The 71,848-nt window shown below is 47.2% G+C and overlaps 1 protein-coding gene and 2 long non-coding RNA genes across 3 annotated transcripts; 1 reads left to right on the forward strand and 2 right to left on the reverse strand.

Moving 5' to 3' along the window:
• Nucleotides 1-5,767: 5,767 nt before the first annotated feature.
• LOC134757634 (uncharacterized) lies at nucleotides 5,768-18,362 on the reverse strand. The gene is made up of 2 exons (XR_010131855.1): nucleotides 8,151-18,362; nucleotides 5,768-8,036 (listed from the first exon to the last, which is right to left on the reverse strand). It is a non-coding gene; the product is annotated as an uncharacterized lncRNA (long non-coding RNA).
• Nucleotides 18,363-22,442: 4,080 nt separating this feature from the next.
• IRX1 (iroquois homeobox 1) lies at nucleotides 22,443-28,011 on the reverse strand. Its single transcript, XM_004059066.4, has 4 exons — nucleotides 27,462-28,011; nucleotides 23,584-24,619; nucleotides 23,163-23,235; nucleotides 22,443-22,861 (listed from the first exon to the last, which is right to left on the reverse strand). The coding sequence occupies exons 1-4, from the start codon at nucleotides 27,735-27,737 to the stop codon at nucleotides 22,804-22,806; spliced, it is 1,443 nt and encodes a 480-aa protein (XP_004059114.1). The 5' UTR covers nucleotides 27,738-28,011; the 3' UTR covers nucleotides 22,443-22,803.
• Nucleotides 22,788-34,078, forward strand: LOC134757635 (uncharacterized). The gene is made up of 2 exons (XR_010131856.1): nucleotides 22,788-22,901; nucleotides 31,889-34,078. It is a non-coding gene; the product is annotated as an uncharacterized lncRNA (long non-coding RNA).
• The last annotated feature ends 37,770 nt before the right edge of the window (nucleotides 34,079-71,848 follow it).

A 71,848-nucleotide genomic window follows, 5' to 3' on the forward strand; every position in this document is an offset into this window, starting at 1 on the left:
TGTATACACACACACACACAGAGATAAGAAATTCCTTGGGACTACTCTTGGGTTGAAAAATCAAAATTAGTGCCATTTTCCTGGGGCAATGCCATACAAGCAGAGCCAGAGTGGAAGCTGAGGTCTGGAGGCAGCCTCAAAGCTGGAATCCTTCAGGGATGTTCGGGAGACCTGTTTCTCTCAATGGATCTAAAGAAGTCAGTCACTTTGAGATAACACAGCTGGCCTTTCAGGCCCTATCGGCTTCCCCAGGTTTGGAGGGATGAAGCTTGAATTTTGTGGACTCTCATGACCACAGATGCCACAGAAGGGATCTCAGGGGCTCTTTTCCCTCTGGAAAGTATCTTGGGGTCTCCTTTCCCTCTGGAAAGTTGAGAATTTCAGCTCAATCCTATTACCTACCTGGTCATGATTGCCAATCTGTCCTATTAAAGAATCATTTAGTCAGTTTGTTTTTAAAGCAATCTCTCAAATTCAGTATTTTTTACTGAAATGAAAACATAAAAAATAGAGTATTTCTCAAGAAGCCCACCGTTTGGTCTATTGTGAAGAAGGCCCAGTGGGTGCAGTGAGTTATGTCTACCCAGCACATAAGATTCATAACTAGTGGCTCGATCCATGGTCCGTGGCACTGTGCACACATAGATGGAGAAAATTGCACCTTTTCCATGACGTGGGCCTGAGATTGCTTCACCTGGGTGTGTGAGAAACAATACCTGGCACCTTTCCATTTCAGAAATGCCGGCGGTGCTCACCAGAGGCTGCTCCCTTGGGCTCATTTCCCTGAACCGCATGCTTGAGGGTGCACCATGGGATCATCTAACTCTGTAGATGCCATGAAGTCCAAGTGCAGATGAACATATTCCCATAACCAAGGAGCCCATGTATTCCGGGTCCTGATTGCAAATAAAGGGGGTACCGGTGAGCTTCCTGAAGCACACAGATGTGCCTGGACTGCCGTTCCCTTGACCCCAGACACACCACAGCTGGTTCACGGGAAAGCTTCCTCCTACAGCACCTCCTGGAAAGGTGAGCTTGCTTGTTTTCTGAATGTTTTGGACTGAATTTATCCTTTCTTGCTTCCTTTTCTGATTGGCTGTTGATTGTAGACATCTTTCTCACCTTTCAGTCATTGCAATGTAGTGCTTTCCATTTCAGAAAGCAAGGGTAGGTCCTAGGCCCATCAGCCCAGGTGTGAAATGAGATTTTATCCCTGTATGTTGTAACAGTTTAGGGAAAAGAAGGCCTTTCCAGCTGGCTTTCTAAGGAGGGAAAGGAATTCTATCTGCCTCCGCCTTTTCAGAAACACAGATGATGTTATGCAAAGTTCCTGACCATGGCAATAACTAAACAGAAGCGAATGGCAATCACCAGGCGCGAAGAGCTGGTCAGCATGAGCTGGCCAGGCTTCTGAGCTCTGAGTGCCAGCCCCTCTTCCTAGGCACTGGGATGATCCTGGTAGGCGTAGGTGAAGTCTTTCTGTGCAGCTACCTCCTGAACTAGGGGAGAAAAAATAGCATTGGCCCCTGTGCATTGAGGTGTCACCCTTGCTGCCTAACTCACTCTGTCTGTACTCCCAACTCTTTGATTTTCTTCTTCCTAAATATTCTTCAAGTGATATAAAAACTCAAAGGGATTGTCCTCAGATGCCTGACAGTTTACCCTTTTACAAACCAGAGCTGGTTTTAATTCACATTGAGATGCATATGGTGGCCAACATGCTCTCTACAGAGGGGCTGCAAGGACCCCTTGGCTGTGCCCGCTGGAGACACTGAGTGTGGGCCACTGATCAGAAGACCTAATTCATGAAATTCAAATGTAAGGTTCCTATTCTTTTTGACTGCTGACATCTGGCCATCTGGGAGCATTCAGATATTAAGCTTCCTTTACTTGAGGTGAATGTCTTGTGTAAGCTGCAGCAGGAGTGGTGTCTTTCTCCCAGCTCAGTATCTTTCACCAGAAACACAAGCACAGGACAGTCAGCCCATTCAGAAGTCCAAACAACACTGTTGAACCAGAAAGAGAGCACTGGCTCCCAGATGGGTAAACTGAGGCCCAGATGTGATGGTAACCAAGGTCACACAGTGAGTGTGTAGAGGAAAACAGGGCCAGGTCTTGCATCTGAGAGTGTCCTGATTAAATTGATTATCAAATTATAATATCAAAGGTTAAAAGAAAATTTGGATGAGTGATCTCTAGATACGAATATGACACTTCATGAGAAAAAAGAAGTACTGGGGAATTAACAAAAGAGGGAGATAACAGTGGTGGAAAGATGCCCATTGGAGCGGCTGGAGCCCTCGGCTCTGCCTTTCAGCCTTCCAGCCTTCCAGCCTTCCAGCCTCAGGCACTGGCACAATGTCAGGATCTGCTCATCAGTAAAACGGAGTTCACTCACAGGCCTCCGCTGATGCATGACCCCCAGAGTTGCAACTCATCTGATCCCCACTCCTCCTGTGCCTAGAGGAAAATTGTGCTCAGCCCTGGGATTGCATGTCCCCTCCCTATGACACTTCTTGAAGAAAGGCAAGAGGTCCTCTATGTCCACTCTGCAGATAGGAAGACAGAGGCCTAGAGACACTGTGACCTGCAGAAGATGCTGTCACGTGCATGCTGGGCCTGGGGCTGGAACCCTGGCCTTTCTCCATCCACAGCCATGAAGGAAGGAGCATGCACATGCGGCGCTACCCAGCTTCTCCGCTCTGGCTCTGCTGACATTGGGGCTGGATAATTCTCTGCTGCAGAAAGGGGAGGGTGTCCCATGCATTACAGGATGTGAAGCAGTGTCCCTGGACTCTATCCACTAAATGCCAGCCGCACTCACTGTCAACACCCATCGATGTCTCCAGATATTTAGAAATGTCCTCAGGGCAGGGAGAAAACCACTACACTAACGGAGAGAGCGGAGGGGAAAGCAATTTATCACCAACGTGTGTGCAAAAAAATTCATGGTCACTATCAATGAGAGAGGCCGACCCCAAGTCCAAATTATTGTTTGCTAGGAAACTATTGAGGCTCCTCCAGAAATGTCCCCTAAGATACAGGCTGTGCAATTTAGACCCAAGACAAACTGTTGTCAAGCTGGCCTCCCTTCCCTTACTCTGTCACCTGGAAGCCACCACCCCAGCTTAAGCTCTTGTCCCACTTCATCCTCATGGGGCCACGTGGCCTGGCCACCTGCCCTCCCACCGTGGCCTTCCTGCCGCCCTCGCTGTGAGCCCCCTGAAGCCAGGGGCCCACCTGGTGTCTCTGCACAGCCCCAGGACAAAGCAGAAATTGGTCCTGCTTCGATGTACAGCATTGAGCCAGTGCTTTCTCTCAACCAATTCCAAAGGACATCAGTTCTTGTGAACTCCTCAGTGGTAAATTAGGCAAAACTCTGATTGAAAAGAAAATGTGAGCAAAGGAGTTAACCCCAGAGAGCCTCGAGAAGGAGGGAAGACTTGGAAAGGCAGCTTTCACCTTCCAACATAGTGGGCAGCTGTTCCAGTCCTGTGCTTCGGAAAGCCTGCCTTGTGACCTGTAGCAGGCAGGCTGTGGTGGACTTGGTGCAGCAGGAGGCCTCTCTGGTGTGCCTGGGTTCACAGATGGCTGGCGGATCACCAGAGGCTGCAGGGGGTGCTGGGTGCAGGGCTTCTTTCCTCCGTCTCTTCTGGACTGAGCTGAGGGTCTGTGCCATGGAGAAATGGCCTCCGAGGCTTAAGTTCCTTTATCCACTGACACTTCCTCTGGCTTTCAGAAAACTGGCAGTAGGTGGGACGTTGTTGCCCTCTTTGATGGCAGTGATTAGACAGGTACAAATGATTACACATAAGCTTCGTTATCTCCTTTCCTTCCCCTGCTCAGAGACAGCTGGACACCACAAAATTTCACTGTATGAATCAGAGCGTGGCTGCCACAGGGGCTGGGCAGCTCTCTGAAAGGCCAGGTCCCTGCAGGGCTGGGGGAGGGTTGTGGAAGCTGCCTCCACCCTAGTTTTTTTTGGCCTTTACTTCCCACTTCACTCAAGATCCTCTTCAGTTCCTATCCAGGAAACAGGATGTCAGCATACGTTCATTTCAACTTGGTGGCATTTCTGGTTGATTCATACCATAGTTGCAAGGAAAGCTGGAGTGACCAACTCTTTCCAATGATTCATTCCAGTGGTAATAGTAAGGGGACAAAACAACTGAGGATCCTGTGGAATCTGGAGGTCTCAGATTCCCCACACACTAAACTTCCTTATCGGAGATGATCCCAAGGATCGGATCTAAATACCGTCTCCCTGCAGCCACTCTGGGCTGATGCCAGCTGCGGGTGACTGAAGGACTGTGCTGTCCTCGGGGGTCATGGGCTGGCCCCCTAGCTTGTTCTTCTCATCTTCTTTCAGCTTCCAGTGCCCACCAACTGTCACAAGGGGAGGTGGTCCTCCAAGCTAGAGAGACAACAGCCTTGGAGACACAAACTTGGCTGAACGTGGAACATTCCTTCTCTGATAGGGACACTCAACTCTGGAGTGCACTGATACCTGGAAGCCTCACAGTGAAGCAGCAAGGACATTCCTGAGACTGAGAAGCCCTCACTGCTGAGCACCTGTCATGTGCAGTGATGGGCCGGTGTGCTCCCAGCCTGCAGAATGAGGGGACAGCTGGGAGACAGAGGCACAGAAAAAATAACACAAAAAGACACATTCTCGGAAAGTCCTGCAGAAACTTTGGAGGAAATATTGGGTTTTATACTGTGGTTTACAATTATTTGCCCTGGACAAGAGCGGGAGCTGGTATTAGGGAGGCTTAGAGACCCAGAGCTTGGGTCCTTTCTGTATTCCCGGGTGAGAGTTATTTGGTCTGTCACTGACATATGCTTCATTGTCATAAACGACATTTTTCATCATGAGCTTATACATTTTTAAACATCATCCTTATGGTCAAAGAGACATGCATGTTAAAAAGTCAACAAATAATTGTCATGGTTGAACCATTTGTCTGCCTCCAAATAAAATTACTTGAGTATAGTTATATGAGTTTCATATCACTTCCATTTATGGGAAAGATCAGCTATCTATCTGAATTAGGGAATGTCTTATTTTCTATTTGCTAGGGTGCATTCTTAAAAATAAACTCATAAGACTTTAATATTTATTCATGTTCCGTTATGAGAACACACATCTTGGACATATCACGAAAGATGAGACAGAAATAAATAGCTGTACTCGTTTCGTAGTGACCTGCATTTATCATCAGATGTAAAAATCAGAACATGAAATTTTGGTAGAAAGATAAAAGTCGGACCACATGCCGAACGATATTGGTGGCAGATGTGATTGTCAGAGGAGTGATGGCATTTCCTCTGAATGGGAGGGTATGTTCCTCCAACTTGGATGCTAGCATGATGAGCAATGAAAGTGTGCTTTGTTCCCCAGCCTTCACATGCTCTCCATACTGGCAGTTATCATTTACTGGTATTTTTGAAATCAAACACTATCCCATCCCCTAGATGGACGCCGCCTCAGTGCCGCTTTTGAGCTGGGCCATACAGTTGGCTGTTCATAAATCTCCAGCTCCATGAGCTAAAAATAAGTGCCACGGGCCACATGCTTTGCCTTTTGACTTAATGCAACTCTATACCTACCCACACAAACATTCCCATACATACACATACACCCCTGGCTTTCTCTGTGGGTGCCTCGGGTGCTCAGCCCAAGGACGTGTTCTCTTAGCACCAACGCCCCTCACATAGCTCTCCAACCCCCAGACACCCATTAATTGACTGCAAATGCAACTTTATTGCAAAATGACTGCAGCTTTATTAAGCAACTGGATTTACAGGCAATAACATAATCAATATAACATTAATATGGCACATAATTAAATAAGATTCCTACAAGGTCCTGCCTGGATCCTGAAATATAGAGAAGTTAATTGTTTTCATGGATGGCATTAACTAGAGGGATCTGAAACCAAAGTTGGAAGAACACAGTTCCCAGTGGTTCTTTTTTCTGGTCCAGCATATTTCATCTGATAAAAATAGGATATGATCCCCCAACCCACAGGCATGCAGTATCACCAGTAACTCCCTCAAGACCCCCTCTCTCCCAGCCCCTGGGGGACAGCACTCACTCAGCCGACTAATGATCTCATGATGAACTGAGGGGTGAAAGGCAAATAGCAAATTGTGTTTAACTTGTTTCCCACCAGCAGAAACAGGACAACCCACCATGGGCTCTTGGAAAGTGACCACAGAATGCACCATGTCTGCCGGAAAATGGAAGAGCTCAGTCCTCCTGGAATGAAGTCAGCCAGCACTGTCTCTAAAGTCATGAGCTCAGATTTCAAATTCAGGGAAATCCGTGTAGAATGTTCTTGCAAAGGGCCCAGTAAGGAAAATACTGCGAGAAGGAAGCCCGTTCAGTGGGAACATGGCACATGTTTGCAGCCTATAGAGTATTTGAAAGACAAACATTGCACACAAGGAAGAGTCCTAAGGGAGGAGGTCACTGTCTCATTAACTCCACCCAGTCCAGCCTCGTAACCACGCTTTGCCCCATGGAGCTTCCTACCTGTGCCCTCCATAATTTCAGGAACTTAGACACTAGCTGCTCACATGTTCCATTACCCTTCATTACCACCTACCACTGCCAAAATTAAGTGTTTAATTTAAATAAAGAACTAAAGTTGATGTAGCTCTTGAACACAGGGTGTACAAAACCATCATATGCAACTCAGTGAGATGAGGAAACAGAGGCATCACCATTAGCAACGCTTTACACAGATTCCATTTTGTATATGATGCTGGCTGGGTAACTTGCAGAAAGACCTCTACCCTTAAGAGGGTCCCAGTCTTAGAAAGGAAGCAATGCAATCGGGCACAGGGCCTCAGTTGCAAAGAGAAGACTTTGAATGCACTTAAGTATGGAGCCCAGTATTGATCCAGAATCAAGGCAATTGCTATTCATCAAGTGAATTTCAACAGGTCCTTGTAAAATCCTCTGAATGAGAAAGTCTTAGAGTCCAGACAATACAGGAAAACAAAGCTGTTCATGTGCAAAGGGTCCAAAGACTGAGTTGTCAGGATCCGGGCAGTGGTGATGGTTGACAGCATCATGACCACAACCAGTGTGGCCAGGCCAGGAGATGCTGGGAGACTCAGAGTGGGAGGAGACACACACGCAGCCACTCTGGCCCAACTTCAAGGTCAATGAGGGCCACCTGCTGGGGCATGTGTGAGTTCTTAGGGATGGAGTCAGGGAATGAAGGCTGAGCTCAGGAAAATGGAAGCAGGCAGATCTGTGGAATCTGGCATGAATGTACCAAGCCCTGGAGACCGGAAGGCCAATGCTGAAGCCCTGCCCGCTCACATCTCCCAGATGCCCTCTGCCCCCCATTACTGGCCACCTTTCTCAGGTGGCCTGAAGACCTTGGGAATGTGTTGACATGGAGTCACTTCCTCACACATGCTGTCACGTGTTCACACTGGCCACAGGTGACCCTGACTAGCATATTCCTTCTTCTCTCCATTCGTAGACAGATTTGTGGGTACTTAGCAACTTCACTCAGCCTTATGGGGTTCATTTTCCTACCAGTAAAATGAGCTGTGTGTACCCTGCAGGGTCCGTGAGGTTATAGCAATGAGATAAAGACATTTGGGATAGGAGACTTTCCCTCAGTAAATACATGAGGTTCACAGGCCTCAGTCATCCACGCTGGTGCCTACTTGAATCAAGTTAGCAACACTGATCCTTGTCTCTCCCCATGCCCTTCCCCCACCACCTCCAACACCCACACACCTCACACATGCACAGACATTACGTGCACATGTCACTTACCATTCAGAAGCATCGTTAGATCCCTCACATCATAGACAAAACCCGACCACGATCACGAGGGTGGATGTCATATCCATGGCAGTTGCACCTTCAGTCTCCAGAGCGATCTGGGGCAGCCATGCCTCCTCCTTTTCTACATGAGCCTTTCTGCCCCTCGCTGCTCCCACAGAGCCTTGTCACCAGAAGGACACTCTCAGAGATGCCCTTCCTGGGGTGTGGGGAGCCTCAGAAACTTTGGGGAGAGACACAAAGAGATAGATGCAAACCACTGAAAGACACTGGCTCCTCTGCTTTTTGCCTCTCGGCTGCTGAGTGCCTTTTCTTCCCCAAACCCTGACTCACTCACCTTTGCTTTCTCTTTTGTGTGGCTCCCCAAAGGGCACCTGGGTTGTGTATGTAAATCAGGCTGGAGCTGGACAGCTGTTCCTCTGGGTTTGCATCAGAACATCAACGACAAGTTCTGGGGGACAGTGTTGGTGGCATCCCAGGTCCTGTCCTCAGGATGTAGGACACACTGCAGGGTTAGCATAGCAACACTAGGGAACGAAAAGGCTAGAAACTTACCTGGGTAAACAGAAACACACACACACACACACACACACACACACAAGCAATTTTGATGATGAAGACCTAAAGAATGCAAAAAGGCTGCTTCTATCATGAATTCACGGCCTCTGAGAATCAGAAGAAACCGGAAGTTGTCAAGAAGTCCAAATCATCCCAGTGGAAAAATGCCCTCCACAACACCATAGCAAATGCTTTCCATCTTCTGGAATGACTCCTCCTTGGGTCATTTCTGGAAACTCCTAACAACTTCCCTCTGAGCCTCTCTTGTTAGAACACTCTTCCTTAGATGAGCTGATTTCTTCCTGGACTTCTCTCCACAGCAGTACTCCTTCCAGCCTCTTAGTAAAAGGGGAAAAATCTGCTAACTCCTCATGAGACAACCCTAAAACAGCCAATGGTGTCATCTTAGCCTTCTCCTTCCCATGTCGAGCAGACACACTATCCCAAACCATCAGCAGGAAACACTCAGCCCTTCTCCTGCATTAGGAGCCCTGATGAGAGATAAGTCACAAAACCAAAAAAAAGGGGGGGGATCCTGAACATGAGACCCGGAATTAAAGTAAATCAAGATGGTCCTCAGGTACTACAGGAAATCCCACTCATAAAGAACTTTGAAAAATGTAATGAATATGTATGTCTGGCCTGTGCACATGATGTAGGGGTTTCATCTGTGTTTGCTTCTGAGTCACCGAGAGAGGAGGCATCAAAGGCATGAATATGAAGAAGCAGGTGCATCTGCCTGTAAAGAATGACCTAGGCCAGCATGGCGGCTCATGCCTGTCATCCCAGCACTTTGGGAGGCCAAGGCGGGAGAGTCGCTGCAGTCCAGGAGTTTGAGACAAGCCTGGGCAACATAGTGAGACCCCATGTCTATAAGAAAAAAATTTAAAATGAGCTGTGTATGGTGGTGTGCACCAGCTACTCGGGAAGCTGAAGCAGGAAGATCGCTTGAGATTGTAGTGAGCTAAGATTGTGCCACTGCACTGCAGCCTGGGTGACAGTGAGACCCTGTCTCAGAAAAAAAAAAAGAAAGAAAGAAAACAGAAAGCAAAAGAAGCTATGTGGTCATCGTTGTGAGTTGACATTTAATTCTAAAGATCCAGCAAATACCATCACTAGCCCCTGAAAATCCTGTTAAATAAAGTGTATGCATCTCCAGGGAAGTCACAACAAACAACATATTTCTTCTCTCTCTCTTGTGTACAGAGGAGAAAGGAAATCGGCATTCATGGATAGCCCACAATTTGCTCAGCATCTTACTTGAGAGGAATTATAAATATCATATTATTTTAAATGTGCATTTCTAGAACAGGTTAAAATCTTAGTGGTCCAACCGCACAAATAAAGAAGCCAAGAGAAAGGCAGGACCAAGGCCCTGGATGGCACCATGGTCTGATGCAAAGCCTGGGCTGTTTTCTCGAGGCTCCTGAGCCTGAGCCCTGTAGGTAGAGCATCCTGTGAGGCCCATTGGACTTTCAGTCCTGAAGGCCGAGGGCATCCCATTTACCCACCCATGGAGGCAGGAGATGGCTCAGCCCTTGCTGGTGGGGGTACACAGGGCCCTGGCTGCTCTCCCAGTGTGGGAGTGTCCCCCGCAAGGGCTCACTGTGACACTCAGAGGAACACAAGAAATGTATGCATTGGCAGCCCTCTGCATGCCACGGCAGTATGGGTCTCCTCTTCCATCCTGTACACACCGGACCAGGGGTGGCAATACAGGAGTAACCAGGATCTTCACTGTCAATGGAAGGGAAAACTGGAGAACCAGGAAGATGGAACCAACTGCAAGTTCTGAGAACCGTGGACACCTGTTTTACATAGAACTCAGATGTCTGTGGCAATGGAGAAACAAGCGCTTTTCTCCTACAAAAAGAAGGTTGCTAACAATACGCCGGCCTGTTTTATTCTGGTGTGAAAAGACATCATTAAGAAAAGAAATAGTATTGCCTATTGATGAGAGAAAATTGAGAAAATTGCAGCCCAATTTTAAAAGGAAAATATTGCAACAGATCAGCCCCATCCCTAGGGGTTAGTGAAGCGATGGCAGGGGCTGAGGGCCACAGAGGGCCATCAGGGAGCAGGGCACACAGAGGCTCCCATGGCAGGGGAGCTCCCACAGCCCTTCAAGGCTCAGAAAGACAGCCACACCGTCACACACCAGGCAGGCATGGCAAGAGCCCCACCTCCTCCCATGCCATTGGGCCGGGGGCAGGGGGTTATATTCAGAGGCAATAGACCTCAAGCTTCCAAGGTGACTTCTGTGTCCCAGTCCCACCAGCCTTAAAATCACATGAATAGTAGCTCCAGCCTCACCAGATCCATTACTCCTTGTCAACTACAAAGAATGCCTGGCACCCCACAATTGTTCCTTAAGGTTCAGGAATTTTAATGATCCTAAGTCAGGACTAAGATACGTTCTCCTCTATCTGCCTGCGTACATGTGTTGACACTTGTGGGAAGTCATTTTAAAGACATCTCTTTAGGGCCAGGAGATAGGCTTTAACTTTCTAAAATATGAACTGCTTTTACATAACACATGCCACAGCACTGATTTTTGACTCATTGAAATTAAAATGTCATCGGTAAAACTCATCCACGAGCGGAAATTCCAGAGAACTTGCCTGTATCTGAGCCCTTCAGGAGGTGGAAGGCAGGGAATGAGAACAAGGGCTCACTCTCATTCCTACCTAAGAGTCAAAAGTCATGACCTGCACACTGATGAGCTCTGGACTCTCCCTCCAACAGTAACATCTTCCTACCATGGATAAGGCATTTCTGCAACTTTGATACTCCCTAGCACTTAGCAGCCAAGAGGCTGGAGTCAGTATGCAATGTGAGGGACGAGGAGGTTATGCAACTCTGGGAAGTTACACCCTTCTACTTCCAAAAGGGAAAAGAGATTGCAGAGTGATTGTTAAAGCCCCAGAGGAATTCTTCCACATCAAAAGCTATCCAGAATGAACAGTTGACTCTGGTAATTGTAAATATACCCGAAACATGTGCATTGAATTCAGCCCCTTAAAGTTATGGATGGGTGTACCCAATTGCACAGTGTTTGAACACCTCGAACTTTCCAAAAATATTTGGGGTTCAAAGTAAGCTTCTCAAAAAAAATCAAATCCATATGTTTCTTTTTCATTTATACTTACCTTATCAAAATGTTTGCTTTTAACAGATATTTGATGCCCAAAATGTTTGGAGGGCCTTTTTCTTTTTTTTGAGACAGAGTCTTGCTCTCTCACCCAGGCTGGAATGCAGTTGTGTGATCTTGGCTCTCTGCAACCTCCATATAAACATGGCATCTTATAAAATAACAAAATAGTATTTAAATATAGGCATAAGTTACAACATGGAAAGTCAGAAAACCATGGAGAGAGTTTAGAGATGTTTTGAGGTCAGGGGATCGAGACCAACCTGGCAAACATGGCGAAACCCTGTCTCTACTAAAAATACATGGTCCTGACCACATCTATGTATTTCCTTACATTTCTCTTGATTTGATTGGAAGAGTCTTTTTTTTTTTTTTTTTTTTTTTTTTTTTTTGAGATAGAGTCTCCTTCTGTCACCCAGGCTGGAGTGCAGTGGGGCCATCTGGGCTCACTGCAACCTGTACCTCCCAGGTTCAAGGGATTCTCCTGCCTCAACCTCCCAAGTAGCTGGAATTACTGGCATGCACCACCATGCCCTGCTAATTTTTATATTTTTAGTAGAGACGAGGTTTCACCATGTTGCCCAGGCTGATCTCAAAAACGCCCGCCTCGGCTCAAGTGATATGCCTGCCTCGGCCTCCCAAAGGGCTGAGATTACAGGCGTGAGCCCTTGTGCCCAGCCACCTTTCTTAACAAAGTTAAAAAAAATCTTCCTTCTTAGAAGTATTGCCCAAGATAAAATGAACATCAGTCCATGTAAATTAGGCTGGTTTCAAACTTGGCTAAGAAACTCTTTTCTATCTTTATTTTTCTATGTGGGTGACAGAGGGAGGAAAAATGAAGAGGAAAGCAAGTGTCTTGGGTGTGGTGATCTTTTTGCTTTTTTTCCCTGGAAAGGTCTCCTGGGTTTTGTGTTCCTTGTCCTACCTTGGAGGCCACCTGGGGTCAGCACTCAGGTCTCATTCACAACACTGTACTCAACAACATTTTGTTATTCCCCAGTATTTTATTATTACAATTATTTTATTATTCCTTTCACTGGGGGCTTCCTTCAATGTGGACTTTCTATCAAGGGTCCGCAGCCTCGTTCACCAAATGAGAGACTCTTACTCACGGCATCCATTTCATTACATCTTGGACAACTGCCATCTACTTTTGGAATTAGCAACTGCATGAATAGTAAAAAGGAAAATGTGCATGAGTAAAGGTTAATTATGTCACAAATAATCAGCGGCCCTCCATTGCAGAGAAGACCCTTGGAATGAACTGTCCCTAGAATACAGAGTCCAAAATGCCACCGCTGCTGCTGGCTGACAAACGAATCTGCCATGCATTTCAGTTCCAGCTATAAGGTGGGGATCAGGCAACATTTCATTATCCCCTTTTTAACTGCTGGGAATTGATAAATGGCCCTGATGTCCACAGACACAGTAGGACATCAGCGAAGATCTGTTGTCACCGTGGGTTCTGCACAACCAGAATGTGTTCACAGTGACCAGGCCCCTCCCCCAGGAGCTGGCCAGGGGAGCACTGCAGAGAGCTCCCAGAGGTCCCCTCCCTTGGTTGAGCAGAAGCAATGCTCACCATTAAAGATTAATTTGTTTGGCTCTGCAATAAGTTAAAACCTTCCCATCCCAGTTCAAGTGTTAATAAACCAGGGCGGGTGACACTGGACTCTTTTAGTGGGGTCTTCTCTAGCAAGAAGTCATTTAACGCAGCTTAGGGTCGAAGCCTAGGCTACACCTTCAGCTTCAGAATGATCCTGATTTAAAATGCACATTCCTGGACCCGCTCCACTCCTGCTGAAACAGGAATTCAGGAGGGGGTGGCTGAGGAATATGCATTTGTAACAAGCTTCTCTAAGAGTCTTCTCCCGAGGGTGAGAGGTATCTGGGAACAGGATAAAGAGAGAGTAGATTACGCAGAGGGAGAAACCCAGTTCTAGGCCTCCTCCCCCACATCTCCATCCTGAGAGCTAGCGTGCTCTCTCTCTCTCACACACACACACACCACACACACACGAACACACACTTGGACAACTCTTGAGCCCACGATGCTGGAGGACCCTCCGTCTGAATGCCATGTGGGAGTGACCACTGGGGCTTCCCCTGCCTTCTTGGCAAGGTTTCCTCATGCCTCTCCTTCTGGGAGCCCTTGCCTACCTGCAGGCTCTGGCAGCTCATGTTTACTGGTAATACGGCAAGTTATAGAATTTTAATAGGGAACCACTAGAATTCTTCCATCAATACATCTCTGCACATCCTTGCTACTGGCGCAAAAATGCCAAATGTGTCTTTAGGAGCATTTAAAGTCAGAGACAAAACAAATATAAAATAAAATAAAACCATCAGAGCAATATGTTCTTGTGTATACTAAACCTATTTATTTTCCTTCACAATTCCATATGCTTCACTATTGTTACACTGATCTTTAGTTTTATTCCATACGCTTCACTATTATTGTTACACTGATCTTTAGTTTTCTTTTTTTCACAAACAAGATGTTATCTGAAATTAAATTTACAAACCCCATCCCAACACCGTGCTGAGCAAGGAAAGCAGACAGCTGACCACAGGAGAGTTCAAAAGAGAAGGACAAGGAGAATGATAAAAACTCCTGGATGAAAAAGAACAAACAAAGGAATACAGGAGCAAAATGTCCACCCTCGGGATGTGATCCATCCACACGGAAGCACCAACAACGACCCGTCCAGTGCTGGGAAGAGAACACAGAAGTAACACATTCTAATTCAGGGACTAAGATTGAAAAAAAAAAATCCTGTAAGCGTTCAAAGCTGGAGGTGCAATTCACAACCTAATCAGAATTCAGGAACTGGTCAAGTGGTGTGATGCAAGAGCAAAGAGACGGAAGGAAGGAAGCCTTGGCATGTATTTCTGTCTTAGCCCAGGGAGCAATGAGGGGAAACCAGGGTCTGCACGGGGAAATATGCGGCACACACACGCCACCCTCGAAGTGTCCACAAGGCCGGCCGCGGAGCATCCACCTGTGTTCCCTCTGGGGTGGCCGGGAGGCACGCTTGAGACAGGCCCTCGTCTGCTGAAGCTTGCAGAGGTCTCGATGCCGGGGGTGGGTGTCGGGGAAATCAGCCACTCTGCTGGGGTGTATTTATCGTGAGTAATCTTTCAGCCAGAAACCAACTGAGACTCTGGCCCTGTGCTTTTTATGGAGAGGTTTCCTTTACAGGCAATACAAAAATACATGGGTTTCTCATCAAATAAGAGCTGTGAGAAAAGGCAAAGGAAGGAAAAAAGTCTTCCCAGAATCTCGAACCTGCCCTGGACATCCTCCTTTGAAGCCCCAAGTGATGCCTCCTGAATCTACATGGCTGCTAATATGTTTGCATTGCTGGGTTTCATTTTATTTTTTTACAATTCACTGCAGGACAGCAAAGTCAAAAATACACTATTCTGATCAACAGGACACATCTGTGGTGAATCCACACAGAAGCAATTAATTTCCTGGTGGTATTTTTACACTGGGGGCCTAATGCAGGCCCCCGTTATACAGACAAACACTCCAGACAGCTCCTGCTGCCTGATAAAAAATAAATCAGATTGCAGAGGGCTGTGTGGCCTAGGACCGCTACAGGCTATGACTTGTAATGAGGCATCCCAACACTAATTATGAAGCTTATGAAAAAGAATTGTCGAACTTGTACTAAAGTGCACGCTGTAATCACGTTAAAGAAGGCAGGCCTCAGAACAAGCAGCCTGCAGTCACCTTGCTCAGCAGAGTGGGCCGTGCAGGCGTAGCCAGGGCGTGGATCAAATCACAGGAACAGTCTTATTGTGTTTGGCAAATTGGTCACCATAAATTCGATAGAAGAGCAGGTGAGAATCACAACAGCTTGGTGAGGACTCACACATCAGAGTCTCCCCCACTCACGAACACCTGGAAGGGAAGGGTCGGGGACACCATCAGGTGCACACGTCGCCAACGCAGTATTTTATTTTTAAGCTTATTCTGAATCTTCTCTAAGGTTGCAAAAGCAATATTTCAATGTACTCTTTCAGGAGGGAAGGAGAAAAAAGATTAATAAAGATGTTAGGAAGCTGAACTGCTGTGAGATTTGTTTAATTATTCCCCACAGGACTGCCCCCGCAATCTGCTGACATTTAACCCCAACCTTGCAAATCCTCAGTAAATATTAATATACCAACTCAAACAGGGACCGTTGTTTTATTGGTTCACGGAGCTTGGAGAGATTCGCCACAGCAGTGAAAAATAATGTGCACAACTGAGGAAGACCGGCTTCTTTGATTTCACCTTCTGCTGCGCACATGAGCTGGGAGCATCGACCAAATGGAAATGCTGTTACTTTGCACAGCTGTAGAGTGACACTTCAGATGCCTTTGCTTCCCTTTGTACAGCCTGCTGGAATAATCCCAAAACCACAGTGGCAAGAGATTAGAAAGGAGGCAGAAGGGGAGACAGAGAGAGGAGAAATCACACTTTATTATCTGGAAGAGTGGAAATTTTAATAATGCAGAAGACCCGCCCTCCAATCTGATCAGCTTTGCCAGAACAGTGGGCCCAGGATGGGGGTCAGGAAGGGAAAAGCGGACTCCAGCCCCTCCTCTCGCATCAGCCCTGCCTGCCCTCCCTGACCCAGGGCCACATATCCCACGTGCATATCTGAGAATGGAAATGGCCTGCTTCGGTTGAGAGTTTGCTAAAAGAAAAAAATTTTAAAAAATTACTGGTTGCTTTTTAATGTTGCCATGTGTTTGTGTGTTAAGGAGGGCAGGGGGAGAGGGAGGTGGAGGCATTTTTGGAGGGTTTTTCTTTTGAGGGGGTAGCTCAAACTTAGATATCGCTTACTGACTTATCTTCTCATAAATACTCTGAAATTCCTAATGGTTGAATGCTTGCTGTGGGCCAGGGAAGGCTCCAAATTCTTAGGTGTAAGAAAGGGGGCTTCGGGTCCACATGTGGCTTTCAGATGTACTGTGCTGCAGAGTGTAATGCGTGATTAATTTTATTCATAAAAATGTTAATCACTTCATTGTGAGATCTTTTTAACATTCACTGCAGAGAGCACCTTTTTTAATTTCTCTTGCCCACCATCTCACAGATGTATTTAATATTTTCAGTCATTTCTGCAGCTATCCAAGGCTCTGGCAATTAAGCATATGTTTAAAATTCAGTAACAAGCAAAGATACAGCAGCGACAAACAGCAAACAGGAGAAGACAGAGAAACATACACAGACACACACACACACACACCAAGAATGAAAGTGACCAGCTGGGGAATCCTGCAGGCTGTCACCCCGCTATCAGGGCGTCCGCAGCCTGGGTGACCTTCCAGAGCGCCGCGCTCACAGATAGATCATAAACACGCATGCAGAAACCGAGCTGGCTTCTTCCCTCATCGAAAGGGCTGTTTCAAAGGGGAATCGGAATTTAAAATAAAAGCCCTTCAATTTGGAAGATTTCACCGACCTTGGCGTCATTCCCACCATTGCGTTCTGCCTGAGGGCGTGGGACCCGTGGAGGGTGGGTCGTGGCTCAGCTTCTCGGGTGGGGCGGGAGGAGGGTGGCGCTAGCTGAGTGCCCGGTCTCCCTCCACCCCCACCACCTCCTGCCATTGTGTCCCCGCACCAGCCCCTGCGCTCGGGACTCTGGATAAATGGATTAGGGGATCAGAGACACCCGCTGCGTCTTCAGAAGCCCAACAGCAGCCGCGGAGAGGGCGGCCGCTTATGCCCCGCCCGAGGGGAAGGAGGGGCGCTGACTGCTCGGCCTCTTCCCCGGGTCGGCGTGACCCCCCTCACTGCCCAGAAAGGGCCAGGGCCGGCCTTTCCTCGCGGAGGGGCGCCGGGTTCAGGCGGGGAGCTGGGACGGCGCGGACGCGAGCTGACTCCGGGGCGCGTGCTCCGCGTGGTCACCATTCAGGCCCACAGCCTGGGATCCTGCGGCGCGGCCGAGCCTTCTCTAGGTCCCAGCTGCCTGGCTTGCCATGTCTTGCCACCCAGCGCGCAGCTCCATCCCTTGCTCCCTCCCGGGTTCAAGGCCGCCTTTTCTCTGCCTCCTCATTTAGAGCAATCCTAACATTTTAGGTCGCTCCTGAAGCCTCCTCAGTCCCAGGCCACGTGGTGACTTCCGTGGGCCTAAGGCAGACTCCTTCTTCATGAGAAACTTATTAAAAATTTTGTTTTACCACTCCATTGGTATAAAGATGAATATATTGATATACATTAACACATTTTCTTCGACCCAAAAATTACCGGGTATTTTTATACGAAAAAAATTAAACCATTTTCCTGGGCCCCTCAAAATACTCGGGGTCCCCAGGCCCAGGGCTCGCAGTGCTGAAGTCACCGGCCGGGACCGCCTTGGCATCTGGCCCCGTCCGCGCTCGCCCTAAGAGGTCCATTTTCAGACGTCATTCTGGGGCGAGGGAAGGGGATCTGCGTCCAGCCGCCAGTCGCCGGGTACAAAAGGCGGCCAGCAGTCCCCGTGGGATGACCTTGGCAGGCCTCTCAGCTCAGGAGTCATAATTGGAGTCGCTGGCTTTGTGGGGAGTGCCGGAGAAGACCTGGAAAGCATGGCCTCTCCCTGGAGCCGCTCCTATTGCTCTGGGGTTGTCCATGCGCCAGGGTCTGCGGCCAAGTCACAGAAAAAGTCTCCGGGTGGGAGAGGCGGCTGGGTGCCCTGAGTGGGGAGCTCTCCTTCCACACATCTACGCATTCCCCACGCTCGCTGGCTCAAGGGGCACCTAAAGGTGGGTGGGCTTCTTAATTCCCCAGAATGCGCCCCCTCCACTGTTTGCCCTGTCTCCTGGCCCCCAACTTGGACTTACAGCCCCAGGGCCACCCCACATTCCCTCCCCACCTGGTGCCACATGCTGACTTCGGGGCCAGTGAGATGGCAGGGCCCTCTGTGGGGACAGAGAAGTCACCAGGCATTGGGAGCACACTCAGTGTCTGGATCCCCAAAACCTCCCTTTCCTTTCTGGAGGGCTCAGAGCCTGGCTGGCTCCTATGGCAGTGCTGGGTCCTGCGGTGTGGCCCGCGTTGCGGAGGCGGTGGCCACTGACCACTGGAGGTTCCTCTGGCCTTGCAAGTTCTTTCCACAAGGGCACCATGAAGCTCCGCTCTTCCGTGGGGCCAACGCTCCCCCAGCCTTGCAGGCGACCCTCCCCAGGCTCTGCTACCTTCCCTTTTTTTTTGACCTCCAACTTACAGTCCCCACCAACGAACAGAGCCCTGTCATTTTGAGAAGTGCATTCAGTGGTCCACTCTTCCCAAGTCGAAGTCCACAAACCCCATCTCCACTTGGAATCCCCAACCCCACCCTAGACCTTGCCTCTGTGAGAGGAGGCACCAGCGACCCACTGGCATCATGGTTGGGTTGGGCAGGGGAGGGTGGAATTAGCATTCCCCTCTCAGGCAAGAGATTCAAAAGCAGAGAGGACAGGGCCTGGCTGAATCCTCCATGTTGAAAAGCCAAAGCCAGTGCCTGTCCCAGGTACCCCTGGGTGCTGTGGCCCACCGCGTCCTCTCTCCTTCTGCCTCCCTCCCTCACTCCAGCTTCCTTGCTCTCTGGCAGAGTCCCATCTACAAGGACGACCGAAACTTTATAGGGCATGATTCATCCGTGGCGCACCCCTTGGAGCCGAGGCGCGTATTACATTAATCAGTGTCAGACCACTAAAACCGAGATATGAATATGAATTCTCCATATTGCAGGCGAGATAAATGTGCTGGTGAATGAAATTGATCGGAGGACGGTGGGCAGGATGGTGGGAGCAGGGAGATTTCAGAGACTCCAGCTCAACCTTTGGGCTGGGGGCTGCCAGGGCTGTAGCACAGAACGCGGGAGCCCGGGACCAGATTTGTGTCTTGTTCCCCCCCCCCACCCCCACCCCTCCAGAAAAAGCCCAGTATAACCAGAAAAGGGAACTTTTTTATAGGAAACCCATTTCTGATGACAAGAAATGTCTGGAAATTGGTCCTGTGGACAATCTCCCCTTAGTCTGTTCAGGGACTGTCTCCTCCCTGCTGGCCACAGAGCAGCTGCCACCTCTGAAACCGTCCTGGGCACTGCTGAGGTAGGGAAGCCCCTTTCCTCAGGCAGAAAGCTCCTCCAGAACTAACAGGGCTTTGTTTTTAGAAGCAAAGGATATTTGTGGATTTTCTATGTCCACTCCAGATTTTTCAGGAACTGAAGCACCGGGCACGTGGGGTATTCCCATGGGACCCTGCACACCTAGATGACTCCCGTGGCCAGAAAGATGTAAACAAATAGTGCCCAAAGGACAAAAATGCCTTCAGTGCTCCATCACAAGTTCATTTTAGCTTTTCACTGGAGAAAAATAATTCTGAGGCTGGCGATCTGATTTCCTTGTATGGAAAACCTAGCTCTCAGGAAGGTGCACAGACCTTTCATGACTCTAGGCCACACAGCTCAGTAGCCAGGACTCCCAAGGATGAGCATGTGCTGGCCGAGCCACCTCAGCAGCAGTTCTTGTGGGGGTGGGGGTGGGGGGTTCCCAAATGTCTTGCATTGACAAAAAAATCAGGAAAGGGTGGAAATAGGGGTGTGCAAAGCAGCAGGCACCAGCACAGACCATCCAATTTGATTCAAGGAAATAAAGAGCTGAACTTGCCCAGGGGCAGAGAACTCTACCTGGCCCACCTGAATCCAACCTGCTGTTTCCAGCGTCACCCAGAAGGCATCTCCCAGCACAGTGGTTGCTGGAGCAGCATGTCTCTGTGGCTGGGAACACAATTCTTCATCAGAGGCGAAGGGCGTAGCTGGTCAAGTCTCTCTAGAGACACGATTTGGCTAAGGACACAAGATCCATTTGGGCCCAGCAGTCAAAGTAGGCTCTAGGGCCCCATTGCAGAACCTCTGGAATGATGAGCCCAGGGCTCTGATGATCCATGAAGGACTAGGGCCGAGGGCAGATGAGAAACACCTCTCTGATTTAGCAAGGAAGGCACTGGACAGTAAAAGCACCCCACGCAGAGCCCAGTGCTCACTCCCTCCAAATGCCAGTAGCCTAACCTGCAGGCCCGGCACTCCCCCAAAACACACAAAAAGAACCAGTGGGTGCAGCCTTGGAACACAAAGCGGTTCCCATCACTACAAATCCAGGCTCGTGCCCACGAAGCCCCAAGGCCCAGCGCCCCCAGATTTGCCCCCACACCCCAGGAGCGAGATGGGCGCTGGTCAAGGCCGCATTCCGCTTTCGGACCATAGAGGGCGCCTGGAGCACGTCCATTCAGACTGCGGAGCTGCTCCCCGGGGCCCGGCCCGAGTCCGTCCGCCCGCGGTCCACTCCACTCCGCTCCGGCCCGGCTCCTCCCTGCCTCATCCCACCCCTCCCACTCCCCGCTCCCCGACGCGCCCCACGTGTCCTCGGCCCACTTGCCCTACGCGGCGCCCTTCGAGCCTCCTCTTCGCCGCTTTTCCTCCCGCCTCGGGGCAGGGAGAGGACCTTCCCCTCTACAGGGACCAGGAACCGGGTGGAGGGCTGTAGAAGGATGCGGGCGTCGGGAGCGGGTAGGAGCCGTGGACTGGCACCTCCTAGTCCTAACGCGAGCCTCCCTCTTTCCTGGAACCTCTGAAAAGACACCAGCGCCCCGACTTTCCCCCTTGCTTCGGCCATGCACGGTGTCCCCACGCGCAGCACTGGCGCCAGCGGGTCTCGAGCAAGCCGGGAAGGGCGGGTCACAGGCTGGGGGTGCGAGCGGAGGATGGCCGCTCTGACCTCGGGACTCGGCTCTGACCTCGGGACTCGGCCCTGTCCCCACTGGACCGTTTTTCCCAGCAGCCCACATCCTCGCTGGCAGTTTTGGAAATGTTTGCTGGCTCAGTTTTCACGCATTCAACGCAGAGTCGCCTGCGCCCTGAAGGCCCCGCGCCGGGGCCGCAAAGCCTTCTGAAGGTGCCTGCTGCGGCGCTTGGCGCGCGTCCCGCTCCGAACCCACTGATGCTGATGTCCCGGATCCGCAGCATGTCCAGGCTCCTAGGCCTTTCCCCACTCGCGCGCGCGCGAGGCCAGCCCCGCTGCGAGTGTTTCCCAACATCGCTGCTCCCAGCTGCCCCCCCGCTGCCCGGCCGCGGCCATCTAAGGGCAATCTGCTCTGGACTCCCGCGGTGCGCGCGCCTGAGGGCAAAGGACGCAGTCCGTGGAGCCCAAGTGTAAAGGGGCTTCCCTGGGAGACCAAAGCCACCTCCTCTTTCTCGCTTCCCACCACAGCCTCAGCCCCTCGTTCACACCTCACACCGCAGAGAACCCCCGCACCGCATCCCGGCTGGCCCATCTGTGGAGTTTTAAAGAGCCTTCCAATTTCTTCCCGTGTTTGATTTAAGCGAATCACTGAAAATACATGCAAAGCGATACTCCATTATTTTCACACTCAACTCAGAAAACGACCAGGCGCCACAATGCGCCGTTGAGACAACTAGTTATAAACTGATTTCTAATCCGAAGTTCTCCTCTGGAGTGCAAATAAAAATTCTTTTTCCTCCGTTTTTACCAACGTTATAAAATCGTTTTGTAAAACTGCCTCACATTGAACTTATTTATGTCCTGAGAAAATTATGTCTCAGAAAAATGTTCGTGAAAGCAATTGAACTGCCAGCAAGAAACTGCCACAGTGACAATATTTAAAAATTCAACAACAACCACAAACAACGAAGAGATGTTTAAAGCACCTGCGTCTTGGGTGGAAACAGTCTCTAAAGGCCCCCATTGAGAAGCCCATCTCCCCCAGCCACAGGCCCTTGGGTCCCACCCAGGATTCCAGGATCCCTGTATCCCCCACTTCTCTCTCTCTGTCTCTGTTTCTGCCACACAGACACTCACACACACACACATTCACACACAAACACACACTCTCACGCACACACTGGACAGGCACACAGCAGCAGGAGCGGGGAGGGGGTGTCATTTCATTTAGTTTATTAGACAAAAATATATGATTTAGACAAGTTCGCTGACGCGCTATTTACAATCTGAAATCACTCTATATACAGAAAAGGGGGGAAGAGACACAAGCACGTGGGGGCATTTACCGAAACCGATAATCGCAGCCACTGGAGCCGCCGGCAGAGGCCTGGCCACCTGGACGCGAGCTCGGGACCGAACAAGCCCCTTTCTGCAGAAAGCGATGGATGGGAGTCCTTGACGTCGTTGTCATATTTGTCCTTTACACCAGTCTGAAATATTTGTCTTAATTCCTCCCACATTCCCTCCCTCCCCAACTCCTCCCCCCTCCCCCCCCGCAAAAGTAAAAGAAGACCCTTAATCAGGCGGACGGGAGGGCTGCTAGGATCCGCGGCGTTCCCTCCTGCGGGGCCAGAGAGCTGCATGGGAAACACAGCGAGACAAGAAGACATGGGCACTGTGAGTGGGGGACGCAGCGCCGGGCGACGCCGGTTCCAGTAGCGGAGCCCTGGGGGCGGGGTCGACAGCCAGCGCGGCTCCCGGCTGGGGAGAAACTCCAGTCTCCTCGGCTCGCCCGGCGCCCAGGGCTGGCGGGGAGCGCTCCTTCAACAAGGACTGCGCGACCCCCACCGCCACCCAGCCAGCTCCGCCCGGGTCCCGACCACTCCTCCTCCCCCCTCCCCACCGCCTTCTCCCAAAGCAAAAGCAAACAGCACTCACTTGTCGCGTACCGGCTGGAAGGGCGACTTTAACTGCTGTGCCGGCGAATCTGGCCTGGGGACGAGGTCTCTCTCTGCGAGAGATCGGAAGAGGCAGAGTTAGGACGGAGAGACGGGCGGGAGAGGTCCCAGGCCTCCTTCCCACCAACTTCTGCCGGCTGCCCAGGCAGATTCGCTGAAAAACGTCACCCCTCACCCCACCACCACCCCGTAGCAGGCCCGCCGGTAGGGCAAAGCTCTCTTGGGAGAGCCCTAGGGCCTGGTCTGGCTTTCTAAATTGAAGCAGGGATTAAGCGCAGCCCCAGGGCTCAGCGGCCACTGCCTGGTACCCTCCCGGCTCATGCTGCACCCCACGCTACCACACCTAGCCAGGTCTCTGCATTCCCAGCTAGGGGACAGGTGGACGCGGCCTGGAGCTGTACCTGGGAGCGTGGGGCTGCTGCGGACCGAGGCCTTGTCTCCGTTGAGCGCCCCCGGGGCAATGGCGACCGGCGGCTGCGGTGGTGGAGGTGCAGGAAGGTGAGGGCCATGGGGCGCGGCGTGGGGAGCGCCAACGCCTAGGAAGGAGCGCATGTTGAGCAGGGAGCCCTGTGCGAGGAATGCGCTGTTGGTCCAGTTGGAGAACTTGCCGATGTGGCAGGTGTACAGTCCGTGGCTAGGCAGAAAGGCGGGGTGTTGCAGCGGCGCCCCCGCGGAGGGCCCGTGGGCGCCGGGGTGGCCCGCGGGTGGTGGTGGCGAAGCCTTGGGCGCACCGTCGGGGCTCGTGGCTGTCTCCGCCAGCGACCAGATCTTGGGCTTGCCGTGCGGCGCACCCTGCAGGCCGCCCGCTGCAGCGCCGGGGCTCAGCAGGCGCGTGCTGCCCGGCTCTGGGGCCTCCTTTGCCAGGCCCAAGGGAGAGTCCTGGGGCTTGAGAACGTCGGCTGCTGCCAGCGGCGAGCCTTGGTCCCGGGCAAGAGCAGAAGGGGCTTCGGGCGCGTGCCGAGCCTCGGCCTTGTCCTCGTCATCCTCGTTGCTCTGGTCGCCATCGTGCTCGTCGATCTTGTCAATGTCGATGCTTTCCAGGTCGATCTCCTCGTCGTCCTCGGCCTTCTCCGGGTCGCCCTCGGTGTCGCTGCCGAAGAGCGCTCCATCTTCCTGGTCCTTGCTGCGCGCTCCCCATGTCACCTTGTTCTCCTTCTTGAGGCGCCGGCGCGCGTTGGCGAACCAGGTGGAGACCTGCGTGAGGGTCATCTTGGTGATGATGGCCAGCATGATCTTCTCGCCCTTGGTGGGGTAGGGATTCTTGCGGTGCTCGTTGAGCCAGGCCTTGAGCGTGCTGGTGCTCTCGCGGGTGGCGTTCTTGGGCCGCCCGGGGTCCCCGTATTGGAACTGGCCGTAGGGGTAATAAGCCGGCGCCGTGTGGGCTGCGAAGGTGGCGGGGTGCACCCCAGGGTTGTCCTTCAGTTCATACTGCGAGCCCTGAAGCCACAGGGCAGAGCCATCGAGGAGAGAGAGGAGGGAAGTGGAGAGAGAGAGGGAGAGAGAGAGAGAGATGAGTCCCCAAGATGGGAAAGTGGGAAGCAGCCGCTCCAGTGGGCTCGAGGGCCTCCCGGGCGCTTTGCGGGGCTCTCCTGTGCTGGGCAGATCAGGAAGTCACCCCCAGTTCACTGCTGGGGAGAAGGGGAGCCAGGACCACGAGCTGACTTCAGGAACTGCCCTTTCACCGACAGTGGAGATCGTTTTTGCCACTCTAGAAAAGTTCCACAAACAGTGCACTCTCCAGAAGAGCACAACAGAGGCCGCGGCCCCTGCAAGTTCCCTAGGCGACCCCTGTCCCCACCACCAACCGCTGGAGAAACCTGCATTTCCAAGTTTATCTTTCACTAGCTAGAGGGAAAAACCTTTCAACTGAGCTGATAAAGCCATTTCTCCAAACGTAAAGGGCCCAGAGCCCAAGCCTCCTCTCTGCCACCCAGAGGGGGCTCAATCAAAATAAACCATCCCGGGTTTTCCACCGGTCTAAATCCGCCAGCAATTTAAAACGAAAGCACAGTCCTTTGCCTTCCAAATTAATCTGCATATAATGGTTTACCCACATTAAAAGGTCTTTAGAGGTGACAGGTAATTTAAAATTTTAATCCCGGCCATCATCGACAACAATAACAAAAACACCATTTTTTTTAAATACAAAAGGAAGGCTTAGCCTGTAAAATATTAACGCAAGGGCTGGGAGCCACCGGCGGCCAGGAGGGGAACCGGTTCAGTATCCTAGGCCTCTTCTCAGTTACTTCATCTCTTAAGTTTGACTTTGATCTGGAGGGAGCAAACACTAGCTGTTTGCAGGCATTTAGAGGCGCTGATTTATTTGCAATCAATATTCTTTTTATCATCAGTAGTAAAACACAGCAAGTCAAATTATCCCATCAGGTTTTTTGGTAAATAACATTTTATCTTTCTAACAACCTCATTAGGCCTCATTATTACCATAAATTGCCCAAATAGACATTCAAATACAATTTTATCTTTTGACTTCCAAACACCCAATTATAATGGCTTGGAAGCCTAGGCCTAGAATCAGGGTTTGGGTTTGAGTTTACTCTCTCAGAACCAGCGGGAGAGCTGGAGGAAACACACACCTTTTGGGTGGGAATAATTTTTACATATTATCCCTCTAGGGGGGAAAAACAACTCAGAACAGCAAACATCTCCCTTCCCCAGCTCTCCACAAAGGGTGCAGGTCCTCACACTGAAGCTCTCTCCCTCCACCGCAAACACAGGCAGGGTTCCCAAATGGCACACAACTGCATTCGCAATTTCTGTAAAAAATGTTCATCCTCTATGTAAAAATGGTCGAGTTGCAATGTTAGCAAAGGGAGTTCCGGACTCTGAGAAAGTTGTAAAGACCAGAAGATTTCTTGGACTAATTAGTTTGGTGACTGAGGCCGCAGAGAAAACATTTCTGCGGCTAGATTTCGTTTTTGCCTAATCGTTGCAAAATGTACTTTGCGCTTTTCTAATTATTTTGGTTGTAATTGTAAAGAAGACATTTCAGCCTCGTCTCCAATGGGAATTCTTTTTGAAAGGACACCTTGTAAATCTCTCATCGCGTCCCGGCCTCCCCGCCGCCTGAACAAAATGGGGGCTGATCTTTTTCGATAGTAAGAGACCTGAAAGGCAGCCGGGCCGCTTTCTTTCAAAACTACATGAAAAGTTACAGGGAAACCCGCTCTTTGCTTGTGCACACTTGAGGGGCGTTCACTCCCCGCTTCTCCTTCGGGGAGCGGGGAGACATCGCGGGTGCTTGGAAATTGCTTTATCCCGCGGGCAGCGACCCAGGAGGGGGCTGCCTTCCAGGGCCCCGCGCCCGCCGCACAATTCACCAGCCGTCCGAAGTTTAAGCACCGACCTTGCAGTCAGACCAAGGAAAATGGATGATTTGGACCGGCAGACAGGCCAATGCCCCCGCGGAGAATTAAGTGTGCAGCCGCCTGCCCCCACATCTAACGCTCACTGGGACGGGAGACTAAGAGGACACCATTTGTTTTAAACCAAGGGACACTGTTTTCTTTAATCCTCCATTATGTAACGCAGGAAGAAAAGTGCTTTTCTTTCTATTCAAATGAAATGAAAACTTTGGCAACTTACAAAAGTAAAATCAAACACCGTTTCAGACACCAAAACATTACTGCAACTTAATTTTTGTTTAATCTCAAATTCGCACTCACGCCATGGAGAGACCTCTCCATCCCTTTGGACCTCTATTGTTACGATTATTTTGATTGACTCTACTAGGCTTAAAAGGGGTCTGTCTGGCAAACTCGGATACAACTATCTCGGAGCTGCTAAAGAGGGAGAAAACCAAGTTTTCCAGACTCGGTTCGAAAACTAAAGAGGCCGCGCGAGTGGAACCCGCGGCCAGGAAGGGAAGTCCTGCTACGCTACGCCGGGCCGACCTGCAGGAACCCCGTGGGCCTGCCCGGGCGCCCTGGCCGAGCCAGGCGAGTTTGCCCCCGACCTCCAGCGCGGGCACCGCTCCCCGGGCCTGCTTCTGCGGCCTCTCTGAATTCTCTCGCTACCCGCTCCCTGGCCCGGGCCTTCCGCTTTCCCAGGCCGAGATGGCCCAGCCGTCACCCCCCCGGCCTCCCAGCCCTCTTGCGTCCCCGGGGGCCGCGGCCTCGGCCACCGGGAACCTGCCCCCGGACTTTTCTAGTTCCTCTTCCGGACCAGGTCCACCCGTAGTCTCTCCCTCCCGGGCGACCCGCCACCCTTGCCCTGGCGCGGGTGAGACAGAGGAGAAGCGGGGGAGGCCGGGCGCACTCACCATCTGCGAGAAGAGGCTGAGATCCGCGGCGTAGGGCAGGAAGGCGCTGTAGTTGGGCGCGCCCGCGTACGGCCCCGCCGCCGCGTACATGCCCAGCACCGAGGTGACTGCAGCCGCGCCTGCCCCGCCGCCCAGCTCCGCGGCCCCCGGTCGACCCGACGAGGCGGCGGCCGCCGCCGCAGCGGCCGCGGCCAGCACCCCCGGGCGCTCGCCGCCGTAGGCGCCCGGCCCCGCGGCGCTCAGGTACTGCGGGTAGCCCAGCTGCGGGAAGGACATGTCCGCGGACTCGGCGACCGCCGCAGCGGGCGAGTATTAAAGGCGCGGGGAGGGAGACGGAGGCCGGCCGGAGGGGGTTGCAGGGGGCGCCGCGAGGGGTCTAGGGAGGAGCGGGCGGCCGGCCGGGCGCGCTCGGGCGGGCCGGGAGATGGAGGCCGGTCGCGGCTCCTCTGCCCGGTGCTCGCAGGCGCCCGGCTCCCGGCTGCGCCCGGATCCGCAATCGCGCGCCGACTGCGGCGGCCGCCCTCCGCTCGGCGGCGGGGCTTTCAGACACAATTTGAAGTTGATGCTTTGATTGGCATCCCCTTGAGCGCAGGCCCCGCCCCTGGCTCCCCTCCCGCCCCCTCCCTGCCTCCCGCCCGCCCTCGCCGGCCGCTCCCGCCCCTCCCGCGAGCACGTGGTGCCCCGTGCCGGCCCGGCCAGCTACTCTCGCGGTGGGCGCGCGCGTTGGGGCGGCGGGGTGTGGGCCCGGAGGCCGTGGGCTCCTTCCCGACCAGCCCCCGCAGCTGTCTGACAACCTGTCGACACGGGTTTACAGCTGTCTGACACCGGGTTTGCAGTTTCGCGGCCGAGGTGTGTCCCCTTTTTAACAAAAACAATTTGGCGCCTGCTTTTCTACTGTTTGGGCAGCGGGGAAGGGGCCGGCGGCCTGGACGCTGGTGACAGCGAAGGGGGAGCGGCCTCTCCCCCGAGTCCCGCGCGGCCGGGGCCTCCATGGGACATCTTTGGCAGAAGTGCACCCGAACGCTCTCCGCGAGCCACTGAACCGGCGTGGCGTGACACCCCCGACTCCAGATGCGGGTTCCCGTGGGCCCCTACTGGGTAGTAACCGATCGTCTGCCAATGACCGGCCTCGCCGCCCTTGGGGAAGCGGGGAGCGGCCGAGCTCTGCGGGCTCTTTCAATTGTGCAAACTTTGAGCGAGGGCAAATCCCGCGGAGAAGTCGCCAGCTCGGGGGAAGCAGGCGCAGTCGGCGCCGCGGGTTCTCGGAGGGAGGGGTGGGGGAGACGCGGGGGGAGGGGCTTTCTCTTCACCCAGAAAGCCCCCTGGCAGCCGGCGGGAAACATCCCCCGCGCCCCCGCGAAGGGGGAAGACGGTGTGGCCTGGACGCCCGGTTTGTCCACCAGGTGTGCAGAGGCAGACAGGAAACTTGTGTGGAACGCGCGAACCCGAGTCGGCGCCGCCGCCAGACCTGCAACGGAGCGGCCTCTTGGGTCCAAGTCCCGCGTCCCTTTTCTCCCTGCGTCTCCCCTCTCCATCCTCAGCCTCGTCGGGCTACAGGACGCAGCCAGGCGCGGCGCACTTGAGATGGGCTCCGTGTCGCCGCGGCCCTGGCCGTGCGGCTCCCGGGAGAAGATGCCAAGTGCACGGGCCTCCTCGCCTCCCTGAGCCTGGGAAGGCGCTGGCAGGCCACTTCCGCGCCTCGTGGCTGGAGAGCTCCGGACGGTGCCGTGGGGAACCGGGTACCAGTCCCGGCTCCCGGGGCCACTTTGCGAACCACCTCCTCCGCCGAGCCGGGGCCGCGAGTTCACCCCGCTGCCGCTCTCCAGCACACCGGACTCCGCGGGAATTTCAGCAGCGCACTCTGGCGTCTTCCCGGCTTTAGGCCGGGTTTGGGGCTACGGGATGAAGGCGGCCATCGGGCCAGAGTCGGCATGCTGTTCTGCTGGTGGGTTGAGCCACCCGTATCCTGGACACCGGCCAGGCGGTCCCTTCACCCCCTGCCTCGCTTCCCTCTCTTCACGGAGCCTCGAGGCCCAGGGACTTCAGCAGCATCAGGAGGGGCTCCGGTTTTCCGGGCCTGAGGACAGACACTGAGACATCGCCTATAATTAGCAACAATAATGCCCGTGATAGTAGTAATTACTAATAACCAGCTCCGACATCGGGCTTGATTTTTCCCTGCTCTGAGTCAGATTGTCTTCCTAGTAATGCTGCTTCCCGCGCTCAATTCGCCCCTCCACACTCCAGGATCCGCCTACAACCTCCAGGGTTCCTTTCCTGCTTTTACATAGATTCCGGGCTGGGTTTGTGGGGACGCCGAGGGTTGGTGCGGAGTGGATCCTTGGTGACACAACTCCGGGAAGCCCCTAACTGCAGCTTTTTCCTGTTCCCCAGCCTACCACCAGACACCTTCTAACCCTAAGACAGATTTCCGACCTTCAACCTCCTCTCCTCTATACCCAAAACAAATCCATCCATTGCATGTGACTCACTGTGCGAGAAGTGGGCCAGTCCCACCCAACCCCTGTCCTGTCCAGCAAACTACAGTGTCACATTTCAGGTTGACAGGGGAGATACGCCCTCTTGAGTGACCTGGAGAATGAGGTGGGATGTAAGTCCAGGGACACTTCTCAGCCTTGGGATTCAGCTACAGCTTGTCTGCCTCCATCCAACCCACCGAGCACCACCGCCCACCCCACCCGCAAGCCTCAGGTCTCTCTGCAGCTGGCAGAGCTTTGTGGGGAGGCGGGAATAGGGGAGTGGAGGCTTCATCCTAACTCTCAACCAGCCCACTCCTCTGTGCCCCGGCTGCATCACCTCCATTGGCGTCACATCACAAAGTGATTGCAGGCTCCTGAAAACACCAGGGAGCTGGGTGGGGAGGACCTGGCTGGGCCCCACCTGGAGACTCCCCTGTGAATCCTGCCTGAGGACTGCACAGTTCCTGGGGAAGCAGCACTAGCAAAGCTGGGTAACTTGCTCCCCGGAGAGCCCTGCAAAGGTGCAGAAGGGGAGATTGTGGTATATTCTCTGCCCAAGGCCAGGGCCTGGGGCTGCACTCCAGGTCCCTCGGCCTAAAACCAATTCTAGGAAGTCCTTTCTAGGAAGTTCTAGCAGAACCTGGCAGGCCCTGACTCACCTCGTCTCTTCTTTCTCCTTGGCCCTTGTCCCCAAAACTTTCACCTAAGATACTAGGAAGCAGGGTAGACTGAGAGAAAGAGAGAGAATTGCCACCAAAGCATCCCATCAGAGAGGGGGAGGAGCCTCTCCTGGTAGAGTTTCCTCCCACTCCTTCTGCCACTCGTTTTCAGCAGCAAATGTTTCAGTGGGGCCCAGGGCTTCATGGCCTCAGATGCTGGAGCAGGCAGAAGGGCTGTGCATCTGGAATCCGTGGGCCTGATTTGAACGTCCTTTTAAAAATGTGAGAAAGTCTAAAACTTTCCCTCAAAGACACTGCCCCTGCCCCTGCCCGGACTCAGCATCGATGGCATCTAGGACCATCCCTCTGGTGGCCCTAGGGGTGCCAGGCAAAGGCGATGGACATTGGAATGGGCGGTTGTGTGGTTCCCTCTGCTTGGCCTTTGAAACAGACGCCCCAGCTGTGAGGCGCTGGACATCTGAGGCAGGAGAGAGCCACTTTCTTGGCCCCTCAGCCACTTTTCCTGCCTCCAAAGGGGGTGGCTGAGGCAGGCCCTGCCGCTGCTCCGGAAGTTGCTCCTGGCGGAGCTGGCCGCACCCAGTGGCTGCCCCCTGGTCACTGTGCCAGAGACAAAGACGAGGAGCCTGACAAAACCAGGTCTAGGGGTCGCTGCGCAGCGGAATCGGAGCTCCTCCTGCTTAGCGCCGGGGATCCAGTCCGGAAGCCCTTGGGCCCCAGTGCTCCGGGGACCCAAGGCACGTGGCCCAGGAGGCTGGCGAGACCCCGCGAAGCTTGGCAATGGGGGGTGACTGGGACACCCCTGCTGGGAAGCTAGGACCTTCAGCGCGTCCAGGGCTGGGACAGATGCAGGCCTCCGGCTGCAGCGGCATGGGCAGAGAGCGCGCGTGTCTCGGGGAGCGCAGGGGTCAGGCTGTGGGGGTGGGGGTTGGGCGGGGAGGAGAGGAAAGGCCCAGAGGCGGTAGTGGAGGGGGACGGGCGTTGGTGTGCAACTGCAGTTTAAGCTAACTTGATTTTTAAGCTGGTGTTAAGGCTTGATGGAAAGTTTACTTGCAAGGTGCTGCTGTTGTTATCATTGTTATTATGAGTCAGTTTTCTAAATGGGAGGGATTTGTTATTCCTGGAGGAGATCGTTTCCCTTTTCTCTCACCCAACCCTCGGTGAGGATTCCACCCACCATGCCCCACCCTCCTGGGGCATATTTCCATCAGGACAAGATTAAACACACCCAACAGCTTCCTAATTTACAATTTTATTTCTTGGGAAACAGTTCGCTGGTCTTGAAGCTCTGCAGTCCGGGGGTCGCTAAGGAAGAGGAGGATGCTCATGGGGACGCATCACTCCCGGAAGCCGTCTGTGGGACCAGCCTTTGGCGCCGAGGACCAGGCGACACAGACCTGCCGCGGGATGCAACGGGTGGCGCGGGCCTGGCCTCCTGCCTTCACACTGGCCACTGTCAGCTCCAGATGGCGGGGCTCTGCGCTGGGCCGCGGCTCGGTGGCGACGGAGGCGGCCTGACCTGGCGCTGCGCCCCGACTCGCGCGCAGACATAGGAGTCTGCTTAAAAACGCACTAGGACTTCGCACCGTCCCTCAGCAGCAGCTGGGAGGCCACCCAAGTCGGCGACATTGAGGCAATAGTCAGACAGTCCTCAGCGGCTGAGACCCCCGGTGGGTCCGGCCGCTGCGACTCGATGGTTCCCTAGGCTCCGACCCCTGTGTCCAGTCTGCGCTTTCCTGCCACGCCAGGCAGGGACCGGTGGCCCCTGGGGACCAAGAATAGTCTACAATGAGCGCCCCGAGGGTGCAGGGCTGCAGGGACCCAGTGGCGAGCGGAGCTGAGTTGGGCAGGCGGGAGGAGTCGACTCGAGCCGCTCCAAGGAAACCCCAGAAGGAAACGCCCAGAAGCGAAGGACGCAGGACCGTCGCCCGCTGCGGGGAGTGCCCCCCACGGCAGGCATCGCGGAGCCAGCTCCTCGGCAGCGTGGGGACACCACCCGGGAACGCCGCGGGCTGACCAAGGGCGACCCAGGCCCTAAAGCTGCGACACTGGGCCGGTATTTCCCACAAACGCAGGGCAGAGGAATGGACCGCAGTGGCCTGGCCTGGAGTGCCGCTACGACGCCGTCCCCAGCGTCGAAGGAAGTGAATTACATGCGTGTGCACACACGTAAATATTTTATAAACCTCCCCTTAATTAACCAGATCATTTCCATTATGCCTCCAATATGAACAACAGCAACGGTGTGAGAGTTCTCAGGGCTTCTAATTTGATGTCACCAGACGGTTGCTCGGGGGCAGAGGCACCATCGCCGTGCCAGCTGCACTTGTATTTATTTGTTTTTCTGCCTTGTTCCTGTAGGGCTCCATTATGCGGTTTTTAATTAGTTTGTGTTTGTATTTCACCCGTCCCAAATCAATGCCATCCCGAAGCAAGGCGATGTAAATTCTCTCAGTACAGGTGTAGCTGCCTGCGCGGGTACACCGGCGAACGCGTGTCTGACAAATGAAAGCGGGGCCGCTGCGCAGCCGACTGTCAGCTCTCGGCAGCGGAGAGGCGCGGATCAAAGCCAGCGGGACTTCTGCGCCCCCGTGAGCGCCGTCGTGGCTGCGGCTCCTAATGTCATTAGAGGAGGCCGGGCTGAGCACGGCGTGAGGAACAAAGTGACTTTTCATTTTGCTCAGGTCCTCTGGTCTTTGGGCCAGCGCTGGCCTCAGAATCGCCTCCCGCTTGGGGCCTATAGGATGCAGCTGAAACCGCAGTGGCTTCCGCCAGAATCCCTGGCTGTGCGCACCCGCACCCGCAGTGACCCAGCGCCCTGGGATCACTGTGGCTTCCCAACGGGTCCCGCTAACCTTAACCCGCAGCCTTAAGCTGAACCTGCCCTGGAATCTCTAGACAGGAGACATCCCCTCTCCGTGTTGTGTTTGCATCTCCGCCTTCTTGAAATGACCTCTGTGGAGCGCATGTGTATCTATTCTTCCAGCCATGGGGAATTCTTTTAAAGCTTTCTTTTTTTGTCAGGAACAAGAGATAGCTCATCTTTAACTAGGCCACATAGAAATTATGATTCAACAGCAGTGTATATTTAATTAGAGTAATCTCACTTGAATTTAATTACCTAATGAATTATTTGTTTAAAAGGTAGAACGTCTTGTTTGCCAAGTACCGTGCAGACCTCCGATAAGAATTTCTGTTACGAGGACGTTACAGTTTAAGAGCAGACATGTGTAAGGGTTCTATTTTAACTCTTTGAGTATGTGACTGTTACTGTACACGCCAACAAAAACTAAGATGGTGGGTACAGTCTGGTGGGTAGAGTCCGGAGGGCAGTGGGCATGACCCTGGCCACACAGAGGTGCGCTCCTGTTATGTACACGTGTGTGCCCAAGTCGCTTTGGAAATTAATATCTTTTGACTGTCATGTGAGTCGAGTTTATCTTAAAACTTATTTCATGTTGCTTTCAGTGCCATTTTTTCCCTCCTGGTGCAAGTCAGGACAGTTCTCTACTAGTGAACTCATTTTGTGAAAGTGTTTAAAACAAAATAATGCATCCTTCAGAAGACTCCAGTCAAGCCACCGAGTCCCACGCACTCCTTGGGTCTCTCCCATCCTAGCTCCTCTTGATCCCTGAGGCATTCACACTACCAACAAGAAGTCTGTCAGGGAGTTGTTGTTTTGTTTGTTTGTTGTTTGTTTTAACTTACAGCAATGGAAGGTACCACATCCCAGACTTTGACCTAAACTCTTAAGTCTTAAACTGTGGAGCAACCTCATTTCCTCTTGGTTTCCAAAAGCAAGAACCACTAACTCCAAGCCATGACAACCTTTGAGAGGCTCCAAAGGTAATTTGTCTCCACACAATGCGAACAATTGGTGCATCTAATGCAACTTTAAGAATTTTCTATCACTGCTGCATGATGAAATGCCAGCAGGGAAACTGCATTACATAGGGGTTTAGGGAGGGGGCAGAGAGCATTTCACCCTCTTCCTGAAAAGAAGATAGGAAATAAGAAGAACTCAAATCAACTTGGTTGAATTCCACTGTCATTTTCATTAATATTTCAATAATCAAATAATTTTTTAATTGTAAGCTCATGAACTATTGTCAGATAAATATCAAATATTATTAGTATAGTGTTCAATCAAGTAGGAAGGGGTTTAGAAAATGCACCAAGTTGATAAAAATGATTGACTTTTTATTTCTTTTTAGAATTCCTGACTCTTATCATAACTGTGCATTTTGAAATTGATGTTCTAACAACCAATAGTGGTTAAAATATACTATCCACTTAATTACATTCAATTATGGTTATAGTAGCATGTCTCATTCAAAGAACCAGATCTACATGGAAGCATACTTAAAACTTATTTATCAATTTACTTCACATATTCTTCCCAATAACAACAGACAGTAACGACCAGAGAGGAAGTAAGATACTAGCTTAGAAAGGATAATACATTTCCCAGAGCTGAGCAAATCCAGAGAAGATTTCAGGGTAAAACCCTCAAATGATTTATATGTGTGTGATGGAAGGAGGGGAAAGTACTAAATGGTGTATTTGTGTTTGATGTTTCAAAAATATTTAAAATTTAGACCAGTGTTCTGTCTCCAATGACTTCATATCAGCCCTCAACCACTTATACCTTATTAAAGATAAAAGCCCACCTACTACAAATCTCTTTAAAAATCCACTGACAAATATATGCCCACAAAACACCTCCCAAGCAGAAAGCATAGCACATTTCAGGTTTTTAATGAACGTGTGCAACAGCAGACCTCCTAGGCCCATAGGCTAAAATCTGTTCATCAGACTTTAGGGACACCAGCTCAACAGCACAGCGTAGTGTCTCAAAGCCTAACAGACATTGGAAGTTCAGGGAAAGTTTCTGGGAAGTTCTGAAGACACTTACAGTCTACCAGCATATTCCAAGACCACTGTTATAGAAAAATCTGGGGTATGAAATGAGTCTAAGGAGGAAAACTTAAAATATCCCTTGAACCATGGGTCCCATATCTGTTCTTGCTCTGACTTTGCCTCTTACATAACTGTCACCCAACCTCATCTCCAGAGCTGTACCCTAGTCTGGGGTTCTTTGCCAGGCCCCCACCACTCCCATCCTCTCTTTTGTAGGACATGAAGAAAGGCCTCCGGACCTTCCAATCTTACACCAGCTTTGGGTGCTGTGTGAGTGCATGCATGCTCGTGAAAGGTGAAAATACCATGGGGGTGGAAGAGAAGAGAGGAAGAAGAGGAAACATTTTCTTCTCCCAGACACATTTCCAGTGGGGAATTTAGCCCCTAGAACATAATACACCTGTGACCAAGAGGAGCCCAATCTAGGCAAAATCCCCAGATCGGGAAGTTCCTCTTCTCAGTCCTCTGCATTCCTCCAGATGCCCTTCCCAAACCCCCCTATTTTAGAGCCCGCCCTAAAGGCCCTCATGCTGATGGCAGGCTGCCTGGGTTGACCTTCAATGCCACCTATGACCCATTCTTGGGCTCCCGTCACCTCCAGTGAAGATTGATGGGGCCTGTGGTCCATTCTCTTGGGAATAAACTGAGGGACTGGCAGACGAATCAAAGATTCTAATATGACCTAGGATATTTGTTAATTGACAGGGATAGGTTAGCTTAATCTCCTGCAGAGAGAACATCTACATTTTAATAAGGGGCCATAGAGCAGTCACCCAAAGCTCCTAGGGCACACCCACACTTTTGCTGGAGGTTTAGGGGAGAAGCAGCTTCCTTCCCAATCACTCTTTGGGGGAAGGAGGGCTTCTGCATCCTCCTTGTCAGTGATTTCCTTCTCAGATGCTGCTGATGGTAGAGCCAGGTTTGAGAGAGGCTGCAGAATCCTGTCCACCTGTTTGCCTTGGCTGGGAGTGCTGGAGCAGAGTCCCAGGGACCGGGGGCTTCAATGGCAGATGTTCATCTTCTCCCAGCTCTGGAGCTTAAGAGTCCAAGGCTAAGTTGTTGGCAAGGTTGGTTCCTTCTGAGTTCTCTCCCTCGCTTAGAGGTGGCCCAGCAGCCTCTTGTTGTGTCGCCTCCTGGCCACTCGGTGCATGGGCATCCCTGGTGTCTTTCTATGTGTCCAAATTTCCTCCTTTTGAAGGGACACCAGTTCAATTGGATTGAAGTCCATTCTAATGGCCTCGTTTTACCTTGATCACCTCTTTAAAAGCCCTGTCTCCAAATGCACTGGCATTATGGTGTACTGAGGATTAGGGCTTCAATGTATGAATTTGGGGATGGGGCGGAGCATGATTCAGCCTATTATACCATCCATGAACACCTATGCCTCTCCCACTACCACCCATGATCACCTACACCTTCCCACTACCATCTATAATCACCTATACCTCTCCCGCTACCATGCATGACCACCTATACTTCTCCCACTACCATCGATAATCACCTATACCCTCCCACTACCTTCTATAATTACCTACACCTTCCCACTACCATCTATAATCACCTACACCTTCCCACTACCATCTATAATCACCTATACCTTCCCACTACCATCTATAATCACCTATACCTTCCCACTACCATCTATAATCACCTGTACCTTCCCACTACCATCTATAATCACCTATACCTTCCCACTACCATCTATAATCACCTACACCTTCCCACTACCATCTATAATCACCTATACCTCTCCCACTACCATCAATGATCACCTATACCTTCCCACTACCATCTATAATCACCTATACCTTCCCACTACCATCTATAATCACCTATACCTTCCCATTACCATCTGTAATCACCTATACCTCTCCCACTACCATCTATAATCACCTATACCTCTCCCACTACCATCTATAATCACCTATACCTTCCCACTACCATCTATAATCACCTACACATTCCCACTACCATCCATGATCACCTACACCTTCCCATTACCATCTATAATCACCTACACCTTCCCACTACCATCTATAATCACCTATACCTTCCCACTACCATCTATAATCACCTATACCTTCCCACTACCATCTATAATCACCTATACCTTCCCACTACCATCTATAATCACCTATACCTTCCCACTACCATCTATAATCACCTATACCTTCCCACTACCATCTATAATCACCTATACCTTCCCACTACCATCTATAATCACCTACACCTTCCCACTACCATCTATAATCACCTACACCTTCCCACTACCACCCATGATCACCTACACCTTCCCACTACCATCTATGATCACCTATACCTTCCCACTACCATCTATAATCACCTATACTTTCCCACTACCATCTATAATCACCTATACCTTCCCACTACCATCTATAATCACCTACACCTTCCCACTACCACCCATGATCACCTACACCTTCCCACTACCATCTATAATCACCTATACCTTCCCACTACCATCTATAATCACCTACACCTTCCCACTACCACCCATGATCACCTACACCTTCCCACTACCATCTATGATCACCTATACCTTCCCACTACCATCTATAATCACCTACACATTCCCACTACCATCCATGATCACCTACACCTTCCCATTACCATCTATAATCACCTACACCTTCCCACTACCATCTATAATCACCTATACCTTCACACTGCCATCTATAATCACCTATACCTTCCCACTACCATCTATAATCACCTATACCTTCCCACTACCATCTATAATCACCTATACCTTCCCACTACCACCCATGATCACCTACACCTTCCCACTACCATCTATAATCACCTATACCTTCCCACTACCATCTATAATCACCTATACCTTCCCACTACCACCCATGATCACCTACACCTTCCCACTACCATCTATAATCACCTATACCTCTCCCACTACCATCCATGATCACCTATACCTTCCCATTACCATCTATGATCACCTACACCTTCCCACTACCATCTATAATCACCTATACCTTCCCATTACCATCTATGATCACCTACACCTTCCCACTACCATCTATGATCACCTACACCTTCCCACTACCATCTATAATCACCTATACCTTCCCACTACCATCTATAATCACCTATACCTTCCCACTACCATCTATAATCACCTATACCTTCCCACTACCATCTATAATCACCTACACATTCCCACTACCATCCATGATCACCTACACCTTCCCACTACCATCTATAATCACCTATACCTTCCCACTACCATCTATAATCACCTATACCTTCCCACTACCACCCATGATCACCTACACCTTCCCACTACCATCTATAATCACCTATACCTCTCCCACTACCATCCATGATCACCTATACCTTCCCATTACCATCTATGATCACCTACACCTTCCCACTACCATCTATAATCACCTATACCTTCCCATTACCATCTATGATCACCTACACCTTCCCACTACCATCTATAATCACCTACACCTTCCCACTACCATCTATAATCACCTATACCTTCCCACTACCACCCATGATCACCTACACCTTCCCACTACCATCTATAATCACCTATACCTTCCCACTACCATCTATAATCACCTACACATTCCCACTACCATCCATGATCACCTACACCTTCCCACTACCATCTATAATCACCTATACCTTCACACTACCATCCATGATCACCTATACTTTCCCACTACAATCCATGATCACCTATGCCTCTCCCACGCAAGCAACACCAGAGTTCATTAGCTGGGTATGTTCATTGCTCACACTGCAATATATTCTTTAGCTTTGGGGCAAAAGGTCTTAGAAAAAGCTCTAGAGTTTCCCCTCTTCAGTGTTAAATAAAATAAAAATATGTCATGTTTAGGAGAATTATATTATTCCATATATTAAAAATTTCCAATATTGGTTATTATCAAAGGTTAAATGTGCCACCCTGATACAGCGTATTCCTGTGTAAAAAGACTTCTGAATTTTGTCTGGCTTATAGACTCTCTAGACAAGAAGGGGCTTCGATTTTAGAAAATGAATTTGATCCTGGGCTCTGAGCTACTTCTACTTCTTCCTTCTTGACTCCAGGGTAGTCAGCTAACTGGTAGGATGTCTTCATAAACCAAGGAGGCCAGCATGCTGCTTTTACTCCATACAATAGATATGCCAATTGTGCTATCTCAATATCATTTCTGCCACACATATTTCAAAGCTGTCAGTTAAGCCCCATCTCTAGATTTTGCAAAAGAGGAAACCTTTAGTAGCCCATCATGTGAATATGCTTGGGTCCCAAGGTCGTGGCTTACTGTATGTACATTAGGCAAGAAAAAACTGCCATAAAAACACAAGATTTGAGCCCCCTTGTGTTTTATCAGCTGCTGCGCGTCACTGCCAGCAGATACATTGCCACTGTGGCTGTGATAGCAGTGGCAAAGGATCAGTGATCATTTTACAAACTGAGGACTGTGTGACATTATCTCTAGGGTTGAGTTAAGTGGTTTGTCGAAGGTCGCTTAGCAAGTGTGCAATAAATCCAGGATTAGAACCTCAGCACCTCCTTCAATAGCCCGCCCACTGGGCCTGGGACTGACAGACTTGTTGATCTCATGACGTCACCCTTCCCACACTCTCTTCTCCCAGACCCTGTGACAGTCCCCTGCTCTCTGCACTTCTAGGGGCAGCTCGTCATGTTACAGGGCCATCGCCAGCACAGCTGTTACCAGTGCCTGACTGCTGTTTCCTCCCTCCTTCCATCCTCCCATCCCTCCTCCCTCCTTCCTCCCATTTCTCTTCCTTCCTTCCTTCCTTCCCGCCTCCCTCTTTCCTTCCTCCTGTCCCTCCTCCCTCTTTCCTTCCTCCTGTCCCTCCTCCCTCCTTTCTTCCTCCTGTCCCTCCTCCCTCTTTTCTTTCTCCTGTCCCTCCTCCCTCTTTTCTTCCTCCCATCCCTCCTTCTTCCTTCCTTTCTCCCATTTCTCTTCCATCCTTTCTCCTGTCCTGCCTCCCTCTTCCCTTCCTCATCCCTCCTCACTTCCTCCCATCCCTCCTCCCTCCTTCCTTCCTCCCATTTCTCTTCCTTCCTTCTGTCCTGCGTCCCTTTTTCCTTCCTCCTGTCCCTCCCCCTTCTTCCTCTCATTCCTTCTTCCTTCCTCCCATTTCTCTTCCTTCCTTTCTCCTGTCCCACCTCCCTCTTTCCTTCCTTCTTTCTTCCTTCCTCCCATCCCTCTGCCTCCTTCCTTCCTCCCATCCCTCCTCACTCCTTTCTTCCTCCCATTTCTCTTCCTTCCTCCTGTCCCGCCTCCCTCTTTCCTTACTCCTGTCCCTCCTCACTCCTTCCTTCTTCCTGTCTTTCCTCCTTCCTTCCTTCCTCCCATCCCTCCTCCCTCCTTTCTTTCCTCCCATTTCTCTTCCTTCCTTCCTCCTGTCCTGCCTCCCTCCTTCTTTCCTCTTGTCCCCCCCTCTCTCCTTCCTTCCTCCTTTTCCCTTTGTTCGTTTATTCCCTGAAGGCTTTAGGGAACCACTATAAGGAATAGACAGTATCTTGTGCTCTGGGAGAAGCTGAAATCAATTAGACAGTTGTCTGAGTATCTGTGTTACATGTCTAAATTAGACAATTAGGTGAAACACATACAGACACCTAATTTTTCTATAAGGCAAAAGTAAGTGCTAGGAGGGATATGCCATTATGACATGTCCATCTCCAAGTTGCCAGCCCCGCTTCTACATTCTGCTGCACAATGCCAGGCTCTGCTAAACGCACTTCTCCACAGTGGCCTCACCCCTCCTGCCCAGGTCACTTCCTGTTACTCTCCACATCAGCTCGGCCACCTGACTTCACCAGGCAGCAGCTGGTCCAGTGGTCCAGGTGTCCAGCACTTACCAAGCCAGACCGTCAGATTCCCTCAGACAACACCATACCAGCCCAGCCTCTGTTCATCTTAGAGGCCTGAGTTTCAGCCTCTGCGCTCCTCCAATCCATCTGCCTGCTCTCCCTTGTCCCCTAGCTAAGGGGTGGCAGCTGCTTCCTGCATTGCCTCTGCCATAACTTCATGTTGGCTCTTTGGGTTTTCTGCTGACTTGTTGAAAATCCATCATAATGTCTTCATTTGCTAGGGCAGTTGTAACAAAGTACCAAGACAGGGAACCTAACCAACAGAAACTTATTGCCTGGCAGTTCCAGAGGCTGGAGGTCCAAGTTCAAGGTGGCAGCAGAGTGGGTTCCTCAGAGGGTTGTGAGGGAAGAGCTCAAAGATCTCAAAGCCTTGCTCTCTGCCAGTTGCTGAGGGTGTACTGGCAGTTCCGGTGTTCCTCGACTTGCAGATGCCTCACCCCAATCTCTGCCTGCAGCTTCAGATGGAGGCATTTTTCCTCTGGGCTCTCTGTGCTCAAATATCCCCTTCTTATAAGGTCATTAGCCATATTAGATTGGGGGCCCACCCTACTCCAGTGTGACCTCACTTTAACTACTTACATGTTCAGCAATTCAATTTTCGAATAAGGTCTGAGATACTGAGGATGAGGACTTTCACATCAATTTTAGGGATATGCAATTGAACCCATACCCACATCTAGTTAAGAATTTTTTTCTCTGTCCAAATAATTCACAGAGTTTCTGTCCCCTAGCTAGACCCTCAGTGATAGCAGAGCTGTGGACTTCAGGGGTCAAAGGAGGACATGAATCATTCTGTCAATGAGGAAAGAGTACAATGACCTTCCATTTGGACCAGGCTTTGGAAGGCGACAAGGATTTTGATAGAGAATATGAGTTAAGGGGATTCCATCATCTCAGAAGACATCTCAGGGACCAGTGAGCAGTGGGTGAGGCTGCGGCGTGGAGTTGATCAAGGATGCAGTCAAGGACACCGAGGTCTCATTTAAGGGATTTCAGTCGCATATAAATGAGTCTGGGCTTTATCATCTGAGCAGGGGGAGTTATCAAAGGTGTCTGAGGAGGAGCAGGACAGGATTTAATGTGTCAGAGGATGATTACGAGACTGATCGAGGTCATATCTGCAGGGTGGAAACACTATCAGCAAAGATGATTCTGCATTGCTGCTGATGTTCATGCACAGTGGGAGTGAAGAGCCAGCCGAGGATTGAGAATCGTTGGCCCCATCGTCTGCTGGTGCATAAGGGACATCTCTGTCCCCTGGCACTCAGATACTTCTATGAATAGATGATGAAGATGGTTGGCTCAGGGGCAGCAAAACATGATCTTAACCCCACCAATGTTATTGGAAGCTCAGAAACCACATGGGGTGGGGCGGTGGGGTGAGAGAAGTCCAATTTGGGAGGACACTAGGAGCATTTCTCCTTGTCCTTTAAACAGAACAGCTCCAATTTCCTTGTTTTACATATCAAATTTCCAGATAAGGTTTTGTTTGAACAAAGTTTTTCTTTGCCTAAATGTGAATTGAAAAATCACTGAAGTATATGACTGTTAGACTTCTATTCTAATGTCTTCATCTGATTTGATGATGCATACACCTCTGATTGTTTGGGAAATACAGCACATTAATTAGCACATCTCCTTTCCAAGGGCAGATTCAGCCGCCATCTGCACATGTGCAGAGTATGTGCCCACATCCCTCATTACAGAAATGTTAAGCATTTGTTTGATTCTTTACAATATATGAAATGTTAAATTAAACAGTAATCTGGAATGACAGAAATTAACAAGGAAAATAATACTTTCGAGTAACGGTAATTACCACTATTATTACTATTAACGCTGATGAAAATAATTTATTTGCAAGCCCTCCCTTGGCATCAAAACATTCATGCTGTATCACAAAGTCCGTGTTAAAAGTTTCTTCATGGGGGAGGACAAATACAGTGCCTATAAAATACAATGGCACTCCTCCTGTATTATATCACAAAACTCATCATAGTCATGTACAGGAGGAATAATTAGATATCACAGGAACAAAAAATGTTCCTATCTCCATGGTTTCCTTGCTAGTGCCACACATGCACAATCTGTGAAAAACATCTCATTGGTTATCATCTGCCATGCAGCTCAAACTCAATGCCAATTAAGAACTTTTTCTCAATGCCCCTTGGAATCTTCCCTTGGAAATACACTCTGCCATGCTTCCAGTAGTCATGTCGATTTCATCTGTGTAGAGGAAGGACGGGAAGGTGCTCCTGCTGCAGTTCTCTAAACAGTAGCATAGTCCAAATCCTCATCAAGTCTGTAGTCAATTTCTGGGTAGCTTGCCCCTAACTTAACTATGTCACTATGTAACCAAGTTATGTAATTAGTTAAATAAAAGAAGCTGTAGTGAAACACTAGCCTTAACGTTCTTCCCTCCATGATGATTGTAAGTCTTAACAGAAGGGAAATGATTTTGTAGAACTCTGTGTTTGTGTAGGTTTATCTGTCCATGCCTGGGAATATCTATCATGACACAAGGATAAAACCCTACTCCTCATGACTCATTCTCTAATAAGTGGAAACCATGCAAGTTTGTAACAGAAATTTGTTTATTTCAAGAATTTGATTGTTGTTGATGTTCTAAAAATTCTTTTTGCCCCTTAAATTACATCTTCCCTTTTTGTCATTGAGCTAACCCACCAAAGGAAACCCCCACTTCTTACAAACTGTATTAGGGTTCTCCAGATAAACAGAGCCAATCGTGTGTGTGTATATACACACATGCACGCGTGCACACACATGCACTTATATATAAAAAGCAATTTGTTATGATGAATTGATTCGTGCGATTATGGAAGATAAGAAATCCCATGATTTGCTGGAGACCCAGAAAACCCCATGGTATAATTCTAGGCTGAGTCTAAAGGTCTGAGAACCAGGAGATTCCACGGTGCAAAGGGTTTTGCATGGGCAGGAGAAGATCTATGTCTCAGCTCCAGCAGGCAGCCAGGAAGCAAAAGCACTCATTGTTTTCCCCCTCTGTGTTTGCTCTTTCCGGACCCTCAGGGGATTGGATGACACCTGTCATCTTGGGGTGTGGGGGGGGGGGCAATCTACTCCATTGACTCACATGGTGATCTCCCCTAAAACGCCTTTCCAGACACATCCAGAAGTAATGTTTAATCTGGGCACCCTGTGGCCCCACAAAGTTGACACATAAAAGTAACCATCACCCTGCCTGACACCAGAAAGGTGCATCTGTGAAAGTTTCCAAATGCCTGATTACCATGTCTTCTACTTTCTTGCCCAGATGAATCACCTTTCACCCCTCCTCTCACATCCTCCCATCATCCACCTCAGTGAATGCTTTCTCCTGCAGCCCAGGAGCCTGTTTTACTTCCCTTTCTACATGCTGCCTACATCCGTTTACTATGATCTGCCAAGTCTATCTCAAAAGCATCTTTGAGATCATGTTCATCCCTCCCAAGTTCAAGCCCTTAGAGTTGCCTATCTGGGTTATTACCACGGCCTTGAATAATCATTATTTTTATCACTCTTTCATTCTCATGTGCACAAGTCATTTTGCAATCAGAGTTACCTTTATTTTATTACTCTACTAAAATATCCTGAGTTTCATCTTCACAAGAGAATGAAGACTTTATCTCCATACATATCATATGTCTTCATGTTCATGGTTGAAATGCATCCAGTGAAGCTTGAAGGAATTAGCAACTGTGGATCTATTCTCCTCATCTCCTAGAAAGTTTATGTTAATGTTGTCCACTGTTTTCTTCACACGAGAGGAGTGTTCTTGGTGAAATGTGTGGTTGGCATCTGCCCAGATCTATTGTTTATTCCTATTTATTGCTTTCACTTTTACAACCCACAGTTCTCAGCCCAGAATTGTCTTCTCCTTTCTAAGCCCATCTTTTATTCCTTGGTCTTCAAAATCCAAGTGGAAAGGCCATATATTATCCTAGGATTCTAAAACTTCAGAGTCCTTCAGAAAACATGTTAAAATTCCTGGACCTTGCTCAGAGATATTCGGATTCATTGAGTGCAGGATTGGTTCCAACATCTGAATTTTAAATAAGCACTTGAGGTGATTGGGATTCTGGGGGTTGAAGGAACATATTCCATGAAATACAGTGCTCGAAGCACAGTTTGATCCTGAAACCCAAGGGACCTCATTCCATTCTGCTGCAGACTTCTAAGTCAAGCTGTGGCTCTGACACCCACCGTCACTGATACAACCCCTTCTAAAGTGTTCTTTTACCTCTCTGGTCACTCCTTCTCCATCTAACTTTCCCTTAATTTCTTCTTTGCCTACTTCCTAACTTCCGTGCTGTCATACATTCTGTTTTTCCCCTCTCCTCAGCCCATGCACCCTCCTCGGAAAATCTTATTTGCACTCTGGGGATCCCAAGGTGTGAATAAGTTGTCCATCTTCAATTCTGTCTTCTTCAACATCCATTTGTTCAAAGGTTATTTGCTGAGCACCATGATGTTCCTGGTAATGGAGCAGCTCTGGAGATAAATGGTAAATGATGAACAGAAAAGGAGATGTGCTCCTGCTTTCATGGAGATATCAGGCAATATGTTACTGTATGGATATCATCCCAGTGTTTCTCTTCTTTGTCTCCTATTACTGGGATGATCATACATTCCAGTTTACCTGGGACATTCCCAATTTATGCCTTCTGTCCCAATGTCTCTCTGGCTACCATATTTCATTTTTTTAGGGTTTCTTGGGTTGGACAATAAATTATATGGTCACTCTACATGGTAGCATCTTTTTACTTAAACTGACATCGTGAACAGACTGGGCTATTGTCATTATTCCCTAAAAGATCTCTCTGCCTTAAGTCTGGTTCCATTTTCATGTACCTTCCATTATACTTAAATATGATCTTTGTACATGATAAACTAACCAAATTATTCTCATCAAGATAATAGTTATCAAGTTTTTCTCCATCATCTAGAAAGTACATCCAAAATTCTAAGCAAAGGCATAAAGGATTCCAAATTGTTGATTTGGTTTCTGTCCACTTTTCTGACCTAGCTCCAGCCTATTCCAGGGTAGTCCTTTTCCAGCTGGGCTGCCCACCACATGGGCTTCTGGGACCTCATGCTATCCGTGCCTTGTCCCTCTTTTTGCCTGAAGGTCATGCTGTCCCTCCCAGCCTGATGGGCTTTGGCCCCTCACCCACCTTCAGTTAAAAGGACCTCCTTCACCAGCCCCCATGGAGTTTCTATGGTAAAATGTCACCCTCTTGTAGGTAGCCCCGGAAGACATGATGTTTTGCTGGAACCTGAGTTTTTTTCTCTGAACAATATCTTGCCTGTTTTTTTAACGTCAGCACATATAGATTTTCCCAGTGTTTTAAAAACTGTTGCTCAGGATTGCAGGGCATGAGTGTGCTGTAGTTTATCTAATTACCTGCTTCATAAAGGACACTTAAATGGTTTCTAATTAGTAACAAGTGTACTTGGTGCTGCAGGAGCTGGCCGTGCACATGCCTTTTTGTGTCTCTGTGTTAAGAGTTTCTCTAGGGTGTTTGCTTTTAAGGTTTCTGATTTGGGAGAGTATCCATAAGCCTTCTTTGTGACTGTCCAGGGGTGAGCTCACCTGAGATCTTCAGGGCATGAACCTCCCTGGGATGGAAACTCCCGGTGTGGGAACTACTGGCCTGTGTGGGGTAGAAGCTGCACCGCAGCACTTGCAATGGGTTGTCCACCCTGCATGTCTCTGTCACTCCCCCGGGAAAGCCTGGCAAAGTATGAAGGGTGCAGGGGCCGAGGGGGCACCTCTGGGAAGCCCCGCCTGGGAAGAAGGGGACAAGCATAGGACACTTTCTGAGGAGGGTGAGATGCTTGCTGCTGGCATTGATCTCCTGGGCCAGCCCCATGGAAGTCAAAGCTGAACACCAAGGCAACAGGAGCCAATGCCTGCAATGGGCAATCTGCTGCATGTCTAAATGTCCTGGCCCACAGGCACTTCTGGATATGGACCCCTGTGGAATGGTAGCTCAAGGGACTGTGCACAGGCAGCATGAAGGAGACACGGCCAAGGGAGGAGCCACGAACTTGCCCACAGGGCCACCGAAGACTGGCTGGTAGAAAGGCAGAGACTGTGCAGTCTGGACAGGTGGAGGCTGGGAGGCTGTGCCCAAGGGAGAGGGGCCATGGGCCTGACACTCAGTGCCCACCAGGGCCTGAATCAACATAGTAAGACCCCATCTCTCTCTCCCTATATATATATATATGTATATTTCATATAGAAATATATATATATAAATATATATATATTTCTATCTATATAGAGAGAGATCTATCTATCTATCCGTGTACATATATATAGACAGATGGGGTCTTACTATGTTGACCAGTTTGGTCTCGAACTCCTGGCCTCAAATGATCCTCCTATCTTGGTCTCCCAAAGTGCTGGAAATAGAAGCATGAGCCACCATGCCCACTCAACCAAAGCCAATTATATTTAGTCTATTCTTGCACTACTATAAAGAAATACCTGAGACTGGGTAATCTATGAACAAAAGAGGCTTAATTGGTTCATGGTTCTACAGGCTGTAGAGGAAGCATGATGTTGGCATCTGCTTGCTTGGGTTCTGGGAAGGCCTTGGGAAACTTACAATCATGGCAGAAGGTGAAGGGGAAGCAGGCAGGTCACATGACCAGAGCAGGAGCAAGAGAGATTGAGGGGACAGGTGCCACACACTCTTAATCAACCAGATTTCACAATAACTCACTCACTGCTAACACAAGAATTGCACCAAAGGGATGGTGCTAAACCATTCTTGAGAACTTTGCACCCATGATCTAATCACCTCCCATCAGGCCCCACTTCCAAGATTGCAGATTACAATTTGGCATGGGGTTTGGGTGGGAACACAAATCCAAACCGTATCACCAAAGAATGAGAATGCTACTTTTGTTTGCAGAGCAGATGTCCTCTACTTGGTGTCTCCCAATATCTGCTGAGTGACCAGCAGGGAGGTGTGGAGGAAGCGTTAGTTACCTTGATTACCCATGGCCACATGCTTAAAGGGTCAGTTTTGGGGCAAAACAACATTATATCAATAGAGTTTATTTTAGAGCATGTAGTGTATACCGCATTGTCTGCTTGCTTGTTTAATGGCTTTATGTCACAATCTGATTGCATTTCCTTCCAGAAACTTTAGTGAGATTGGAGATGGAATGGGATTGGTGCAAATAAAATCCTAAGGATGAGAAATGGTGGCCAGAGATAGAGCATCCTTTTCAAGGATGGTTGGTGAGTACGGCTGAGACCATCTTTTCCCTCCTGCTTATCCTGACCCAAGTTGGCCCTGGCCTCAGCCACGGCATGAGATTGGTCATCCAATCCCAGCACTGGCCTGGAAATCTTATTACCGAATAAATTAGGTACATCATGGGCAATATACCTTGAAGCTAAAACATGGAAGAACTTGAAATATGTCTTACCTTCATCCACGTTTCTTTGCCGTTGGCACATATCCTCCTGAGTCTTACTTTAAAATTCACGGAGTCCTATACTCTGGAATTCTTCTTTCAGTATAGTTAGTTACCTAATATTTGTATTTCTTCTGCTCACAAAACACCATCAATAAATAGAAAAGCAAAAAGACGAAATGGGTTATGCTTAAAGCGCTGCCATTTCCTGTGTTTGGTCTTTGGAATAAGATGATTCTGGAGTCACAGGGTCTTCCAGGCATGTCTAAGGGCAGCGGTACCCAGAGTATATTCAGTAAGTTAGGAGGCAAGACCCAGGGGAGAAGACCTAACCACAACGGGAACCCAAATAGAAACTCGGCCGGTCAGTTAACACCACAAGAAACGTAGCAGAGGCTTTACAAAACACTCAAAATAATGTGAAGAATCATTTTTTAAAATTACCTTTATGTGTGTTGAAAACTGAAAACCTCAATGGCTTCCCACTGTGGATTTTTGCACCCAAGTTGTCAAGGGCATGCACAGTTTTCCTTAAGCAGGGTTACATAACAGATCAAAAGGCTGTCGCTGGACAGATATTTATTGAGTGATGACCACAAAGATGGCATGGGGCTGGGCTTTGGATGCAGCATTCAGGAGGCTCAATTATGAAGTTGAAACAGCCTGTTCACTGACTTTGGGGCTTCTGAATTTCCTGAGATGAGCTTTGGCAAGCAGAGTTCCCTGCATAAAACAGCTACTTCATGAAAGATTGCCAGAGGAAGGGTTGGTTCTATGAGTGTCCTTGAGGCCTGCCAGCCTTCCCCAGAGTTCCTAGAAGCTTCTGTGTGGACGGTCAGGGCCTAGCCTGGTCTCTGCCATTGCCAGAGGCCCAGATGTGTCTGCTCGTGAGGACTGGAGTGCCTGGTTGAGGGCACCTGGGAGGCCGATGCGTCCCTGTGCTTCCTACACACCATCAGCGACACCGAAGCCAGAGGATGCCTCAGCTCAGGGCCCTCAGGAGCAAAGTGGGAAGGGGCCGGGATCCGCATTCTGCAGCTGCTATCACAAATCACCAGGACCTGGGTGGCTTGGAACAACAGAAGTCTGTTCTGTCACGCTTCTGGAAGTCAGAAGTCTGAAATCACGCTGTTGGCAGGTCTACACTGTCTTTGGAGGCTCGAGGGGAGGGTCCTTCTCTTCAAGGTTCTAGTGGCTCCCAGTGTCCCTGGACTTGTGGCCACATCAATATGCTCTCCACCTCCTCAGCTCATGACCTTCTTTTTGTGTGTGTCTTTTCTCCTGTTTCTTGCAAGGACACTTAATAGATTTACGGGCCATCCAGATAATCCGTAATAATTTGTGCACATTGAGATCCTTAAATTAGTTACTGCAAAGAGCCTTTTTCCGAATGAGGCCGCATCCACAGGTGCCAGGGCTTGGGCTGTGGATGTACCTTTAGGGGCCATTGTTCAACCCACTATAGGGCTTAACACCTGGAGCTTCTGGCTCTTGTTGGGGAAGGTCTTAGCCAAACTCACAGTGAGTGAGCATATGTGGACAGGACCTTTTCCCACGGCCCATGCAGACCACAGCCTGGGGGCATCCTGGGGAGAGGGGAGGGAGAGAACACCCTGGGTTTCCATGTGATGATGTGAAGATGGTCAGAGTGAGGCCCTAGAAAATTGGCAGCGGCTCCAGCCAGTCCCACATGAAGCAGTGGGATCAGCCCCTTGACATCCTGAGCTCTAGCCAGTCCCACATGAGGGTGATGGGACCAGCCCCTTGACATCCTGAGCTGGGGTCAGTCCCACATGAGGGTGTTGGGACCAGCCTCCCTTCACATCCTGAGATCCAGTTAGTCCCACATGCGGGTGGTGGAACCAGCCCCTTGACATCCTGAGCTCCAGGTGTCTGGCAGTTTCTTCCCTCTGCCACTTCCTGGGGAAGCTCCATGAGTTTACTTGTGTCCCATAAATGAGCACCTTCTCTTATTTTTCCAAATACTCTTGTCATTCTGAGACTTGGAGAGAAGTTTTCTTTTACCTCTTTGCTCACGTGTTATGATCTTAGGGAGTTTAATTCTCTCTCCCCTTTTCCTTTCCACACTATAAATCATCCTGTTTTATCTTTGCATATCATCCTGGAATTCAGTGTTCAGACTGGTGAACTGAAAGGACACCTTTTGATGTGTCTTTTTAGTTCAGCACTGATTCAATGCTGTCCGAATCACAATGGATCAAATTAAAGAGAGCAAAACTGCCAGATTTTAATGGAGTTTAATTGAAGCTACCCTCATTAAGGACAGGAAAGGAAAGCTCCTTCAATTGCTTTTAAAATTCCTTCAATTGCTGTTGCCAGCTTCAAACTTCTCAAATTTTCTACAGTTAATTACACTCTGAGTTTCTAGAGCTGCTTTCATCTGGAATTCTGAGGTCTATTCAAGTTACTTGCAGCCTCCTCCCAAGTCAGGTGCTACCTTCTGTGCTAGATGCAGGTAGGAATCAGAGCCCACTGAATGACAGAGATGTAAACTGATAGCCATATGCAGTGACAGATATTGGCAGAGAGGACCAGGATGTCCAGAGGCGAGGTGATCTGCCACCTTCTGCCTGCTGCAGCACAAGTGAACCCAACACCCCTGATGAAGCCGCTCCCCTGCTGCCTGTCCCTTCCACCTTCTCTGTGAGGTCCTGTCATCAGGGAGGCCCTGCCCACCTGTGATGCAGAGACCACAGCCTCTGTGTTTTAAACCTGCCGGTTTTCTGACTATAGAAGTGAGGCATCCTCATTCATTCTACTTTCCCATGGCATTGGTGATAAACACTGTGATCAACTGAGTCTCTAGCACCCAGGATCTAGCGCAAAGCCTGGTGCTGAGTCAGTGAACCATGACCAAATGAGAGGTTACCAGAAATGATGCTGTCCCTTGCAGGCAGTCTCTGCAGACAATGTCTGTATTCCAGGTGCCGACCGATCTGTCAGCATCTTTACTCCTCAAGAGACTGTCTGCAACTGCCCCAGTGGAATGAGTTCTCCTTCCTGGGGAACTCATTCACTGAATGTTACTGAATGTCAGATCTTCACTGAATGTTAGATCTCTATTGCAATGCTGCCAAGTCTATGCTGTAGCTCATTATTTGCAGAACTGTGATTGTGTCAGTTTGGATTCATTCATCTACAAGCAATAAAATATCGGACTAATTGACTAATCAAGGCTTAAACAGAAAAGTAGCTCCATTGTCTCACCTAAGAAGCCTGAGGTGTGTAGTTCAGAGTTAGGTGTGGAAGCACTCTGGTGTCATGCATTCATTCTCAGGCCCTCTTTATTTTCCTTCTCTGCCACTATCAGCTTGTTGGAGTTGCCTTGTGGCTTCAAAATAGCTGCCACAGATCCAAACATCACATCCTCACACAAACTCATTCAAACAGGGAGAGAGACAGGCAGAAGAAAAGGGATTCACTTATATCTGAAAGAACACTTCTTCCTAAGAATCTTCCAGCAGAGTTTGTTCCCAGGGCTGGGCACATTCCCGCCTATGGTGGTCCTTACTCTAATCACACATTCCTAGCCTCTTCTTCTGTGAACGTGGTGGTCATCTCTTCTTCACTCACTTGAGGCTGGATGTGGTCACATGATACTTGGAGCAGTGAAATGCAAACTGAGAAGCATCTCTCAATTCCAAGAGCACTGTTTGGGGCTGGTGCACCAGCAGCAGGTATCCTTTCCTCTGCTCTGATGATCTGGAAGCTTGTGTTCAGAGGAAGCCTCTATCAGCTGGACCCTTGCCTATGAGGGTGAGCAGAGGACCCTGTGCTCCTCGAGGGACACAGGATATTAACAAGAAAGAAACCTTTGCTCCGTGAAGTCACTGTAAGTCCAGGGCTGTTGGTTACTGCAGTGTAGGGTGTCCCATCCTGACTGATTCTCCCTCATCTTTGACTTGATACAACTGCCTGCCTTTGGCAAGGGGAAAGAGACATAGAATGGGCACCTCAGGGGTCTGTCAGACTCTCTTCTCCACAATTATGTCTCCCCTCCCCCCAGGGCAGAGAACATGCCTTCTCTTTCTGCCATACTTTGTGCTTGGTATAACTCCTGTGCACAAGAGGGTATTCATATATTGTTTTTGGTTTCTTAAAATTTATTTTTAATTGACAAATAATAGTTGTATAAATGTATGGGGTACGATGTGATGTTTTAATATTTGGATACATTGTAGAGTGATTAAAGCTAATTAACATATCCATCAGTTTATATTTTTCTAATGAGAACATTTAAAATATACTGTTAGCAATTTTGAGATATGCAGTACATTATCATTAACTGTAGTCACCATGCTGTGCAATAGATCTCACATTTTCCTGCCTAACTGAGGTTTTGTACCCTTTGGCCAGTATCTCTTTTTCTGCCTAAGTGAGGTTTTGTACCCTTTGGCCAGTATCTCTTTCCCTAGCCTCTAGAAACCACCATTCTACTCTCTACTTGTATGACTTTGACTTTTTTAGATTTGACATATAAGTGTGATCATGCAGTATTAATATTTCTGCACCTAATTTCACACCACATAATTTTACTGAACATAACTCTAGGTTCATTCTTGTTGTTGGAAATGATAGAACATCATTATTTTTAATCGATACATAGCACTTCACTATGTATATATACTACATTTTCTTTATTCATTCATCTGATTAGGGACACTAAAGTTGACTCCATAACTTAGCTGTTGTACATAGTGCCACAATAAACATGGAGGTGCAGATATCTCTTTGACATGCTGATTTCATTTCCTTTGGATATGTATCCAGTAGTGGGATTGCTGGATTATATGAGAGTTCTATGTTTAATTTTTTAGGAACGTCCATCCACTCTTCTATAATGGCGGTAGAAATTTTATCTTCCCAGAAGTATTGGGTTTCCTTTTCTCCGCATCTTCACTAACATTTGCTGTCTTTTTTCTTTTTGATAATCAGGTATGAGGTTGTAACTCATGGTTCTAATTTGCAAGTCCTTGATAATTATTGATTTCCAACACCTTTTCATATACCTGTTGTTCATTTGTATGTCTCATCTTTTGAGAAAGGTCCATTTGGGCCTTTTGTCCATTTTTAAATTATCTTATCTGTTTTTCTGCAGTTTAGTTGTTTGAGTTTCTTATATCTTTTTGATATTAGCCAGATGTATGGTTGGCAAATTTATTCTCCCAATTGGTAGGTTGTCTCTTCACACTGTTAACTGTTTCCTCGGCTGTGAAAAAGCTTTTAGTTTGATGTAATCCCTTAGTCTATTTTTACTTCTGTTGCCTGTGCTTTGAGGGTCATATTCAGAAAATCACTGCCAAGACCCACGTCATGAAGCTTTGACTCTATGTTTTCTTCTAACAGTTTTACAATTTCAGAACGTATATGTAAATCTTTCATCCATTTTGAGTTGATTTCTGGATGTGGTGTGAAATAGGGATCCAATGTTATTTTTCTGAGTGCAGATATTAATATCAAGTTTTTCCAGTTTAATTAAGATCAGCTCTTTTTACTTAGCTCATCACTTTGTGTTTTAAGGGGACAAGAAGAAAAGGTGAATACAGAGAAGAAGGAAAAGTGGAAAGAAAGCCAGGAGTAACTGTTGCAGAATTTCACAGAGACTCAGAGGCACGAGCATGGAGTTACATTCTCCAACAAAGTGAAGAGTTTCTTTCTGATTTCCCCCACCCTAACACCTTGATTCTCTCCCCATGTGATACCTATTATGGACTTGCCTGCCTCTATGCAATAGATGTTTCCATTTTGAAAGACAATGAGACAGTGTGTATAATGAAAGTCGATTAGTTTAAACTAGATTTGGAAGTTTAACATATAAATGAGTGCAATCACGAATATGTTTGAAAAATAAAGAATTACCTCCAATTTATCCTTAAAACATCACTACATTTGCTTAAAGATCTACCTATAGTCAGAATTGGTGCCAGTGACAGAAACAAACAGTTCTTCAAGGAGCAAGAGTCAGCTCCTTGACTCTTGTTGTCACCTGAGATCACTTTGCCCATACTAAGTATGTCCAAGCAGAGACACTCATTCACTGCAGCCAGTTATTGTTGTCCCATTGTTTTCTTTTAGAATTATTCCCTGATGTTAAGAAAGTATGTTTTTCAGGTTAGAACAGAAAAAAAGAGATTTTCCGAGAAAGTGTTCTTTAGGTCGTTCTGTGACGTTTTACACATGCAGTATTTTATATTCTATTGTTCTGGGGGTTTTTGTTTCATTTATTTTGTTTTAGCTTAAGATACAAGATGTGTAATGTGACCCAGTTACCATTCTTGTAGAATCTTGTAGAAATTGGGGGGTAAAACAGACCTTTTGGATGTTAGGCTTTCAAGCTGAACTTTGTGAGAACATAGTTGTATGAGTTCTGATGTGAAATCCATTTCCAGGTAGGGACGGGGCAGAGTTCAGCCCGCTGTCAGATGTGAACAGCATGACAGGAGAGATACCTCCTGGGTTAGGGAAATTGGGGTTCACTTATGACTGACAGCAGGAAGTTCGTCTATCAGTGGAATGTGCTGGATGATTTGTCATCCATTTATTTATTTTAAAAAGTGGCACCTTCCTCTGTAAATCGTTAAATATGGGGAAAATATGGTCTGTGATTTATACTTTATTTTGCTGGTAATTGGGACTTTGGTGCTTTTCTAAAAATATTGGATAATAGTTTAGGCAAACGCTGTGTCAAAATGAGAATTTCTAAGTGAGATTTGAGGGTCACTGCTTTTTTTTGAAAGTTCATTTTTTATCAATTATTTATTTGGAGGGATGTTTACTTTCTGTAGGAGGGAGAGGCTGATGGAACAGAGACGAGACGGGAGCCTGACAGGAGAGAGTGCCGGGAGTGTGACAGGGTGGAGGGCTCTGCTTCTGGGGGAGCCACATGCCTTCCTGACATCTGTCTCGGGAGGAGAGGCTGTGCAAGGCAGCCGATGCCTGGGGCAGGATGTCAGTCGGGCACCTTCTCTCCTTCAATTATCCAGCAGCTGATAAAAAATAAAATAAAATAAAGTTTAAAATTTGACATGATTCACTAAGTTAGTCATCACAAGTTTGCATAGAATTCAATTTTGGAGCGATTGCCTGGCCCTCCCGGTGGGGTGGAATTAGATTGTGCACTCCAGGAAGCACATCTATTCTCTCAGCCGCCTGGGCCCCTTGCAAGCTGCAGTTGTGGAGAAAGGACCACAAGGAGGGAGCGATGCCTTCCACTTCCTAGAGCTTCCAAATGTGTGCCTAGCTGCAAGGTGTAAGGTGGTTACTTCTCAGAGTCCATCAACTTCCATCACTGGGTTTTCGTGTTTGATTGTGTGGCAGCTATTATTAGTTTAACAGGTGAATGTTCCACAGTGTCAGTGTCTACGCTGTTGCTCCCTCGGAACCAGAGTTTCCATGGGACCCGACTCTTTGCAGAGCTGCACTCAGCCAGGAGAGGAAGAGAGCATCTGAAAATAATCCACACATTAAACCACTAGTCAATTAATTTATGTGGCTAGAATGCACATAACTGGGACCCAAATAGCTTGGAAAGAGTAAGTGCTGAGAGCTGTCTACTCGTCTCCCTGGGTACCAAGTACTAGTTCAAATGCCCATTATCTGAATGACACACCACTGGACTGAAATAATTAATGTCATTGATTTTTTCTTTTGGTAAAAATAATTTAGGCACATTTAAGAAAATACAGTAAATTATAAAAGAGGAATAATTCTTTCATTTAGATGTGACCTTAGTCATATCTGTCTTTTCATTAGGCATCGAAATACATCTCCCTCTCTCTCTCTTTCTCTTTCTTTGTTAGACATGTAAATATAAACATAAACTAAGGGTCATATTCCATGTATTATTTTATATTCAGACTTATTCAATTAAAAGGACATAAGCATTTTCTTGTGTCATTTAATATCCTTAGAAACATGCCATCCTTTTGGAGAAATAATCTATTTAATGATTGCTCTATTTTTGAACACTGAGTAGGTCTGGAATTTTTTATAATTTGAATTAATGATGTTATTGGTAATTGTGCACCTCAATCTTTGTCTGAGCCTTCAATTATTTCTTTAGAAAAGATAACTAGAAATACAATTTCTGGGACGAAGTACATATACTTTTAAAAAGGCTTGATAAATGTGGCCAGTTGCATGTCTTAAAATTTATATATAGATGGATGGATAGAGATAGACAAATAAATCACAGATAGATCATAGATAGATAAATAGATGGATGGACAGACAGGTAGATAATTGATAGATATATGGATGGATAGATGGATGGACAGATGATAGATGGATACATAGATAGATCATAGAAGGAAGGATAGATGATAGATAAATTGATAGATGGATAGGTGATAGATGGATAGATAAATTGATAGATGGATAGATAAATTCATAGATGGATAGATAAATTCATAGATGGATAGGTGATAGATAGATGGATAGATAGATGTTGGATGATATATTGATAGACACTCCATTGGTCTACGAGGGTTTAATTTCTCCATGTGCTCACCAATATTGAGTATTTAATGGAAAAGAAGCAAATGAGTGTTGCAAATATATGTCTGATAGGTTTAAAAAGTCACTGGTTTCATTAGTGTGTTTCTTTGACTACAAAATATCTTTTTTTTTCTTTTTTGTTTTGGTCCAACTGTTTATTCAAAGTTCTGAAACTCTGCTGTCCAGTGTGGTAGCCATACAGCACATGTGACTATTAAACTGAAGAGTTGGTAATAAAATCACATTTTAAATGTTTGTCAGTTTGACTGGGCAAATTTCACATGCTCTAAAGCCACACAAGGCTAATGGCTAGGGTACTGGATTGTGGAGCATTTCTGCCAGTGCAGAATGCCTGTTGGATAGTTTTGCTCTAGGATCATGCCTGAGCTGGGGGCCAGGATGTCCTTCCTGGACTAAGCAGACTTTGGCCATTGGCACTGGGTCCCTCTGGACATCAGTGGCAAATGGTGACTGTCATCTCTAAGCAGCCTGTCAGTGGCAAAAATATTCACCTTGTGGTGTTCCGTCCCTGCAGGGATTATCTCCCAGGCTTCGGGCCTTAAGGGTGAGGACTGTGTGGCACACACAGTCTAAGGAAGTGGGCATCACTGGGGAGGTTCCCTCCATCCCAGGCTGATGGACCTTCCTAGGCTCACTTACGTCATAGTCACCTCAAGAAGTGTTCAGATCTCACTTTCAAATTAAAACACAGAAGTGTTCAGATCTCAATTTCAAATTAAAACACACGCCATGCTAACATGGCAGAAATTTCACACAGCAGACCTTTTTTTTCTTTGTTTTGAGACGAAGTCTTGTTCTTTTCCCCCAGGCTGGAGTGCAATGGCGTGATCTCGGCTCACCGCAACCTCCGTCTCCCAGGTTCAAGTGATTCTCCTGCCTCAGCCTCCTGTGTAGCTGGGATTATAGGCACCTGCCACCACATCAGCTAATTTTTGTATTTTTCGCAGAGATGGGGGTTTCACTATGTTGGCTAGGCTGGTTTCGAACTCCTGACCTCAGGTGATTCACCCACCTTGGCCTCCCAAAGTGCTGGGATTACAGGCATGAGCCATCGTGCCTGGCCATAGCATACCATTTTTGAAGGTTCCTGCTACTGTCATTAAAAACACTTTGTGATTCCATTTTCAATAGGCATTGAGGCATGGCAAAACTAAGTTAATTGGAAAAGTTACCATGTGCTATGATGACACAGTTATTATTGGTGCTTAACTCTGTTTAATATTGGCAGATCATAAGGTTTTCTAGCCCATTCATCTAGTCCTGACCATGGTGGAGTCTTGACCATGGAGGGTTCAGCCACTTTATCAGGTAACACTGTGAAGCTACCGCGGTGGCCGAACAGCCAAGTTGAGGTTCATGTCTGGGTCATTTTGCTTATTTAAAAAAAGTCTTTATTACAACTTAGCTTTGAGAATATTGACAATCAACATTAAGGTAAAGAATCTCTCAAAGATAAACCATGAGATTGGCCTTTAATGAGAAAATGTTCCATTTCAGCTTTGGAAGATCTGATGGTTTCATATTCCAATGAACTGTTATGAAACCATCGATGAGGTGTGCATCACTGGGCCAGTTCCAGGTTCCGTTGCATGGCTCCCCTTGGTAAGCAGCAGTGTTTCCGCATACCCGCTTTCTCTGCAGCATGCTGTGCATTTCCTTGGAATGTTTTCACTGTCCTGAAGTCAATGCATTCGGGTGAAAGGGGCAGCAGATCTTCCTCACATTGTCCTTTGAGGAGCAGGAGGGCAAGTGCCCTTCAGAGATGGTTGGCCGAAAGGCTCAGAGGCAATGGCATAGGGAAAAATAATTGATGTATTTATGACTTGATAAAAAGCAAAGAGACTTTGTAATTTTAATGGGAGATCATAGAGTTATTGATCTTCAGTGATTTTTTTAGCATCTGTGCTTTTAACAGAATGTATCCCACCGACCCCCACACCTATAGGTATTTCCTGGGCCCGTGTGAGAGGTGGGCCTGGACAGATGGTGAGAGGCAGTGGCCGTGTGCATCCTGAGGTCGCGTTGCACAAAGCTGAGCCCCACCTGGCACCAGGGTGCCATCCAATTGGACCTCTCTTCCTGCTACGCTGGAGACTCCAAATAAAGCAGAAAATAATATTTATGGAAAATGTTTCCTCAGAAATGTCGGCCTCTCTGGCAGGTTGGTTTCTCTCCTGATGCTAGTGGGAGAATTGTCTGATGCCTTTTGAGTGAAATTAGATAGTGGACTATATGACGAAGTGGCTTGCAAGGAAAACCCTATTAATTCCTTATTTACAAAGTGCTGTGTGGTGCAGGGGTACATATATATAGGCTCTTTTCCAACACCTGGCCTCGTTGGGGGCCAGTGTCAGGGCAAAAGGGATGAACAGGTCTGTGTCCAACCACCATGCGCCACTGGGTGGGGAAACTATGGTTGGAGCCACCCGTACCCCATTTGGCTCCTTGTTATACGAGATGACATGGACAAATGAGCCACACCATTCCTTGATCTGCTGGGGGTTTTCAGGTTTTACTCCTGAAGAGTCTGAGTTCCAGTAGATTCCTCCAACCTGAGAAAATCAGGACTGTTGGCCACCCTCTGTATTCTGGCCAGGAAGAACTCGGTTCTTATTGTTTTCCCAAAGGAGTGCCTCTTTTTTGTTTGGTTGGTTGCAACCTGATACTCACAAGATCTTTACCCACTTACCCCCCATAAATTAATGTTGCTTGCACAGAACTCTGGCTTTGAGTCAGGAGGTGGGGACTCTGTCCAGTGGGAGGTTTTGCAAGTCCTAGCACAAGCCCCTGCCAGGGGAAGAGGCCGGTGCCCTGTTGGGTTTACTGTGGGGAAGTGAGGGCTGAGAGGGGTCTCTGTGGGCTGAGACCAGCCAAACACCTAGGATGCCTGCCTCTGGGCTCTTTGTCTGGCACTGAGGGAGGCTGCAGGTTTGTTTCTAATCGGGGATTTAAAAGCAGATTCGGTAGCCGCCCAGCAGAGAAGGGAACCAGGAAAGAAGGGGAGCAGGATGGCCCAGGGCGAAACTTCCTAATCCCAGCCCTGGGTATCTGAGTCATGGCCCCGAGAGGTGAGCAGACGGAAAGAAAAAGCCTCCTCAGTGTATTTACAAAAAGCCTGAGAACACTCCAAGGAAATGCACTTCAGATTCTTTATGTTTCATTAAAGGAGAGGAAAGTATTCAATAATTTTATCTGAAATCTGAAGTACCCAGTGAGTAGAATAAATGTTTGGCTTTATTGCTGCCATGTTGAGAGATGTCTTTGATTTCTAGTGCTTGCTAACCTTTTAGTTTTCCTGAGTACAGGTAATTCCATTATAAATTAACAAGGGAAAGTAAACCAACAGTGGGGTTTTAATTGCATATAATTACTTGGCGTGCCAAAGTATTTTACAATTGAGATAATTTGCCTGAAAGTGTTGGTATTTAGTGAATAGAATTTATGGTAATTCCTTTATTTTCCCCCAACTGCCTAGTAATCTTTATAACAAGGGAGTAGAAGCAGAGTAAGAATTCTGAACTGAAACAAAGCTATACATAAAAGTGCTTAAAATGTATCTGTTTGTCTTTGTTTCAATAGGAATCCAAAACAAAGTTAATCTGATCAACAAGGATCAATAGGAAAGTGAGTGAAGATTCACATTTCTTTGAAGCTAGTAAAGGCAAGGAAATAATCCTTCCAAACAATGGAGGCCTTTAATTCGCAGGCTCCAACACTGAAAGCCATTGTGAAGTGGGATTTGCTGGGTTTCAGGTTTTAATTTGAACTGTACAAGCAGGTGCAGGGATGGAGGCAGAACTTCTGTTATTACACTGTTGCCACTCCTGGCAAATGAAATTCCTCATCCATCCTGCTTTATGCATTTGGTAACAGAGATACTGCTGATGCTGGCCTTCTTTTTACTTGATTTTGCTCCCCAGGTACTTCTCATACCTCGGCACTTTATTTCTCCTAAGAGGAAGAAATAAAAATCAGTGAAGGCAAGTTCAGTGTCAAATGTGAAAAACAAAAGTCCATTGAAAAACAAATTCTAACCATATAACTATGTGGACAGAAACATTCTAGGAACAACTGGAGTGGAAAATGCCTACTTCTAAAGCAAAGGCCTCTGAATTCACCCCTGGTTGCTGCCCAGGTGATCCAGCACTTGGAGTGGTACCCCTGCCCCCCACCCAGCCCGCCTCTCCAGCAGACTCTGGAAGGGTAACGTTAGTTCTTTAACAGCTCTCCTGTCAAGAGTGGGAAAATACACAGTCACCTCCACTTCTCTCTGTTTCTTTTTGCATCATGGGCAGAATTTGAGAACAACAACATCAGGAGAAAAAGTCCACGACAACAACAAAGAGTGTGGGTATCCATTTCTGTTGGCCAATCACTATTCAGGCACATCCCCCAAGATGTTTCCTGGAGGGTCCTTGAGTTTCAGTTTATTGGAGTTTAGGGAAGGCAGAGAGGGTAGGGTAAGGAGTGAGAGGTTTCCATGGGCAGGTTCACTCTTGGCACAGCTGTGCTGGTCTTCACTTCCTTCCCTGAGAGAAATCAGATCCCTTGCAGTGAAGCTTTGCCTGGCAACATTGTGTATATATTTTTCATCTCAGTCTTGAGCACCATATACCTTCTCATTCTTGTACCCAGGGGTGGCAGACTAGTAGAGACACAGCCCCTGTATCATTACCTACATGAATAAATAGATAAATGAGAATTTTCTTTTTGCAATATCCTCCTGACCATGACCTCCTGGTCAGTGAGGTGTGGTAAGACATGAATACTCTCTGCCATTCTAGCCATAAAAATTTGAATAGGAAAATTGGAAAAAGAGAACCCTCTTCAATCAATGGTGCTTGGAAAATTGGATAGCCACATGCAGAAGAATGAAACTGGATTCCTATCTCTCACCATATAAAAAAGTCAACTCAAAATTAATAAAAAACTTAAATATAAGGCCCAAAACTATAAAAATGTTAGAAGAAAATGTAGAATAAACTCTCCTGGACATTGGTCTAGACAAAGAACTTAGACTAAGACCTGAAAAGCCCAGGAAACAAAACCAAAAGTAGGCAAATGGGATTTATTTAAACAAAAATGTGTCTGCATAGCAAAAGAAATAATCAACGGAGTGAAGAGACACCCCGCAGAATGGGAGAAAATATTTGCAAAGTATACATCAGTGGGGGACTAATATCCAGAATATGCAAGGAACTGAAACAACTCAACAAGGAAAACAAACAAACAAACAATCTCATTAAAAAGTGGCCAAAGGACATGAATAGACATTTCTCTAAAGAAGACATACAAATGGCCAATATGTATGTGAAAAAAAATGCTCAACATTACTAATCATCAGAGAAGTACAAATTAGAACCAGAAAGAGCTTACCCCAGTCAAAATGGCTATTAATAAAGAGACAAACAGTAGCAGATGTTGACAAGGATGCAGAGAAAAGGGAACTCATACATGCTGTTAAGAGGAATGTAAACTAGTACAACCTCTATGGAAAACAGAATGGAGATTTCTCAAAAACGAAAAAGAAAATTATCATCTGATCTAGCAATCCTAGTACATGATATTTACGCAAGGGAAAATAAATCAGTATATCTATAGGATATTGGCACTTAGATGTTTATTACAGCACTAGTCACAATAGCAAATATATAAAATCACCTAAATGGCCATTGCCAGGCAAAGGGATAGAGAAAATGTGGTATATATTCACAATGGCATACCGTCCACCCATAAAAATGAATAAAATCATGTATTTTTCAGACATCTGGATGGAAATGGAGGTGATTATCTTAAGTGAAATAAGGCAGGCAAAAAAGACAAATATCGTGTGTTCTCACTTATATGTAAGAGCTAAAAACTTCGATCACGTGGAGGTAGAGAGTAGGAAGATAGACAACAGAGACTGGAAAGGGTGAGTGGGTGTGTATTAGTCCATTTTCACACTGCTATGAAGATATTACCTGAGACTGGGTAATTTATAAACAAAAGAGGTTTAATTGACTCACAGTTCCCCATGGCTGGAGAGGCCTCAGGAAACTTACTATCATTGGGAAAGGCAAAGGGAAAGCAAGACATGTCTTACATGGTAGCAGGAGAGAGAGAGAGCCAGCAGGCAGAAGCACCGGACACTTATCAAATAACCAGATCTCCTGAGAACTCATTCACTATCATGAGAACAGCAAGGGGGAAATTCATCCCCATAATCCAATCACCTCTCACCAGGTTCCTCCATCAGCATGTGGGGATTAAAATTTGAGATGAGATTTGGGTGAGGACACAAAGCCAAATCATATCATGGCAGGAGAAGGGAAGGTGGAAAAGTGGGTAGCAAAGACATGGAATCAACCAAAATGTCCATCAGTCATAGACTGGATTAAAAAAATGTGGTACATATCCACTATGGAATACTATGCAGCCACAAAAAATACCAAGATTATGTCCCTTGCAAGGACATGGATGGAGCAAGAAGCCATTATTTTCATCAAACTAATGCAGCAACAGAAAACAAAATGCTGCATGTTCTCACTTATCAGTGGGAGCTGAATGATGAAAATACATGGACACATGGTGGGAAAAAACACACACTGGGACCTGTCGGAGGGTAGGGAGTGGGAAGAGGGAGGGCATCAGGAAGAATAACTAATGGATACTGGGCTTAATACCTAGGTGACAGGATGATCTGTGCAGCAAACCACCATGACACACATTTACCTATGTAACAAACCTGCACATCCTGCACATGTACCCCTGAACTTAAATAAGTTGGAAATTAAAAAATAATCATATGAACATTAAAAAAAGTACAAACATCTTGCAAGATAGAAGGAATAAACTCAATGTTTGATAGCAGAGGGGGGTGACTATATTTAACAAAATGTGTTATACTTGGGTGATGGACACTGTAAATACCCTGACTTGATCACAAAACATTTAATACATGTAACAAAATTTCACATGAACCCCATAAATTTATACAAATAAAAAATATGAATAGGAAAAGTGGAGATATGGAGGCTTCCCCTACCTCTGGAAATGACTTCCCATTAAAATAGTTTATTATCTCCTCCTTTTCACAATTACCATTTGCTAATGACTACCATGAGTGGGGCCCCATGCTGGGATCTGGGAATGCAGGAGGGGGCAAGAGGTTGTTCTCAAGAGCTCAGAGCACAGAAAGCACCAACGCCCAAGCCATGCCAGAAATGTGGGGAGGGAGGGAGGAGTGGATGCTGCTGTGAGGTCCTCAGAGGTCAGCTGACTTAGCTTCACTAAGGGCAGCTCAAAAGTGGAGGGTGAGGAGCTGATACAGTGGCATTATAAATGCAGCCATTAGGTGACTGTGAAGGACTTTGAGGTTGGAAAGCTTCATGCAGAAGGCCTTTGGAAATGGAGGGAGATTAGAATCGGCCTATAGGTTCTGTGATTCTGTGCTAGGAGGAGCTGAGCCCAGTGTTGTGGGAGTGGAGGCTCTGGGAAGATGGGATGGGCCTGGCCCTGCAGGACATGGTATCAGGCTGAGGAGTTCAATCCACATCCCAACAGCTGCAAAGAGCTCTTAAGGCTGTCTCAGCCTGGGTGAGTAGTGATAAAGTTTCCAAATAGTCATTAGGATAGTGACATGAAGGGTGGGTTTAGAAGAGGAAGGAGTTGAGGCAGAAGCTGTTCCGATGGGAGATGCCAGAGAGGATAAGGCTCAAGTTCTTCTTTACCATGTCATAACTTTGAACTTGGGCTGATTACATATGTCTTTTTTGAATCATGGTTTTACTAAAAATGGAAATTAAAAAATAACAACTTTTCAGTTCTGATAATTCAGAGAGCTACTATATATAATAAAGTGGTTAATAGATGTGCCTCAAGATGTTGACTTAACATTGTTTTTTCTTCTTCTATTGCTTAGTCCAGTAGGTAGAAAAACATAGCTCTGAAAAACCTCAGGAAAATCATGGCTACAGGTGAGTATGTTAACTGAATAGGATGAATGAGACAGGATGACACCAATTGCCAATGTTGTTTTCTGTTTATTTTTTCTTAACAAAACCTAGGAAGGTGCTTGCTTTCTAAGCATGGACTAGCCAATGGGCGATGATTAGTTTTTTGATGATGACCGTGGTGTGACCTAAACAGAAGTGGGGAGGAGTAATGTGCTCAAAAACACCACTGCAAGGCTGAGCTACTTGAATGACTGCTGCCAACAACTGTGACTGAGTTTTGCTGTGAAGACCATTGTCTGTCTCTGTATTCCTAATCCTTCAAACAACCCTGTCTGCCACTGTGTGCATGATTTCCCAGTGTGCAATCTCTGTACACATCATTTTGCCATTGTGTAGCCTGTTCTTCCTAAATGGTACAATCATGCGAAGTAGCATCCACTTCTGATACTTGGTGGTAGTTAAAAGAGAGTGTATCTTGATATTAGAGGTAAAACCTGGTCTTAAAATAATGCTAAAATAATGCCTTTATTAAGCTCTCACTCTCAAGAGAAACAGGACAAAGCACTTGTCATAGTTTTACCCTTTTATTTCCCTCAGCATCTTATGAGCTATTTTATTATCCTTAGTTTAAGAACAAGGAAACTAAGATTCAGGAAGTTGAAAAACGTGTCCAGGAGTTTCATAGCAAATAGGTAGAAAAGCCAGTATTTCAACAGGGGGCTTGACTCCAGAGTCCTTACTTAAATGTTATGTTGTCTGCCACTGTGTGCATGATTTCCCAGTGTGCAATCTCTGTACACATCATTTTGCCATTGTGTAGCCTGTTCTTCCCAAATGGTACAATCATGCGAAGTAGTACCCACTTCTAGGGGAAAAGGAAAAAAAAATCAAGATATTTTTCGAGCAGCTCTAAATAGTTAGTATTCCTGAAAATGTCCAGTATATCTAATGTTTCAAAATGGAAATGCAGATCTCTCCCCATCAGGGTTTTACCATTCAGTATTTTATCCCACACCTGATGTTTATTGCAAGACCTTTCTCTCAGTCTGCCGTTTGCTTAAGTTTGGTGGCTGTGTGGTCCTCTCAAGTTTCCTTATTATAGGAGCATCATTGAGTGTGCCTTATGACAGCAGATCCCTGTGAGTTCTTGGTCTGTGTTTTTTGTGGAGGTTCTGTCCTCTAAATGTCTTAGCTCAGCAACTAAGTTGGGGCTCAATAAATAGAAGTTAAAATAGCTCTTTAAGTTTCCAGTGGGTAAAGCTTTCTTTACACAGCACGGTATGTGGGACTCTTCCTAAACAGAACTCGCCTCCTTTTGTTCCTGCTTGTGTTCTGTTTGGCACATATGATTTTTAATTGTAGCCATTGATAATGAACACGTTAAGAATGACAAGTCAAGCATTGCACTATTGCCTTGTGTTAGTTCTTTTATTAACTCCACCAAGATTTAAGTGAGATTTGCCAGCTCCTCAATTTCATTATCTCCTTTGCACCTTGGCTTACCCCATTAGCAACTTCAAGACAACAGTTTTACCTTTTCAGTTCTCACTTTTCGGGCTGTTCAAAGTATCACACCTGTCTCAGCTCACCTGGCCAGACTTCAGTTTGTAGAATAACCTAAAAACTTTTTCCCTTGAGGCTTTTATCCTTGTCTCAATTGTCATTAGACGCTTTCCCTTGGAGTGCCTCTGAATTGAGTGATCCCTGCCGGCTGTGACCTGGTGAAGACATCTGTGCCTTCAATGGCCACCTCTTGTAGCAGCACCTCTGTTGATTTGATGGGCTCTGAATCACAAGCCTTGCTGCTTGTTCCACATGTAGTTATTGGATCTTCTGTTAAACCTTTTAATCTTTCTCTCTTTACAGTTGCCTCTGCCATTTTACATTTTCATTTGAGGCTAATCAGCTATTGTTTGTGCTGTGATCTTTCTCTAAATAGGAGTTGCTTTGTGGGGCTGAGCCACTGCCTTGCTCATTCACACAGGCAAGCTTTCTTTCTCCTGTCCCTTGGGGTTTGTCTTTCAAACTCTCTGGGCATCCCATGCAACATCCCAGTGTTTCCATGGAGTCTCCAAACTGACTTCACATTTTTTTAAGCTTTTTTTTTTTTTTAACTTTTCTACTCAATGGGCTGTTAAATATTTTCTTCCAAGTTTTAAGTCCACCCTTTTGAAATTCTTTGTTTCTGTATTATCTCCAAGGAAATCCCCAAGTGCTTAAAATATCAAACCTGCTTGTGCAGTGACCATTGATCCTTGTGGGATGCCCTGGGTCTTCCCAACTCACTTCCTGGGCTGGAGAGCCTGAATGCCAGTTGAAGAGTAAACTATGCATTAGATTATTTTACAAATCAGAATAATGGGTTGTTTTCTTAGTGCTCTTGTGAGCACAGTGGTAGATTCTTTCCAGATTGGCTGAATTCCAGGAAACTGCATGAAAAGGACTGTAGTGTCTCTGCTCGCCTTCTCTCCAGATGCCACATCCCTGGATAAGTGAGCTGGAGCCCACAGGACAGCCTGGACTCCATGTGGTAGACCTTGAAATAGCTACCACTTCTCTGAGCTAATGCATGTAAGAAGCCAGCCCAAATAACTGGAGTGTGTTGGACCATGTGGGCAGCTCAGCTGTTAGATGGAGCAGGCATAGTTCCCACAAGGGGCTCCATGAGGGCAAGAGAACTGGTGGTCCCATCTGAGACCCACTGTAGCCCTGACCTTCAAATCAGGGCTGTAGGAGTGGCCAGGAAGAAGAAGCACCCATGACAGTGGAAGTTCTTCTTTCTGAATCATAGTTTGCAACTGACATGTTCCAAACTCTCTGTTCAGTACGAATGAAAGACTTTCATACTTTCCCAAAAATGACTTAGCCCCTGCTCTCTCATATTTTATCTAACATGGTGAAGGTCAGCCTAGCACTGTTATCCTTAGCACTGGGCAAAATATCCCAGCTCCGAATGATTTTCACTCTATTCTAAGGTGATATGCCTTGTGGAGAAACTCAGGGAGTTTATTTAAGTAACATGTGCATTATAGTGCAGCCATATGAAAAGAATGACAGTCCTTGGCAACTTAAAGCTTTAGTTCTGCATCTTTAATAACCTGCCTAGGTTCATATTTTAGTTTTGTGGCAAGCTCCTGCTGAGTGATTACTCTGAGTGAGGTTTGTTATTAGATCCAAGGGAAATAGAGATAGGAATGAAGCCAGTGTCTTATGCTGCTGAAATTCCTCCTAATAGAGGCAATTGAACAAAACAACTCTTATCGCAGAAAACTTTCCTCCACTTTCAGAGTACTGCATACGCTCAGCTCCTCCAAGCTCCATGAGGGGCTCCAGAAGTGTATTCACGTGGTCTTATGTTCTTAAAAATGTGCAAAAGTGAGATATTTTAACCACAGTCAGTCAGATAAGTTTATTGCAGTGGCATACAGAGTAGTTCCATTGCTTAAAATCCCTATTCATCCCTCTTTTTCCCTAATCCCTTTTTATTGTCTTCATACGTTTACCTTTTCCAGAATGTTGTATAGTTGGAATCATATAATATGTATCACTTTCACATTGACTTCTTTCACTTAGTAATTTATATTTAAGCTTCCTCCATGTCTGTTTATGCCTTGATAGCCCATCTCTTTTTTTTTGTAAATATTCCATTATCTAAATATCTCATGATCTGGATGTACCATGGTTTATTGATCTATTTGCCTGTTGAAGGACGTCTTGGTTGCTTCTAAGTTTTGGTAATTATGTATTAAGCTGCTATAAACATCCATGTGTAGGTTTTTGTGTATACATAAGTTTTCAAATCCATTGGGTAAACATCAAGGAGTGTGACTGATGGACCGTATAATAAAAGTATGTTTAGTGTTGTGAGAAGATGCCAAATTCTTCTCCAAAATGGCTGTATCATTTTGCATTTACACAAGCAATAATTGACAGTTCCTGTATTTCTCCATTTTCATTAGCATTCTGTCTTGCCAGTGTTCTGAATTTTGATCATTGTATTGGGTGTGTGGTAGTATCTAGTTATTTTATTTTGCATTTCCCTGATAACCTATTATGTTTAAGATCTTTTCATATGCTTATTTGCCATCTACTTATCTTCTTTGGTGACTTGCCTGTTAAGGTCTTTGGCCCATTTTTTAATCAGGTTGTTGTTTTCATATTGTTGAATTTTAAGGATTCTTTATATATTTTTGATGAGTTATTTATCAGAATGTCTTTAATAAATATTTCCTCCAAGTCTGTGACTTGTCTTTTTACTCTTTTGACATTGTCTTTTACAGAACAGAAATTTTAAATATAATGAAGTCCAGCTAATAAATTCTTTGTTTTCATGGATCACACCTTTGGTGATGTATTTGAAAAGGCATTCACATGCATCAACATTTGTTGAAAAAACTCTACATTTTATTGTCTTCACTGCTTTGTCAAATATTAGTTGACTACATTCATTTGGGTTTATTTCTAGACTCCCCATTCTGCTCCACTGATCTATTTATTATTTTGCCAGTATCACAGTATCTTGATTACTGTTGCCTTATAGTGTCTTGAAGTTGGATTGTATTAGTCCTCCAACCTTATTTCTGTCTTCAATATTGTGCTGGCTATTTTGGATGTTTTGCCTCTCCATAAAACTTTCAGAATCAGGTTGGTAATATTCACAAAATAATTGGCTAGAATTTTTACTGGGATTGCATTGAATCTGTAAATTATTTGAAAAGAACTGACATCTGGACAATATCAAGTCTTTCTATTTATGATTGTGGAATTTGTCTGCAGTTATTTTGTTTTTCTTTGATTTTTTTCAACAGTTTTGTAGTTCTCTTCATAAGGATTTTGTATATGTTTTGTTAGATTTATTCCTAAATATTTTCCTTTTTTGGTGCCAATGCCAATGGTATTATGTTTTTAATTTAATTTGCCAATGAAAATTTTTACTTGTTCATTTCTGATATATAGGAAAGCAATTGACTTTTGCATATTAACCTCATATCCTGCTATCTTGCTATAGTTTACTTATTAGTTCCAGTTTTTTTGTTGACTTTTTCTGAATTTCTACATAGATAATTACATCATCTGTGAATGAAGGCAATTTTATTTCTTCCTTTTCAATCTGTGTATTTTTTATTTTCTTCTCTTGGCATATTGCATTTACTAGTACAATATTGAAAAGGAGTCATGAGAGAAGAAATGTTTGCCTCATTCCTGATCTTAGTGGAAAAGCTCCTAGTTTCTCACCATTAAGTATGATATTAGCTGTAGGTTTTTTGTCAATATACGTTATTAAATTGAAGAAATTAAACTTCTAATCCCAGTTTATTCAAACTTTTTTATCATAAAATTTAATGGGTGTTGGATTTTGTCAAATGCCTTTTCTACATCTGTTCATATGATAAAGTGATTTTTTTTGTCTTATCTAGGCTGTAAATGTGATAGATTAAATCAATTTATTTTCAAATGTTGATCCAGTCTTGAATTCCTGGTCATTCCTTATCTAAATCACACTTAGTCATGGTATATAACTATTTTAATACATTGTTGGATTCAACTTGCTAATATTTTGTTGAGGATTTTTTCCAGCTATATTTATAAGAGATATCCCTCTGTGGTTTCTTTACTTGTCATATTTTTAGATGGTTTTAATATTAGGACAAAGCTTGCTTCACAGCATAGGTTAGGAAGTAATCCCTGTACTTCTATTTTATAGAGGAGATTGTGAAGAATTGATATAATTTCTTTTTTAAATGTTTGGTGGAATTCACTGGTGAACCCATCTGGGCCTAGTGCTTTCTGTTTTGCAAGGTTATTAATTATGGATTCAATTATACATATAGTCAGCCTTCTTTGGGATCTGTATCTGCAGATTCAACCAATTGCAGATCATAAATATTTGAAAAACCAATAAAATCCACAACAATAAAAATAATAAAATTTTTAAAAATATTATATAGCATAACAATTATTTAACTATTATTTACATTGTATCAGGTATTATAAATAGTCTAGAAATTATTTAAAGTGTATGGGAGAATCTGTGTGTATATATATACAGTTGTTCCTCAGTCTCCTTGGGTAATTGGTTCCAGGACCCCTTACAGATAACAAAATTATATAAAATGGAATTGAGCATCCATGAATTTTAGAGCTAGAGCAGAAATAATTGAAATTGAAAACAGAAAATCAAATTTTAAATAATGGATAAAAATATAAACATATAGTTATATATTATATATAAATTTATATTTTATAAAAATATAAATATAGTTTTATACAATTTTGTATAATGGAATTGAGCATCCATGAATTTTGTTGTCTGTGGGAAGTTGTGGAACCAATTGTTCAAGGAGACTGTGAAACAACTGTATTTATACACAGATTGTCTACTTTTTCTTCTGTGAATTTTGGCAGATTGTGCCTTCCAAGGAATTGGTTCATTTTGTCTAGGTTAGCAAATGTGTATGGTATTTGCGGTGATGTGCTCTCT

This window comes from Gorilla gorilla, chromosome 19 (assembly GCF_029281585.2).
Source record: "Gorilla gorilla gorilla isolate KB3781 chromosome 19, NHGRI_mGorGor1-v2.1_pri, whole genome shotgun sequence".
Lineage (NCBI taxonomy): Eukaryota > Metazoa > Chordata > Mammalia > Primates > Hominidae > Gorilla > Gorilla gorilla.

What these genes read in the sequence shown, in the direction of transcription:
- IRX1 (XM_004059066.4), bottom strand. Translation starts at nt 27,737, where the DNA reads ATGTCCTTCCCGCAGCTGGGCTACCCGCAGTACCTGAGCGCCGCGGGG. An exon ending in CAGCAGCCCCACGCTCCCAG is followed by an intron (nt 23,236 to 23,583) that starts GTACAGCTCCAG and finishes GATCTCTCGCAG; the next exon opens with AGAGAGACCTCGTCCCCAGG. An exon ending in TTCCAGCCGGTACGCGACAA is followed by an intron (nt 22,862 to 23,162) that starts GTGAGTGCTGTT and finishes TTTCCCATGCAG; the next exon opens with CTCTCTGGCCCCGCAGGAGG.